The sequence below is a fragment of the Bos indicus x Bos taurus genome, chromosome 25 (assembly GCF_003369695.1).
Source record: "Bos indicus x Bos taurus breed Angus x Brahman F1 hybrid chromosome 25, Bos_hybrid_MaternalHap_v2.0, whole genome shotgun sequence".
NCBI classification, from domain to species: Eukaryota; Metazoa; Chordata; class Mammalia; order Artiodactyla; family Bovidae; genus Bos; species Bos indicus x Bos taurus.
In genome coordinates this window covers 41,633,118-41,693,197 of record NC_040100.1, presented here as the reverse complement: position 1 = coordinate 41,693,197, position 60,080 = coordinate 41,633,118, and the positions used below count along the sequence as shown (strand labels likewise).

At 61.0% G+C, this 60,080-nt stretch overlaps 3 protein-coding genes across 3 annotated transcripts; 1 reads left to right on the top strand and 2 right to left on the bottom strand.

Annotated features, from left to right (window-relative positions):
* Window positions 1-5,864: 5,864 nt before the first annotated feature.
* SSTR5 (somatostatin receptor 5) lies at window positions 5,865-13,138 on the top strand. Its single transcript, XM_027527923.1, has 2 exons — window positions 5,865-5,942; window positions 11,317-13,138. The coding sequence occupies exon 2, from the start codon at window positions 11,366-11,368 to the stop codon at window positions 12,470-12,472; it is 1,107 nt and encodes a 368-aa protein (XP_027383724.1). The 5' UTR covers window positions 5,865-5,942; window positions 11,317-11,365; the 3' UTR covers window positions 12,473-13,138.
* A 6,559-nt stretch (window positions 13,139-19,697) lies between these two features.
* Window positions 19,698-21,674, bottom strand: C1QTNF8 (C1q and TNF related 8). Its single transcript, XM_027527897.1, has 2 exons — window positions 21,106-21,674; window positions 19,698-20,501 (listed from the first exon to the last, which is right to left on the bottom strand). The coding sequence occupies exons 1-2, from the start codon at window positions 21,308-21,310 to the stop codon at window positions 19,951-19,953; spliced, it is 756 nt and encodes a 251-aa protein (XP_027383698.1). The 5' UTR covers window positions 21,311-21,674; the 3' UTR covers window positions 19,698-19,950.
* A 3,748-nt stretch (window positions 21,675-25,422) lies between these two features.
* On the bottom strand, window positions 25,423-31,426 carry TEKT4 (tektin 4). The gene is made up of 6 exons (XM_027527345.1): window positions 30,790-31,426; window positions 28,957-29,027; window positions 28,479-28,622; window positions 27,283-27,505; window positions 26,254-26,408; window positions 25,423-25,692 (listed from the first exon to the last, which is right to left on the bottom strand). The coding sequence occupies exons 1-6, from the start codon at window positions 31,321-31,323 to the stop codon at window positions 25,476-25,478; spliced, it is 1,344 nt and encodes a 447-aa protein (XP_027383146.1). The 5' UTR covers window positions 31,324-31,426; the 3' UTR covers window positions 25,423-25,475.
* Between the last annotated feature and the right edge of the window lie 28,654 nt (window positions 31,427-60,080).

The following is a 60,080-nucleotide window of genomic DNA, read 5'->3' as shown; positions in this document are numbered from 1 at the left end:
GGGTGACCAGCTGTGGCCACATGATGACCTGGTAGGAACCTGGCCTGGCCACAGGTGGCACTGGGGACCGTAGGCAGACTCTGGTCACCCCTCACTCGCCTCGCTCCAGAAGCCCAGCGGCGCCCCCGCCGCGCCCCTCCCCGCCTGCAGTGACCACGGCGCCCAGGCGGTGGCGCCAGAGGCCGATGGATGCGCGGAGGCCCCGTCAGCTTGCGACCTTCCCCACAGTGTGTGTCTGGGTGAGGTCCCCGCACGGAGCGACGAGGGGTCAATGCAGCCCCTGCCTGGGGACCGCCTGGCGCAGGGAGGTTCGAGTTGGGGGGCTGCCTCCTCCCAGGGGAGGAGACGGGGGTCCCGGCGTCTGGGTGTCTTCCCTCTGCTCCTGCCCCACAAGCTGCCCCCCACCCCGGAGAAAAGGGAGAGCTGGGTGGGCCCCGGACAGGCAGAGGGAACACAGCAGGGGGCTTGGGGGGTCCCAGGAAGAGGGCAGAGCAGAGGGCAGTGGGGAGCAATTGAGGGTTGCGGGGGAGGTGAGGTGGGGGCCCTTGACCTGGGTCTGTGCTCCCCCCCAACTCCCTACTGAGCCACTCCAGCTCAGACCAGGCCCCGCCCCCACCCATTTTCTCCCAGACCAGTTGAGAGCCTCTAATTTGTCCTAATGCCTTTAATTTGTCTTTTCAGCTGGTTATCACTGTGTCGGTTTGATGTTGAGAGAGTCCACGTGAGCGCACAGGCAGGGCCAGGTTCTTGGTGCCTTTGAACATTTTCTACCTGAGGCCCAAAGCCCCTGACCAAGATGGGGTCCCGGTCAGGGGGCTCTGGCATTTGGGGGGCGCTGCTGGGCTGGGGCCTTTACAATCGTGTCTCACACCAGAGGCACAGATGTGGGCGCTGAGCAGCAGGCTCTGGGGGCCCCAGCTGTGTGTTTCCCAACCCCTCTGTGTCAGGTCAGTGCCTTCACACGACACGCGTGGCCCGGCCTGAATCTTCAGTGGAAAGCCCAGTCTCTGCACCCCGTCCCGCTGTGGGATGGGGCGGGTAGCGGGCAGGGGGACACGGCCAGTGCCTGGGTGATTCCTCAGGGCCGCCTCCACACGCGAGTTGCTGTGCAGACCCTCCAGGAGGGTTTTGCACGTCTAACCGCACTTCTCATTCGGAAGGTTCCATCTGGTTGTTTTCCGAATCCCCTGCCTCTTTCCATGCTGTCGGTTTTCACTTCCGCTGTCGTCAGTTGAATCACTTTATGCTGATTGCCTGATCTCTTCTGACTCGTTCCGCCGTTTCATTTCTCGTCCTCAGAGTGCTGGTGTGCCTGCTGCCACCCCTGTGCGTGCGCTGATCCTCAACAGGAGCTGCTTCTTGCTTGGGGCCTCTGCCTTGCAGTGGCCACGTGCCGTTGCTGGGCCCTGGGTGCTCTCTGCAGAGGCCCACAGTCTCCTCTGCCCAACCACCCAGAGGAGCCTTCCCAGGGCCCCGCTGTGGCCTGGCGTGGACGCCTGATCACTCTCAGCCACAGGCCCAGGGCCTGGCTCTTATGCAGTGGACAGCAAAGCCAGCCCGGTGCTTGGGAGGGTGTCTCGGGGTGCCCCTTGCGCTGAGGCAAGTGGAGCTGGGTGGGCTCTGCCTGCACCAGGGTCAGCTGTCCTGCCCCACTGATGCTCCAGGTGGTCCCTCACAAAGGTACCAGGGGGACCAGCCGGGAGCCCGGGGAGGCGTAGCTCATAAGCAGTGCTGACCAGTGATCACCACAGCTGGAGGCCTGGGGCTGAATCCAGCACTGGTTCTAGAAGCGGGTGGTGCGGGAGGACCGTGGACCTGTGTCCCCCCAGAGGGGTGTCTAAGTCTCCCTCCCAGTAACTGCGGTGGGACGCTATGTGGAAATAGAGGCTTGTAGGTGTGACCGAGTCAAGGCCGTGAGGGCAGCTCCCGTCCAGTGACTAGTGTCCTTGTGAGCAGAGGGAACTTGGACACGCAGAGAGGCGGCCATGGACGGAACAGAGGCAGACGGGGGTGAGGGAGCGCCAGGACGGAGGCGGGAGGGTCCCTGGCCTGAGGAGCGGGCGCGGCCCTGCCCACCCCTGCTGCCACCTCTGGCCTGCAGACCCTGGGAGCCAGGCTCCTGTTTCAGCCCCAGTGTGCTGCTCCTTGCCACAGCCGCAGTGACCGCGGTGGGGCTCTGCCCGTGGGGCCTCCCTGTGCCCCCAGCCCTCGGCCGTAGGCGTGAGTGAGATCTGCAAACAGCGCTTGAAGCCGGATCCCTCCAGGCACCTGGTGAGCCCAGCTTCAGCTCCGGGGGCCCGGCCCACCCCAGCCCCCACACCAGCCCCCAGGTGTCATGAGAGTTGCATGCTCTGCTCCTGCCGCTGGGGCCTGGCCACCGCGCTGGATCTGTCGGAATTGGGTCAGATTTCGCCACCATCTAAGGGGCAGTGGCCTCGGTGTTTAGAGCCCAGCGGCAGTTCAGGCCTCTGGGCACAGAGCTGGTCCCACAGCCGCCAGGATCCCAGGCCGCTGGGCGTGACATCAGTGTGGGCGCATCCTGTGGCCCGTAGGCGGCGGGGCTAGGTGCCAGATCACCTGCAGGGACTCGGGGGCGGGCGTGACCGTGGTCTCTGTGGGGTCCCCGGACCCCTGGGGCGTGACTTGGCGTGCAGGCAGCATCCCCGTGGGTATAGCCTTTGACCCCGCAGCGATCCCTTCCTGGGAGGCCCCAGTCTTGCTCCTGAGGCCTCCAGGTGGATGAGGCCCACCTGAGCGAGGGCGTCTGTCCCTCAAGCCACCTGACGCAGGTGTAAGTGCAGGCACTAGGCCCACACCTGCGCCTGCAGCGGCGAGCAGCTGAGTCAGCGCAAACCTGCCCATCACAGCCGGCACTGTGGTGGCTCGTTTTCCATGTTTTCTCTGTTTCCCTTTACAGACGAGGAGCCAGCGCTCAAAGGAGACCACTGGCCTGGGTCCGCGGCTGGCCAGGGCAGAGGCAGGGTTCCCCAGCCACACCCCTACCTGGGCCGCCGCGAGGAGTCTGGGCTGCGGTCTGGGGTCGGGACGGCTCTGGGGCCCACACTGCCCCGTGGGCCAAGCGGTTTGCTTGAAGGAAGGGTGGCCAGCACCCTGGTGTTGGGGCAGCCACGGGGCCAAGACAAGGCCCTGGGTGTGCTAGGAGGCGTGATGGATGTCCTGGGTAGAGTTTGCTGATGGCCTGTGTGGATCCGGGCAATGAATGCAACAATTTTTCTCTTGAAAAAAATCAGAAGTTCTGGGACTTCCCTGCAGGGGGCCCAGGTTCAATCCCTGGTCAGGGAGCTAGATCCTGCATGCCGCAACCTACACCCAGCACAGCCAAATAAATAACTATTTTTAATAAAAAATCAGAATTTCTGGTGATGTTGGCCCTGTGTTCTCGAAGGGCAGGAGCTGAGAGGGGCTGTTGCTTAGCCAGTGGACGGCAGGCCAGTGGCCGAGCCTCACCGTGACTCAGAAGTGCTGTTCCTCCTCTGTTCCCCCGGCTGAGGATGAGGCGTTTGGGAGCCTGGCAGTGGCTCATGGCTGGGGGCTCAGATGCTGAGACAGGATGAGGGGGCTCCATCCCGAGTCCCAGCCCCGCAACTCACTGCTGGGATGGTGCAGTGGGGGCTTCATGCTTTTGTGCCAACTTACTGATCACTTTTCGTCTGGTGGAGAAATCTGCTTTCAAACGCCACTTGACTCTCAGATGTAAATGAAATGAAATAAACTGATGAATCACTAAATTCTAACATATTAGAAAACAGCGCTCCTTTGGCATCTGGTGACTTTTTAATTGATGTAAAAGTTGGTTGCTGTGAACAAATCGAGACAAATCTGCTCTTTCTGACTTGCCTCCGAGTGGGAAATTAAGCGACTTAAATGGACTCTGAATGCGCCGTCACCAGAACACACTAAATGTGGAAATACAACACAGAGCCCCGCGGAGCTCTTGTGTCTGTGGGGAGAGAGGGGAGGGCAGCCGCTCCCTGCCCCAGGGACGCAGCCCATCCTCCCATGGGGAAGGTGGGGCCACAGAGGACCCGGCAGGCTGTCCGGACATCCGGCCACAGCCAGTGGGGTGTCCAAGCAGAGACCAGAGCATTAAGCCCTGGGGTGAAGCCGCTGCACCCCACGTCCCACCCTGACGTCTGGGAAATTGCTTCTTAACAAAGCACGGACTGAAGCCTGAGACCACGGCCGAAGGCAGTGCACACAGCGGCACCTGCAGTCGCTCACTCACCAGCACTCACACCTTCTCAACCAGGACAGACGCTGCCAAGGGGATGTGGTCTGGGAGCTGCTGGAAGCTGAGGGACAAATAGGCAGCATGGAGCGGCCAGGGGCCTCCTGAAGGAGGGGGCGTTCCAGCTACAGGTGGGGAGAGGGAGGTGGGCTGGCCCGGGAAAGGCTCTGCGGTGGGAAGAAACATGGCGCAGGGAGGAGGGCCTCCTGGCCCCCAGGACCCACCCAGCTGCGGGGTGGCTCCAGGTGAACTGGAGTCAGCCTCCAATGCTTCTGAATAGTCATGGGGCGCCTCAGCCCTGGTGCCCGAGCAGGGGCGGGGCAGGGTGGCTGGAGGGGGACGTCGTGTCCAGCAGCCACTGGCCTCAGACTCTGTAAAGGGAGACGGCAGCCCAGAGTGGAGCTCCAGCGAGGGTGGGCCCCATAAGAGGGATCGAGATCATCCATGGGGGGCGCCTCGGGCACTGTCCCGTTGCCATGGCTCCTGGCTGGGGCTGGCGTAACCTCTGCAGAGTGTCCCCGGGTTTCACCTCAGCTAATCTCCTGGGGCTCAGAGGCCAGGGGACACCTGCCAGAAGTGGGGCACAGGGAAGAGACACACCACCTCTCTCTTCTGAGAGCCCAGGTGATGCCCTCCTGGGTGTTAAGGTGTGTGGGCATCGCAGCCTGCTAGGTGTAACTGACCAAGCACCCGCCCACCCACAGGGCCCATCCCTGCCGTGTGCCGGGTCCCACCCTCGTGCGCGCTCCTGCACACAGGACAGTGAGCCTCAGAGAGGCTCTCCCTGGCCTTCCTGTCCCCACTGCCTTTCCCATCACCCTGATCCTCTCCGTTGATGACAGTCTAAAAGTACCTCTATTAAGTCACTTTTGGTTTGTCGCCCGTCTCCCTGCTGGCCTCGGCGCTCAGAGTATGGTCTCGTCTGTTTCGTGCTAAGTGCCATCCGCACCAGCCCGTGCAGCCATGGCCCCTGGGGACGCAGAACTCCGTGTCTCCCACCTGAACATGTCCAGAGGGGGTGTGTGAATCTGCTGAGTGTGCAACAGGCCACATGAGAGTGCCAGCCAAGCAGGAGATGCTGTCCAGCCCTGCCTTGCCACCTGGCTCCATCCAGAAGGCCTTGTGCACTAGGCTGCAGGGACCTTGGCAAGGGGACAGCTCTGCTCTGATGCCTGCGTTCAGGTGGCTCTGGCACCTGCTAAGGGGAGACCCCCGAGTGGACCTCCCGGCCAGCCGTCCTGACACCCATCGCTGGGACACGGCCCCACTCCATCTCTCAGAGTCAGCCTCCTGCCCTTTTCCATCCTCCTCAGACTTTCAGAAGGGCACTTTGAGTCCCCTCCGACCCCCAAGCTCTGGTCTGCCACCCCAGCGGACCTAAGAGAACGAGGTGAAGACGCCACCGTCATCAGAGACGCCGCCACCGACGGGACAAGGGTTGTGGGCGAGCTGCGTAGACCTCAGGGAAAAAGGGGGCAGAGGACAGACTGGCGCGGGGCCCGCGGGGAACCGAGTGCCCGCCCCTACCCCGCCCCAGCCCCGCCCAGGCACCCCCACCTCCCTCCAACGCTCGCCCCGCCCCGCCTCCCCGCCCCGCGCGCCCCGAGCCCCAGAGCGCAGCTCGGAGTCTGGAGCCAGCGCAGTGGGTGCGCGTCTCCCGAGGGGCCGCAGGCAGCGCCGTCCCCGTCCCCGGGTGAGTGCCGCGCCCCTGCCCCGCACCCCCGCCCCCAGAGCCCCACTACACTCTCAGCGGGTCTAACCTCCTAACCTCCTGAGGGCAGCCTGCACTCTGGCCCTGGGTGGATCCACACCGCTCCACAGCCTCCCTGTCTTCCGCTTCTCTACACCCCTCCCTCCCATGAACCCCTGGAGTTCGCTGCCCGCTGCCAGGGGTCCCTCCCCACCCCTCTCATCGGCTGCCCTCTCGGTCTCCCCGGCCCACCACCTGCCCTCGCTGGCCACCCTCTACTTGGTCAGGGCAGAAGCCTCCGGGAGTCAGGGCCGGCCCCCTCTGCCCTGCGTGGGGGCCTGCCAGCCTTCCTGCGTTGGGCACCACAGTGGGGCCGCCCAGGATGGTGTGCGCAGCTGGAGGCTGTGGCTGGAGTAGGTGGTGGGGGAGGGGGGTAAGCGAGAGTGTGAGGGGGGTGCTGGGACTTCTGCGTGGGGAGACAGACGGTGGTGGGCCAGCACTGGGGAGAGGGCGGTGGTGCTGGGCCAGGGCGCAGAGGGCCTGGTCCGGGGGCTCACCCTGGACTGGGAGGGAGTGGGGTGCCGCCCTGGGAGCTGGAGCTGGGGACGGAACCCCAGCATCTCCAGGGCTCCGGTGCTCTGGGCCCCTCCTCAGAAGGGAGTACATGGCCTGGAAGTTCGCCTGTGGGCCATCTCCCCGCCCAGGGTCCAGGTGGGGCCTGGACTGCTGGCCCTGGCCTCCCGCGAGCCTGCGGCCCCAGAGAAGGCGAGGGCGGAGAGACCCTGCTACCCAAAGTGTGAGGCAATCCCGGGTGCTGCTGAGTCCTGCCCGAGGAGACTGTGCTCCTGGGGGCAGCGGCCACTCGTGCGGAGGACCAGGAGCCCCCCAGGCTGACGGGGTCGATGCACCAGTGATGGTAAAGGCACCACTGGTTCCCAGGGACGGTGGCTGGGAGTTCTAGGGGCAGGAGCCCCTAGCCCTGGAGACTCCCCGAAGGGTGCGGAGGCCCCACGGAGACCCTGTTGTCACACGCGCACCTCAGGTCCCCTCGTGGGGAAGGGTGCCCCAGGCCAAGGCTGCCTTAAGGACAGATGGAGCGAGTTTAGGGGTGAGGAGAGGGGTGGCCATCAGCTGCCCCCCTGAGCTAAGCCCTCCCTGGGGAGGCAGGCCTGGGGGGTGGGGCTCTTGGGTGGTGCTGGGGACTGTCCCTGCCCCGCACAGGTGAGGACCCAGGAGCACCAAGCTGCCGTCTCAGTGGGTTCTACAACTGCCCCTGGGCAGCGGGGCCGGCTCCCTCTTGCTGACCAAGCATCATCTTAGCCTGTGAGGGGCTGGGCCCAGCACTGGTCCTCCTGGGGGCATGGAGCACTGGAGCACCAAGGTCTCCTCCCTGTCCCCAGGTCCCCGCGGAGGTTCTGGCTCCTCTGCGGAGCCCAGGGCTGCTGGTGCTGGGCAGGAGACGCAGGCTGTTTGGGGCAGGCAGGTGGGAGCAGCTATTCAGCACCCACTGTATGCGGGTCATCACAGCAGCATCCTGTGTCGGGATGGTTTTCTCTGCTCGGTGGCTTTGTACAAGTCTCTGTTATGGGAGCCTGGGCCCAGAGAAGTGGTATGACTTACCCAAGACCCCTTGGCCAGCATGCGGGGGGTGCTGGGGCAGGGGGGTGGGCTCTGTTCCCTGAGCCACAGCAGCGGTCCCTTCCTGGTGGGGGTCTGGGTCAGAAAGCCCCAGTGACGGCTTGTGGTCCTTCCACCGCCACCCTCCCCATCCCTTATCTGAGAGGAAGGGGCCGGAGGGATGAGTCCCCATGAGGGTGTGATTCCTGTGACCAAGATTGCTGTCCCTGAATAGTGACTCTTGCAGAATTGGGCTCCAAGTGGCAGGCATGGCAAGATCTACCTAATTTTGTTCTTTGCTGCTCTAAAGTTTAACTCAGGCCTTGGGGTGCCTGGGGGGAGGGGAGCCTGGCAATCTGCTCAGGTCACCTTGGGTTCTGGGTGTCAGGCAGCCTCCTGAAGGCACTCATCTGATTCAGAATCAAACTCACATTCAGGCCCATTGAGCTCCTGCCCCACTCAGCCTCCTGAGAGCCCTTCCTTGGGTATTTTTTGAGGGAGGGTGTAGTCCCCAGGATTCTCTCCCCAGATGCCAACAAAGTCCACCCCACCATCTCCACACCAGAGTCTAGCATTCATTCCCCCGCAGCACCTCAATGGAGCTTTAAACATTATTTTACATTTAATTTTTTTTTATAATGTGAGGGAGCCTTCTGTGCTCAGCCCTGGGGAACAGAGATCAGCAGGCTGACCCCCCACCCACCAGAGCTCCACTGCCTTGGGTCCACTCTTGGGGTGTTGGGGTGGCCCTCCTGCCAGCCGGGTGCCAGTCCCGCCCACCCCTGCCCCCAACTTGGAGCGCAGCCCAAGGGACCCCCAGCTTCATCTTGAAATGCATAGACCCCAGGAGCCTGTGTGCATGCGTGCCAAGTCCCTTCAGTCATGTCTAACTCTTTGTGACCCCATGGACCATAGCCCACCAGGCTCCTCTGTCCATGGTATCCTCCAGGTAAGAATACTGCAGGGGGGTGCCGTGCCCTCCTTCAGGGGACCTTCCCGACCCAGGGATCGAACCCGCATCTCCTGTGTTGCAGGCAGATTCTTTTCCGCTGAGCTACTGGGGAAGGCCCCCCCACCCCAGGAGCCTGCCTTAACCTTTTTTAAACAGAGGTTTTGTCATACACCTCACATCCGGTCACAGTACACAGCAGGAGTGCTGGCGACCTGGACCAGCAAATCCTGCAAGACTCATAGAAAGGTCTTTTTCCGCTTCCAGCCGGCTGGGGGCCCTCCTCTGGGTGGGGGCTTCAGAGGGGACAGCGCTCGTCTCTCCTTGGCTCCTGGGACCCTCGTGGGCGGGGCCTGCTGTCCTAACCCCCTGCGCTGCTCCAAGGTTTCTGTCCAGCCTCTCTGCCCACATTCTCCGGAGTTTTCTCTTCCTCCTCGACACTCTGTAGGTCACTCAGACACTGTTTCATCTTTACTTTATCCGCTCGGGACAGAGTTCATCCCAGGTCAGTTCTGCAGGCGCCCCTGCGCCCCGACCTCTGCACCTGCTCTGAGGGAGTCCCTCAGCCCCTCTTCTGATTCTGATTCTCTCTTCATCTATGTCCAGACTTTCCTGGATTTTTTTTTTTTTTTTTTTGTCCAAATGTTGATGTTTTTCACATCCAAGAGTTGTAATTTTCAAAAATAGACGCTTGTTCATTTTACTTCTCAGATAGAAGCCAAATTCATTTCAGAGTATTTTTATCCACGCCTGGAGGATCCTAAACATTTCTAAACGTATCTCAAGCACACTTGTTCATTTACTTTTATGTCACCTGAGCGAATCCGCTGATCCCCCTCCGCTCCGCTGATTTTCCGGGTCGAGCTTCCCGGTGGCCGTTAGCGTCTGGCCATGCCGCGGTCGGGAGCAGAGTCTCCCTGCCCTTGCCAGTGTTGTTTATGCTGCACCCCCTTGTCTACCAGATGTCAGTCGCCCACCCCCAACCCCGGGGCCCCCGGCCCGGGCCTGGAGGCCGCTGGGGATGCCCTTGGTGCTGAGGTGACTTTGGGGGCACCGAGGGTCAGCTGACCCCGGCTGGTCATCACAACCCTTTCCAGTCCCCTCAGGGCCTTGTCTGGGCCCCCTGGGGGCAGCTAGACCCCCATCCCGGCTGAGGTGTCAGCCCCCATCTTCCCTTCCTCCTCTCTTCGTCAGCGGAGGTGGTTCCTTTCTCATGAGGATCACTATTTTTGTGAACCATTTCAACGTACAGAAAAGTACCAGAGTGATACAGTGGATACGTGTGCCCGTCACTGTGGACTTCAGGTGCCACCTCCCCAGCCCTGCCCTGGCTATTTCTCTACAAACCCTATCACCCCTGCTGCTGCTGCTGCTAAGTTGCTTCAGTCATGTCTGACTCTGTGCGACCCCATAGACGGCAGCCCACCAGGCTCCCCCGTCCCTGGGATTCTCCAGGCAAGAACACTGGAGTGGGTTGCCATTTCCTTCTCCAATGCATGAAAGTGAAAAGTGAAAGCGAAGTCACTCAGTCGTGTCCAACCCTATGCGACCCCATGGACCGCAGCCCCTGAAGCCTCCCCCAAATCTGCCTGCCCCACATTGTCCCCCCGACCACACAGACACACACAGACACACACACACACACACACACACACACACGGACACAGACAGACAGACAGACACACGGACACACAGACACACACACACAGACACACACACACACAGACACATGGACACACACAGACACAGACATACACACATACACACACACAGACACACACACACACAGACACATGGACACACACAGACACAGACATACACACATACACACACACAGACACAGCCACACACAGACATACACATACACACAGACACACACACGCAGACACACACACATACGTGCATTTCTTCCTGGCCCGCGGCTCGGGCTGGAATCTGCCTCTGCCTGTCGTGTGTTACCTGTTCACAGGGTGGGGTCCTCACTGACCCACCCCCGCTCAGGGTCCTCTGCCTGGGGCTGCAGTCTGCTGTCCTGGGACTGGGGGTGCGGCCCCACCCCAGAGCACGCGCAGCCCCGTCTCCGGTCGTCTCCTTGGCCCAGGGACATCCGCGCTGCAGCGGCAGCTGCTGGGGGCAGGGAAGCCAGGTCCTTTTGGCCACGCAGCTGGGCTCTGCTGGGTGACGCGGACACGGCTCACAGGTGGGCTGGCAGAGCCTCTGCAGCCTGAGGTCTTGCTTTTCAGCCACGTGGAAGGCTGGGAGCCTCTGGATGGTTCCAGGAGGCCACCTGGAGTCCGGCTCTGGGGTTCCCCAGCAGAGTGGGCCTGGGTGTCTCCACACTCTGGCTTGCCTGGGCTGGGGGTGCCTGGCTGCTGTCCCAGCCTCCTTGTCCCTCCCCTCCCACCTGTCCTGCGGGTCCCTGGGGAGGCAACTCCGAGGGTCCTCAGTCCGTTACCTGCGAGGTGAGGTATCAGTGCCCTCCCAGGACTCCGTGAAGGTGGCCTGGCTGAGCTGGGAAGGGGGCCTCTGGGTGCAGAGGGCTGAAGGGACAGTCAAGTCTCTGGGGGCTGCTGTGGCATCTCGGCTCCAGGGGCTACCTGCCCAGTGCCCCCACAGCCACCGACCCACTGCTCCTTCCTCTCCAGGTTTGTTTTCCAAACAATTTGCTTAATGTGATTCCCAGCCCAGTTGAACATGAGTAATCGTATTTACCCGCCGCCCCGGGGTAATCCCGTGCGTCCTGGGCAGGTGGGGCAGGCGCAGGGGAGACGCCCTCGGCTCAGTCGCTCTGTGTCCTTCCTTCTCTTGCAGCGGACGCCCCGGCGCTCCCGCTCAGCCTGCCCTGCCCGCAGTGGCCACGATGGAGCCTCTGTTCCCGGCCTCCCCGCTGACCACCTGGAACACCTCCTCAGTGGTGCCCAGCGGCAGCGGCGATGAGAATGGGACGCTGGCGGGGCTGGGGCCCTCACCAGGTGCCCGGGCAGTGGTGGTACCAGTGCTCTACCTGCTGGTGTGCGCAGTGGGGCTGGGCGGCAACGCGCTGGTCATCTACGTGGTCCTGCGCCACGCCAAGATGAAGACGGTCACCAACATCTACATCCTCAACCTGGCCGTGGCCGACGTGCTGCTCATGCTGGGGCTGCCCTTCGTGGCCACGCAGAATGCCATCTCCTACTGGCCCTTCGGCCCCGTGCTGTGCCGCCTGGTCATGACGCTGGACGGCATCAACCAGTTCACCAGCATCTTCTGCCTGACGGTCATGAGCGTGGATCGCTATCTGGCCGTAGTCCACCCCATCCGCTCCGCCCGCTGGCGCCGCCCCCGGGTGGCCAAGCTGGCCAGCGCTGCGGTCTGGGCCTTCTCGCTGGTCATGTCGCTGCCACTGGTGGTGTTTGCCGACATCCAGGAGGGCTGGAACACCTGCAACCTCAGCTGGCCGGAGCCCGTGGGGCTGTGGGGGGCCGTGTTCATCATCTACACGTCCGTGCTGGGCTTCTTCGGGCCGCTGCTGGTCATCTGCCTGTGCTACTTGCTCATCGTGGTGAAGCTGAAGGCATCCGGCGTGCGCGTGGGCTCCACGCGGCGGCGCTCGGAGCGGAAGGTGACCCGCATGGTGGTGGTGGTGGTGCTGGTGTTTGCGGGCTGCTGGCTGCCCTTCTTCATCGTCAACATCGTCAACCTGGCCTTTGCGCTGCCCGAGGAGCCTGCCTCCGCTGGCGCCTACTTCTTCGTGGTTGTGCTGTCCTACGCCAACAGCTGTGCCAACCCCCTGCTCTACGGCTTCCTCTCCGACAACTTCCGCCAGAGCTTCCGGAAGGTTCTGTGCCTCCGCAAAGGCTACGGCGCTGGCGCCGAGGATGCGGATGCCACGGAGCCACAGCCGGGCCCGAGCAGCCGGCTGCAGGAGGCCATGATGCCCGTGCGCAGCTGCAAGGCCAACGGGCTCATGCAGACCAGCAAACTGTGAGTGCTGAGGCTGCGAGGGCAGAGGGGGCCCGGCAAGGCTGCGGGACCCACAGCCACCTCTTCTGCCTTTCCTCCCAGAGTTGGGGGGCTGGAGCTGAAGAGGAGACTAGCCAGACAGCAGCGGGCAGGCGGAGCCGCCTCCCAAGGCAAACAGCAGACTGGAGAGGCCATGGGCGCGTGCAAATGCTGGACCCTGGAGGAATTCGGCTTTCAGTCTGGTCTGGCCGGAATGGTCCTCTCCACCCCCAGAAACACCAGCTCATCCCCCTCCACCCCTGGCCCCAGGCCTGAAACAGGTCCTAGAGAAGGTGCCTGGCAGCCTCACTGGGGGAGGCCTGGGGTCCCGGATGCCCAGGCCTCACTGTGATCATGGCTGGAAGGAGAAGAAGGACATGGGGGTCATTCGCCCTCCACAGGCCCCGCTGAGACAGCCCTGCCCAGTGTCCCTCCTGGGGTCCATGGCTGGACCAGAGGAGGAAGCAGAAACCAGGGGGCGCGGGGAGTGGGCAGCGCCGTGCTGGGCAGGGGAGAGTCAGGGTCAGCGCTGCCGGGGCCTCGGCACGGACCCCAGACCGAGGCCAAGCCCTGGAAACGAGATCACGTAACAAGGGCGCTTGTGTTTGACAAGTGCTCCCTGAATAAATTAGAGAATAAATGTTTGACTCTTTCCCAGAGCAAATATTGTCCCTGGAGCCGATCGAAACTGGTGTACATCAGTGCGGGCGGATCGCAGGCAGCCGGGGCGGGGCAGGCAGCAGGACACCCAGATAATAGTGAGGGGAGCGTCCGTACCCGCGGAAAGGAGCCTCGGGGCTGGGCTGGCAGGAGCGGGGTGTGGCCCTGAGGATGTGGGCGGTGGGGCGGGAGCATCCGATCCTTCCACGGCTGTTGGGTGTGGGGCGTGGGCAGCTCCCTTGGGGCTCCTGTCCCCGACTCTGGGTGAGTGGGGTCCCGGCCGTCTCCTCAGCCCCAGCTTTAGTATCAGCCCCACCTGGGCTCCACCTAGAGGGTGGAGGACACAAACCCTGGTGTCAGTCACAGGGAGCTGGTGACCAAAGCCTCCCCGCCCGGCCCTAGGGGAGAGGCATCCCGTGCAGGGGTGGATGCCTGGGAGAAACAAGTCTGTCTGACCAGTCACCCCCCTTCCGCCGGCCAGGCCACCCGTGGGCTTGGATGCAAAGTCCATCTGCTCAGAGTGACTTTGGGGAGCAAACAGATGGCACGGAAATATCTGCTCGGGTCAATTTCTCCCAATTGATTTGACACGGCGAGGTCCCTCCCTGGGCGGTGCGGACACTAGAGTGCCCTCGCCAGTCCTGCCTGTGAGCATGTTGGTGTGTGTGGACATGCCTGTGTGTTTGTCCATGTGCCTGCTTCTGGGTGTGTGTGCCTGTGTGTGTGCATGTGTATACACTCATGTGAATGTGTGTGTGTGTGTGTGTGTGCATGTGCCTGCTTGTGGGTGTGATGCATGTGTGGACATGTGTGTACACATATGTCAATTCAGTGTACCTGTGTGCATATACGTGTACTGGCATGTGTGTCTGTATGTATGCACATGTGTATACATGTGTAGGTGTGTGTGCATGTGCCCCCTTGTGGGTGCCTGTGTAATGCATGTGTAGACATGTGTGTACCTCTGTGTACATGTATGTGTGTGCCTGTGTGTACCATGTGTGAATGTGTGTGTACCTGTGTGTACACATGTATGAATGTGTGCACCTGTTTGTGCACATGTGTGAATGTGTGCCTGTGTGTGCATGTGTGAACATGTGTCTGTGTGTATGTGTGTCGGTGTGTGTACACATATGTAAATGTACCTATGTGTGCACGTGTGTGAATGTACCTGTGTGTGCACGTGTGAATGTGTGTGCCTGTGTGTGCCCAGGCCTGATAGACTCAACAGGTGGAGGAAGAGATGCCAGGTGGCCCGTGGACCCTGGGTCTGTGTGGGAGTTGGTGACTGGGCTCGGCCAGTGTGGACAGTTCCCAAAGCCCTGGGTGGGGGGTACTGAACAGGAGAGAGTGAGCACCTGGGCACCCCGAGGGCCTGTCAAGGTGCGGGGACAGGAGTGTCCCAGAAGGATGTGAGCCCACGGAGCCGTGGACACGGTACAGTGGGTGTGGGGATGCAGCCTCGCCCGGCCACTGCCCTCCCCGCCCAGCACAGGCTGGGGACAGCTGCAGGGGCACAGAGCACCACACTGCTTGCAGGTCTTGGGGCCCCAGGCCCCGAGCAGGGTGGGGAGGGCAGAACAAACACCCTCAGCGGAGTGGGTGACCTGCTTTACTGTCTCTCTCTCCGCATCAATGGGTTTTATTGGCTATTGGGCTCCAGTGGCTCCCAGAGTGACCTTGCTCAGGAAATCCGGCCCGCAGGACAGGGTGAGGCTGCCTCCGGGATCAGGATGGGCTGAGGGTTGGCTATTTGCCAGGCGGGAGGGGTGGGTGTGGGGGGGGTGGAGGACCATGGTGCAGCCCCCATGGGCAGAGCCCATGCTGTGGCCCACCCTGGGGGCTGAACGAGGGCATCCCTGGAGGGGTCAGTGGGGCCCATCCTGGGGTGTCTCGGGACAGGAGGCAAGCAGGCTGCAGGTAAACACCAGGAAGAGCCTCCTACGGAGTCTGGGGGCTGAGAGCTGGGATGTCTTTTGGGGGTGTCAGGCAGCTGACTAACTGAGAACAGGGTCTTTGCTGGTCACCTGTCGGGGCCACCGTAGAACCCGGGGCCTCAAGGGCTGGGCGGGCTGGGGCCCTGGGGAGGCCACTGGGGCTGTGGCCCGCTCCTCCAGCCCAGCCTGCCGCCTCCTCTCCATGCTGCCCTGGCTCCTCGAGGCTGGCCCGACCACCGTGAGCCACTGTCCAGCTGGAGTCCCCACCTTGAAGGTCCAGCGACTGTCCAGGAACCTGAGGGGGTCCCCATCGCTGCCCCCCGCCCTGGCTCTCAGGCTCACCCCTCCCCATTCCCTAGGCTGCACATCTGGCCGTGGTGGTGACAGCTGTGCATTTGTGGTATCTGCGCTGACGGGGGTCTGGGGGCTCCACCTGGGCGCCTGCGTGGGTCCTGACTGGTGCAGGGGGAGTGTCTCCACCGGAGGAAACCTCCTCCCTGGCTCCTGCCTCTGGGGAGGGGGCTTGAGTGCCCTTCTCAGCCTGTCTCTTCTCTGACCTCTGCACACACGGCAGACCGTGGCCATGGCCACAGGGTGTGGGGCGCCAGGCCTGGGTGCAGGGCGGGGGCACCACAGGAGGGGAGGGGCAGGGCCATTCACAGGGGCTGGCTGTGGGCAAAGGAAACTGACTGCAGAGCAGTGGGGACTGGCCCGATCCCCTTCTGCTCTGCACCCCGAGAGTCTCCTGTGCCCCCACGTGTCCCCCGTCCCCCCATGCCCAGGAAACAGGCGGCCCCTCCTTTGGGCAGCTTGAGGAGGGTTTAATGAAAGGACATTTGCAGAGTGGACCCAGGGCAGCAGCCATCCTGGGGGCTGAGGGCCTGTCCTCTCCCCCCCACCCACGTGGCACCTGGAAGGTGACCTGGCCGTGGGGACCCATGTTCTGATGGTCATCGGGTCTGAGAGGGTAGCCAGAGGAAGGGTCAGCTTCCAGAGCCCCTTGACCTCTCCCCATTTGGAACCCAGGACCCACCCTCCCAGCTGAGCCCCCAGGAGCCATGCCGAGGGGTCCCTGGCTCCAGGCAGGGGTCCAGTGGGTGCAGGTGTCACGAGAGGGGCCAAAGCTCCCAGGAGCCATGCTGTGGCTCCTCGGCCCCCTGGACAGTGGACCTGTCTGCCTGTGCATCCTCTGGAGGCCCTACCCAGAGGAGGGACACAGATGATGGTGACGACCAGGCAACTTGGAAAGGAGACTCTCTGGATGGACGCCCTTGTACACCTTAAATAATATTGAGTTGTTCCCTTTTGGGGCTCCCCTGCTGGCTCAGCTGGTAAAGAATCCACCTGCAATGCGGGAGACCTGGGTTCAATCCCTGGGTTGGGAAGATCCCCTGGAGAAGGGAAAGGCTTCCCACTCCAGTATTCTGGCCTGGAGAATTCCATGGACTGTACAGCCCACGGGGTTGCAAAGAGTTGAACACGACTGAGCGACTTTCACTTTGTTCACTTTAAAATGGTACATTTTATGGTGTATGACTTTCACCCAAATTCTAAAAATAGATGTTTTGTTGGAATTCCACCAAACGGATAAAAACTGAGACAGGAAACGGCTTCCATAGGATTCCGCCTCTGGGCTGCCCCGTGTTCCGGTCGTTTCCAGCTCTCTTCCCCAGGGGCAGGTGCATCCTGGTCCCCCCCACTCCGCCCCAGGCCGCCGTGTGGTGCATCAAGGATGCTGTTCACCCTCTCGTCTCCTGAGCGAGCAGCGCGGCACGGATTCCTGAGTCTGGAGCTTCCCATCACTTTGTGGACAGGATGACTTCCCCTCGTCCCACCCGTTCTCAGTCATGGGTTTTAACTAAGCCGGGGGTGGGGGGAGGCAACCACTCTCAGTGTCCCTGGCGCGTCCCAGGCACGCAGGCTCTGACCAGCAGCCTCCACAGGGTTCTCGCTCGCACTCAGGGGAGACCCCACCTGGCCCCTGCTCTCTGAGGGCGGGGGTGGCCTTGACTTTGGAGTCGATTAGACACCGTCTGTTTGGCCTGCTCTGCCCTCTGGGCCAGCAAGGGGAGCAGGGGGCTGTCCCGGGGGCTCGGTGGAGCCGCCCCAGTGCCTCTGGTCTAGGCCCCACGAACGGAGTGAGGTGAGAGGGAGGCCCAGCGGCCAGTGGATCCACAGATTTCATGGAAATGCCCCCCCATCCCTGCACCCTCAGGGCCCAGTGCACCTCGAGGTCAGACGGGGAGCCCGAGAGAGCCGGCTTTGCCCAGGCTGCTGGACCGGGCAGCCCTCCCACCCCCAGTGGCCAGGCTGGCCTGCAGCACTCTGCGGGCGGGGTCCCAGTTGGGGGCAGGGAGTCCAGACCTGGGAGGATGGAGGGAGGTCCTTCCACCCCTCATGCTCCTGTGCGGGTGCCTTTATCTCTGCCGTGGGACGCCCCTCCTTGGCCCCCGCGGCCCCTCTTAGCGCTCCTGATGCCCTGCTGGTTGCCAGGCACCCTGGGCGTGTCCAGTTATTCCAGTCATAAAAGGACTCAGGCCAAAGTGCAGCCTGAGGCTCCTTGGCCCAAGTCAGCATCACTGGTGGGGGTGGGCAGTACTGAGCCGTCGGGAAGGGCTGGGGAGGTGTCCAGGGCTGCCCTCTGGCTCCCCGCGGGCTCTTCGAGCACCCTCTAGTCTCACTGGGGCCGGGCTCACCAGTCCAGGGTGCCCCACTCAGCTCCCAACCCCTCGGCTACGGCCAGTCCCCCAGAGTCCTGCGGCCCCCTACCCTGCACCACAGCCGGGCCCAGCTGGGCCTTGGGGCTCCTGGGAGTAGACATTGCTGTGAACCCATGTCCCTCATACCTGGGCCTCCCCCCGAGCCCCGGCTTAGTTAAAACCCATAACTGAGAACGGGTGGGATGAGGGGAAGTCGTCATGTCCACAAAGTGATGGGACATTCCAGACTCAGGAATCCGTGCCCACGCTGCTCGCTCAGGAGACGAGAGGGTGAACAGCATCCTTGATGCACCACACGGCGGCCTGGGGCGGAGTGGGGGGGACCAGACCCTGCTTGTGCTGGGGGTTTGGGGCCACAGCCCCGCCCAGGCCTGAGCTCAGGGACTCAGGCCTCTGAGTCCCAGCTTCCTCCTGGGATGTCCCTCATACCTGGGCCTCATACCTGGGACCCCAGGAGCCCCCAACCCTGGTCCAGAGCTGGCCTGAGAGCCAGCCTCAGAGGTGGGACTGTCACAGCCCTTGAGCCCCTGCAGAAGGCTGCTGGCTGAAAGCCCCCTCTCCCTGCAGACTCGGAGTCCCAGTAGCCCCTCTCCAGTGGGGGCCCTCCCCTCCCCCCATCCCAGGCCACACTAGAGGAGTCAGCCCTGTTTGAGGGGGATCCAGCTCCCAGAATCACACACACTTGGGGGTCTACACACCTTCGCTGGACCTCAAAATCTCCACCTCTCCAGGGCGCCCCGGTCTGGGAATTTGGGAGGGTGGGCCCTGTTGCCCACGGGTGTGTGTGGACGCTCCTGGATCCAGCCTCACTCAGGGCAGATGTTCCTGAGGGTCACGGGGTTCCGTGCGGCAGGGGAGGGGCACCGTGCTCCCAGCTGTGTCTCCTCCCCCAGCACGGGGATGAGGGGCCCCCACCCCCTCCCCAGCCTCCCCCAGCAGATGACCATGGTCTGGGGAGGTCTGCCAGGGACCATCTCAGGATGGACTGAGCTCCTGGGGCGGGGCGGGGGGGGCTGTGATGAGGAGACAGGACCCGACATGCAGCGTTCTGTGGGCTCAGGGCCCCAGGGTGGAGCCTCCAGCGTGTTCATCACCTGGCAGCCCCAGCAGGCTCAGTCTGGCCAGCCTGCAGCTCCAGCCACATCCGCCTGGCCCGGGATCTCAGCCAGCACGCCAGGCTCTGGTGACTCCAGACGCTGCTCCTGCCAGGGCCCTGGCCGCCTCACCAGCTCAGCATCCTCACTTGGGCGGAGCGGCCACAGGAGGGGAGGCTGGGGAGGGCCCAGAGAGGAGGCGGTGGGCAGTGGGGCCACAGAGGCCAGACAGAAGATCCCAGAATGACCGGAGGACACGTGGCAGGAAAGGAACAGGCTCGGAGCGGACCAGAGGGCGGGCAGCCTGGTGGCTCTTACTGCTGGGCGGACAGAGGCCTCCAGTGGAGAAAGCTCAGCCAGTCCACACACGCCTGCCCGCAGGGATGGGGCCGGCCTGCTCACTGCAGGTCCCCACCAGGCCCAGCTTCAGCATGTAGAAGTGGGAGGTGATACCCCAGGGGTCTGGGGCTCCCCGGGCTCAGGCGTGCATGCTCCTCCCAGCCCACTCAAGACAGACCCGGGATGCCGCAAGCCCCAGAAAATCGACCCACCAGGGCTGGCAGTGTGTTCACCCAGGCAGAGGCCTGTCCTGGCCCAGCCCGGCCACCCACCTACTCCACGTCGTTGGTCCCGTGGCCTCTGCTGCCCTGAGCACCCTGGAATTCAGCATACTCCACTCCTCCCCCAGAGCCTCCCCAGCGTCCAGCCCAGCACTCAGTAGGTGCTTTGTAATTCTCTCACAGCGCGGGGCCTGGCATAGCCTTTATAAGAGGAAAGGGAACCCAACCAGGGGGCCAAGCTCCTTAGCGGGTGGAGGTGCCCCGCCCCAACCCCGCCCACCGCGCGCGGGGAACGCGGGTCTGCTCCGGAATCTCTTGCTGGGACCCCTCGGTTGGGGTCCGCGTCTAGCAGAGCTGGTGGGTCTGTCTTGCTCCTGCCGGGCCGCCCTCAGCTCAACGTGTGCATGCGGGCGGCGCTCAATCACAGCTGGCCCCAATCCTGGGCAGGGGGCTCTGGAGTGTGGGCCCTGGGAGCTGGCGTGGCGCCGGGCCGTCAGAGCTCGGCATCCGGCTTGACCAGGTGGCCGCTGAAGGTGATGTAGAGGTCGCCGCTCTCGCCGAAAATGGCGTTGTCGCGGTCGCGCTGGAACATGCGCACCCACACGGCGTCACCCGCGGCCAGCGGCAGCAGCAGGCTCTGCGCCTGCATCACGCTGCGCTCGCTGGGCTGCGCGTACAGCACGGCCGCCGCGCGCGCGTTGCGCATGATGTGCAGGTAGGTCTCCTTGTAGTTCCAGGTGTGCACGTTGAGGCTCAGGAAGTAGACGCCGGGTGCGGTGCAGAAGAAGCGGCCGGAGGCCAGGTCGAAGGCGCCGTCCAGGTTGACCAGCTCCGTGTCGAAGGTCACCGCCTGGAGGGCGTCGGCGCTGTGCAGCCCCTCGCGCCGGCCCACCGAGAAGGCCGCGTAGGCACGCGGGCACTGCGCGCCCGGCAGCCCCGCCTGCCCCTTCTGGCCCTTGCGCCCCCGGAGGCCCCGGGAGCCGGGCGGGCCCTCTTTCCCGCTCCTGCCAGAGCGACCTCTGACCCCCGCCTCGCCCTTTTCACCTGCCGGGGAGGGGCGGGGCGTGAGCAGAAGCCCCTGGTCAAGGCTCCCAGGGTCAGATTCTCTGGCCACGCGGCCCTGCAAGTGATCTCGCCTTTGGGGCCTCAGTCTCCTCTCTCAGAGGGGCGCTAACCCACTCTCCAAGAGGCAAAGAGAAAGAAGCCACACCCCGAGGGCCTGGCTGTTCTGGGGTCTGTGCTGACGGTCATGTGAGGCCAGCGGGGTCAGGCAGCCTCCAGAAGAAGGGTCTGAACTGGTCTTTGAAGGAGGAGAGCTCTGGGGTTAAAGCTCAGTGCAGCCGGCAGTCCAGCCCCTAGGGTGCGGCCCTCCCAGAACCCTTCCTCTCTTGCCCCCAGAGGGGACCCAGCCCCCTTCCCCTCCCCTAGGGGCAGGGCTGAGGGCAGCCTCAGGCCCTCTATCCACAGCCCCTTCCCCGGGACACCCTCTGCCCACCCGGGGGGTGGCTGTGGGGAGCGGGGAGCAGGCACCCGTCCATTGTCTCCTCGGGGCCCCCCGCCTTCCCAGAGCCCGCCCTGGGCCCTGTCCCCTCCCCTCAGCACAGGTGTCCCTATGGGGGGGGGAGGCCACCCCTCTGGGGACACTCACCTTTCAGGATCGAGATGTCGATGGTGGGCCGCAGGCGGGGCAGCCCCGCCCACGCATCTCCGTCACTCACGTGGGCACCTGGGCCGGGGGCGGCGGGGGGCCAGGCTGGATGGCAGCACTGCACGCACGGCCGGCGGGGCAGCCCCAGGCCGCGCCAGGCCCCAGCGGGCAGCGCCAGGAGCAGCAGGAGGGCAGGGGCCACCATCCAGGCCAGGGCCTGTGGCCGGGCAGGAAGGGAAGAGAAAGGTGGGAGAGGAAGGCGGGGAGTGGAGGGCTCGCCCTGCTGAGCCCCCAGCGCCCCCCACGGCAGCCTGGCAGCTCCCCTGTATGGGGGAGACGATGGGGGGCCCAGGGAGCCTCCTGGATGGGGAGGGACAGCTGGGACCCCTCGAGGGGGCTGCAGTGGGCTCGGCCAGAGGCTCGTCCCACACAGAGTGCTTGGTCAGCCCCTCCTGGACTCTCATCCCGCCCTGACACGCTGATGGGTCCCTGCCCGGGACTGAGACTCCTCCCTGACACAGCCTGGGGGCCACCACTGCTGGGAGGGCCCCGCACTGTCTTCCCCGAGCCCGGAGCACCAAGGCGGCCGCCCATGGGAGCTGACTCTTCCTGGGCACTGCTCCCTGCTCGTGCCCCTCCCTCCCCGAGGCCTTAGTTCTGGGTGGCAGCGGACACCCTCAGTGCCTGCAGTTGGGGAGTCCAGGTCCCCAAAGCCCCGTGGCCGGAGATCCCACGCCTGGGAGATGCAGGGGGCACTGAGTGGGGGTGGGGCTCTGAAACAGCCCCCCAACCCCTCCTCACCGGGACTGGCCAGAGCCCTCCGGGAGGGGCTACTTCAGGGAAGGGTATGCCCCCCACCCCCCGACACACACTCCGGGCAGCCGGGCCCCAGGCCCGTGTTGGGTGGGGCCCGACATGAGGCAGTTTCTGCCAGGCTGCCTTGCTGGGCAGACGGGACATGTGCATCCTGACCCCCTAGGAGGAGGCAGGGTAACCAGGGAGGCTGTCCCGGCCCCCACCCAGCTGTACAGAAGCTGGTCTTTAATCCCTGCCAGTCCTGAGCCTCCGGTCTCCATGTCCCCTCCCCCGGAAGACCCTGCCTGACCCCGGGCCCATCAGTGCCAGGTGGAGCCACACTTTCCAGCTGCTGGGGGCCCTGGGTAAGCTCCATATGGGCCCAGGCCTGTTTTCCTGGCAAATGGACTCTGCCTGCCCTGTTCTCCCAAGGGCTGCGTCCAAGAGGCTCAGGCAGGGTTGGTCTCCTGCAAGGGCAGGTGTGTGAAATCGGGGTCCTCACTCTTCTCTGTACCCTGGCCATCCTGAACAAATATCCAGGCCCCCTCTTCCAGGAAGCTCTCAGGACTGCAGCCCAAGATGCAGGCCTTCCTCTTCCTCTCTTCCTCTCTTCCTCTTCCTCTTGGGAGACCCACTCCCAAGCTGAGCTTTCCTGGCAGGTGGGACCCCTTGTCTCTACCACCTCCTTCTCAAACCTCACAGACCCTCACCCGCCCCTTGAGCCACATTGGACCCTGCAGGACTCTCCCAAACCCCTCCCATGGAGGAAACGGACCAGCTTGGGTGTCTCCTGGGCAGCCACCCCCCAGGCAGGCCTGTGCTGCTGGGGCCCCTACCACAGGCCCTGCTCAAGGTTGCTGTAAAGACCACCACCCACCCCCACCGCCCGTTACCATTTCACGACCGGGTGTTGCTGCCTGCCTGGCGGTCTCCGGCGTCTCTGCACAGCGGCCGGTGAAAGAGCCCTTTCACGCCCTCCCCAGGCACCCGTGGCTTCCCTCTTGGCCATCCAAGACCAACAGGCCTCGGGCCAGCTTCCGAGCTCCCGGCAGGAGGCTCATGGGGCCCCGATGCCCGCCACCCGGCCTGCCACCTGCCGCAGCTCTGCCTCAGGAGCTCTGAGGTCCTCCCCCAGCCCTGTCGTGGTGGGGCTTGGGGGCCTGGGGTGGCCAGGATTGTGGGGCTGCCTGCCATCTGGGGTGCGGTGAGTTAGGGGGAGTCGGGGAGGCTGGAGTAGTGGCTGAGTGGAGACTGGCAACGAGGCCGGAGGCCAAAGTTGGAGACAGACCACTCACCGGTGCTGAGCCCACCTGGTAACAGTGGCCCCCTCCCATCTCAGGCTGGGCCGTGAGGGCTGGGCCTGGTGGGTGGCGCTGGGGGGTGGGGGGCAGCGTCTGGCCAGGCTGTGGTGTCTGCCCCCACCTCCCGCCACACCCTAGCAGGGCCGTGGCGCCCAGTGGAGAGGCTGTGATACCCTGTCGGGGGCCCTTGGCAGTAGCCAAGCCTTTCAGAGGATGAGGGTTATGTCCCTGTGATGCCAGCCCCCTCCGGCAGGAATGACTCACAGGGCGCCCCGGGCAGTGGCAGGCGGGGGCTGTGACTACACCAGGACCTGGCCTCATGCTTGCTTGGGCCTGAGCAGCTGGACACTGGGCCCCGGGCAGCGCCTGGCGCCTCGGCCTCTGAGCACGAGGCCATGTGACTCCCTGAGAAGCATCCCCCCTCCTCGACCACACCAAGCCAGGCTGCCTGGCGGCGGGGCACCGACATGGCCTGGGGAGCTGGGGCCACCTTCCGGGAGGCAGGCTGTGGGCATCTGGGGCTGGCTTGCTCGCCCCTGCAGATCTGGGTATAGCCCAGGGTCCGGCACTCCCCACAGGCACCCCGTGCCCTCCTCACTGCTGACCATGGAGGAGGCAGGCTGGGGGTAGCGGGGGAGACAGGGGACCCTGCCTGTGGGGGATTCTCATGCCAGGCTGGGGAGAGCAGAGTTGGTGAGGGCTGTGGTCAGGGGAGCCCGCCAGCTGGAGCTGGTTCCCGGACGCCCCCGGCTCCTGGAGGTGAAGGTTCTCACTGCAGCAGTGCTCAGCCGTCCCCACGCCTTGTCCTTGTCTGGAGCAAGGACACTTTCTGGTGGAATCCAGATCGGGTGGCCTGGACGGAGGCCTCTCTGCAGACGCCACCCCACCACCCTCTGCCAGGGCTGGGCTAACCCAGGCTCCGGCCAGAGCTGCTGGGCCCAGGGGTGGGCTGGGGGCTCCTCTCTGCCCGCTCTACTTTCGTCTCGGGGGCTTCTGGGGCACCCAGAGAGAGGGAGACGCCCGGGCTGCACTGCTCCCTGCGTCTGACCTCGTTTCCCCATCTAAAATGGGCACCATGGACTCAGCAGTGGCCAGAGTGTCCCCAGGCTTCAGCCACCCTCAGGGCCCTGGTGTCCCCCTGTGCCTCCCGGTTCCCCACTCCTGCAGGTCCTGAATCCCTGAGGGTGGGCGTAGCTGTCTGCCTCCTCCCCAGGGCTGCTGACTCCCCAGAGAGACGCAGCCATCGCCTCGGGAACCTGCTGAGCAGCCCAGGACCATCCCTCAGCTCCAGGGCCTGGTCATTTGTCTCTACAAGAGGACAAGATTTCCGGCCTCACGGGTGGTCATGAGACAACTGCGAACAATGAGTGCCCGGCCCCCCGGGCCGTGGAGATAATGAGCCTTGCACAGCACCTCCACTTGGCTCCCCGTCAGCGGCCCCAGTCGGGGGTGGGGGGTGCGGGCTGGGACACGGAGGCCCTGGGCACTGATGGGGGCTCCGCACAGCGCGACCTCGGCTGATAATGGGGTCTGAGAGCTGCGAGTGTGCGGCCGGGTTATTATCTCCTGGCCTCTTAATGCAGGCTGCCCGAGTCCTGCTGATGAGCTGCTGTTGGGGAGGGAAGTGGCCCCCTTGAGCTCGTCAGCAGGGGGCACAGGGAGAGAGCCTCAGCAGAGGGGGAGAGAGAAGGCCTGGTGCTGCTCAGGAGGTGCCCCAGAGACAGCGCCCACTTCTGTCCAGAGCCGTGGACACCCCCACCCCCAGCTCAGGTATGCCCTCTGGTGCCCAGCCCGTGCCAGGCAGGGGTGGCAGGGAGCGGTCCCACGGTTCCCTGGGTGGTCACTGCCCCAGGCCTGCAGTGTGCAGCCCAGGGGCCAAGTCCCTTGGGGGTAGCTGGGCCGGCACCATGTTCTGAAGCCCCTGCTAATGAGAGGGGAGTGCCAGCTGGCCTTGGGTGACCGTCCAGGGCACAGTGAAGAAGAACGGAGCTCAGCTGCCACTGCGGGGCCCGGAGGCCGTGACCAGTGGTGACGGGAGGTGACGCTCCCCTGGAAGCATCTGGCAGGTGGCCCAGGTGGTCAGCGGGGGCAATGAGGGGGACCTCGACTGACCCCTGTCCCCAAGTGGAGACTGGGGGTGCCCCAGGCAGGAGACCCCTGGCCTCCCACAGCGGGATGGGGTCCGCAGGCAAAGCGACCCTGCCCAGGTGCGCACCCTGAGTAGAAAGCTAACGTGCTCTTTATTCGAGGAGGGGTGGGCCCTGCGCCGGGCGGTCACTGGTAGCCAGCCAGCTGCAGCACAGTGGGGTAGTGGGCGCGGTGGGCCATGCATTTGTGGCGGTCGATGAAGAGGCTGTTGGTCTTGATCGCGATGTCCTTCTCCAGGCTCATGCGCGTGTCCTCCAGGTTGCGCAGGGACTGCTCCGCTTCCAGAAGCTTCTCCTTCAGTGCTGCCAGGGACAGGTTCAGCTCCTCCACCTCGCTCGCCAGCCTGCGGGCAGAGGCGGGCTGAGCAGGGCCAGCCTGGACGCCGGGCCTACCGAGGGCGCCAAGGGGCCAGCCCCAGGTTCAAAGGCCGGGAGCCCGGGCAGGGCATACTGCTCAATATGCTCGGCCATAGAAGGACCCCCAAAAGCCCCAGGGGAGACCCAGAAGCCAGGCTGGGAGGGGGAGGCGCATTCACCCTGATGTCAGAGGTGTGGAGGGCCAGGACAGGTGGTCGGGGCAGCCATGTGGCTCGGGGAGCTCTGCCTCCCAGACCCTGAGATTCCAGACCAGGGTGAAGTGGGGAGTGTGGCCGGCCCTGGCACTCAGAGATCCACACAGTGTCCCCCAAAGGACATGCAGTGTCCAGTACTGCTGGGGCAGGAGAGGGAATGTGGGAGCCCCGTGTGTGGGGTGGGGGGTGAGGTGGGGGCCAGCGTCTTTCCTCTTTACATCTGCAGGGCTGTGTGCCAGGGGATGTTCAAGGGGGCCCCAGAGGCTGAGGAGGCCTGGGGGCGGGTGGACGGCACCCGTATGGTGGAGGGTGACGGCCCAGCGGCCACAGCACCTGAACTGGGCAGCGTCTCGGCACAGCTCCACGTTGGGCCGGTGGGAGCGCTGGTACAGGCGGGTCTGGGCCACCTTCAGAGGCGCCTCCTTGTCCTTGATGGCCTGCTTCAGGGCCGCGATGTTGTGCTCCTGGTCCGAGATCTCCCGCAGCGTCTGCACACAGGACGGCCCGTGGGTCACCCCCGCCCTGGGTCTTACCCACACAGGACAGCCCAGTGGGTCAACCCGCACCCCAAGCCCTAGCCCCTGCTTCTGGGGGCAGTGCGGAAGAAGGGAGGGTGTGCACGGCCACCTCAGCCCTGCCATGGGCACCCAGAGGCCTGGGGTGGGGCCGGGGAAGGACAGCAAAGCTCAGCGCACAGCGACTCTGTCCTAAGAGCCCCAGCCTTGAGGTCACCAGACCCCGACCCTGGTCAGGTGCTGTGGAGACAAAGGCAGCAAAGGTCACCCAGAGAGCCTAGGGTCAGGGCCCTGCTGAGCCAGGGCCAGCATCAGGGACACCCCTAAAGAGCAGAGCCCGCCACCTCCTTCCACCTTCCCTGCTCTGGCCTGCAGCCCTCCCCTGTATCAGTCACGCCAGCGGCAATGCCACCATTCTCAAATGTCACTAGGTTTTCTCATCAGCTTAATGAGGGCCCTGGGGGAGGTGGGGGGCCCTGACCAGGGTTCCCTCAGGATGGACAGGGCCGAGGTGGGGCAAGGGCCAGGCCAGGCTGTGACCAGGGCATAGTGGGCAGTGGGAGTGTGATGGTCTGGGCTACCCATCCTGAGCCTGGTCTTTGTAGTTACTGGCGGAGAGCCAGTCTCAGGGCCTGCCCTGACGGGGCCAGGTCATGAGCTGGGCGTGGCCTGGCTGCGCGATGGGCGTGTCCAGGGTGTGACCAGGTTGCGAGATGGGCGTGGCTATATAATAGCCTGGGCGCGGCCTGGCTGCGGGCTGTGCGTGGCTATATAATAGCCTGCGTGTGCCCTGGCTGCAGGATGGGCGTGGCCTGGCCGCGGGCTGCGCGCAGTCGCGAGGCCCCACCTTGCGCAGGTGGTGTTCCAGCTTGTGGCGCGCGTCCTCCAGCTCCTCGCACCGCCGCCCGAAGGCCAGGTTCACGGCGTCGCACTGCAGCCGCAGGTCCTCGGACGTGTCCTGCAGGATGCAGTCGATGAGATTCCGCAGGTTGACCGAGGCCAGGCGCTCGCGCTCAGCGCGGTACAGGTGTTCCTGGGTGAACTTGGCCCAGGTCTCGGGCGTGGAGGCACTACGAGTGAGGGGAATAGGCCGACACCGCGATCGGTGGGGGCACCTACCGGGGCCTCCCCGCGCCCTCCACACCCCGAGTCCCCAGCGCTTCGGCACAGACGACCACCCGCAGTCCTAGGGCCACGCCGCGGCCCCGCGCCCTTGTGCCCCGCCCGCTACGGCACCCGTAGGGTCTCTGCGCGCGCTCCCAGCGCCTCCTGCGCCGCCCGCTGGTCCCCGCGCTCGTGCCCCGACGGCCGTGGCTGAGACGGGTGGTGGCCGCGCGCCCCCTGCCGGCCACACGCGGAGCTGCAGCCCGCTTCCCCCTACACATACACACACACACTCTCACTATCTCGCACACTCACGTGCATACTCACACACACATTCTCACTTTCTCACACATACGCGCGCGCCCACACACACACTTACACTGTCACACATACGCTCACACAGTCTCACACACACTCACACACATACACACACCTCCTCTCACGCACACACACACTCAATCTCACACACACTCTCACACACACTCTTACTCTCACACACACACTCTCAATCTCATACACAGATTCTCACACACACTCTCACACACACTCTTTCACACACATAGACATTCACACACACACACTCTCTGTCACTCTCTCACATTCTGTTACACACACACACTCACTTTCTCACTCTCACTCATACACATTCTTTCACACACATACTCTCACATACTCACACACACACACTCTCTCACACACACACATATACACTTTCTCTCACACACATTCCTCTCTTTCTCTCACACACACACACACACACCCCGCCCCACTGCTGGGTCCTGCCTCCCTCTGTGAAGCCCAGCCGGGACGTTCAACCGTGTGTGCCCGGCACTTGGCTGGGGGTCCCGCCGCTCGCCTGCCCACCCCAGGAGCAGAAGAGCTGCACAGAGGCCCCCCAGCGGAGGGACGGGGAGCCCAGGTGGGATCTCGGAGCCCCACCTCTCCTCGAACTTGGCCGAGTGCGGGTAGAACTGCACGTCGGTGCTCTGGTTGTTGTAGCGGCAGCAGGCCTCGTCGATGTTGTAGGCCTCCACCTTGTCGGACCAGTCCATCTCGCAGGTTTCCTTGTGCTCCCAGTTCAGCCTGCGGGCGGACAGTGGGCAGGGCCTGCGTCAGGGCGGGTGGGGAGCTGGGCACACCCCGACGCTGGGCACAGCCAGCCCCCAGACGGCAGGGGAGCCTCATCTGCTGACGGTGGGCCCCGGGGTGCTGGTCTGGCTCTAGATGTCCAGGCCCCTTGGCCACCCCCACCTGCCCAGTGCCCCTTCCCTGCCCTGTGCTTCTGGCTGTGGCCGGAGACAGTCTGTCACCTCTTGGAGCCTCGGGGCCGGGTCAGCCGACCTCCTGCCTACAGTGGCCTGAGGGGTAGGGGGACAGGGTTGCCCCGAGGGCAGCTCTGGAGGCCACCCAGACCCACCGAATCTGGCTCACGGCCTGCATGATGGTCCTTTTCAGGAGCTCCTGAATGTTCCGGATGAGCTCGGCCTCCTGGGGGAGAAGACCCCCGCCCCTGGTGAGAGTCTGAGGACCTCCGGCTCTTAGACCCCGAGGAGGAGCAGAGTTTGGGGTGACGCCCAGTGGGACTGGGCCCTGCTTGTGGCCCCAGTCTCTTTGGTGGAAATGGGGGCGAGCTTGGTTATCATAGTGGATTTATTCTGGGCTTGGAGCACCCTGTCTGGGGCACTGCAGTGGGTTCTTTGGGGGTCTTCTATGGGCTGTGGGGAGCATCAGCCAAAGGTGGTTCCCACTTGCTGGGCACGCAGCACCCCTGGGCTCTGGGCCACCACTGGCGCCTGCCCACGGGCCCCAGAGAACCCGGCAATAGCCTCTGAGGACCCTATCAACTGAGTCCCCACCCAGGACTGCCCTCACACGCCCAGGACACACGGGAACCCTGTGTTTCCTCCTGCCTCCCTGACGGGTTCATTTCCTGCGGAGGAAAAGCCCTCCCCGGATCCGAATCTTCGCCTCCCCCGGGCTCTAAGCCCTTGTGTCCAGTTCTGACCCGTGGGCCCGCCTTCCTGTCCTGACTCGGTTGTCCATGTACTGCTGGGTGGGGCACCTGGCTCAGAACAGAGCCATCACTCCTGGAGCCTTGGGAGGTTCTTGAGTGAATGAGTGTGAGGGTGGGGCTGTAGGGGGAGGGCAGGGGAAGGGCCTGGGCTTAGGGGAGGCACCCAGATTTGAGGGGGTCCCCAGGTGCCTGACTGTGTGCATGTCTCCCCGTCTCATGAGTGCTTGTGGCTGCAGCATGCTCGCAGCTGAGGCCCTTCCCCGCCAGCATCAGGGGCCTGGCCCGGGTGACCCCCAGTCCTTCGGGGCTGCCCCAAGGACAGGTCCTGCTGGGTGTCTGTGGGATGCACGAGGCCTCCACCCCACCTTCACCGTCCACACCTGCACGCTGGTCTGAGGCTAGATTTCCAATACGGACATCAATTGGCAGGGTGGGGGTGTGTTAGGGCTCCACCTCTGTGAACTCAGGGTTAGGCTTCATCTGTATGACCCATGGTGACCAGAGAGGCAGTTCAGCAGGTGCCGGGACCCAGGGGTGACTGAGGGACCACCCAGTAGGTACCGGCGCCACCACGACCTGACCAGAAGGGTCTCCCTTCCTCTGAACACATTACAACCCCAGCCAGCCGCCCCTGGGGCCCATCTCAGGCCCTTCCTGGTTTCCTGGGGGCCGAGTCCTGCCCTGCCTCAGGCCAACATCATCCCGGCACACGTTCCAGGATGAATGCCACCATGGCCTGGGCCCTGCCTCGCCCCAAGTGGGAGCCGGGGTAGGACGGGCACAGCAGGAACCCTGCACCCGGGGCTGGGCCAAGTGGACAAGCACCAGGCTCCAGCCTTGCCCGCCGTGCAGGGGGGCACCCAGGCCACGGTGCCCCTCACCAAGCAGGGCCTGAGTGGCCCACCTTGCAGGGAACTCAGCCTTGCCCAGCACCCACTGTGGGGACCAGGCTGAGGGAAGGCCAGGCCTGGCACCCTCTCCCCTCCCCCCAGGCAGCCTGAGTTCCACCCCTGCCCCCAGCTGGGGAGGCCCCAGGACCAGTTGGTTCTGGCACCCCACCCCTCTGTGCCTGGGTGTATGCTCGAGTGTCCCCACGTGTGCAGAGTGCAGGCTCCCAGGGGTGCCTGAGCACCGAGGCTCTGCACAGTCAAGTCGAGGGGGGAACACGGGGAAGGTCGTGCTCCCTGGAGAGAGCTGGGACGCCGGTCTGCGGCTCCGGGGACGGGGCAGCCGAACCTTCAGCAGCTCGATCTCCACACAATCGCGCACGAGGTCGGGGTGCTGACGGCGCTCGCGGCACTGCAGGTTGTCTGTGACGATGGAGAAGGGCCCGGCCGTGGCATCCAGGGCGCGCTCCAGGCGCTGCTTCTGGGCCAGCAGCAGCTCGGTCTCGGAGACCAGCTCCTCCACCTGGCGCTGCAGCTCCGACTTCCAGCCGTGCATGTCCTGCAGGCGCTCGCCCACCTTCCTCGTGGAGTCCTGCTGCGTGCGCTGTGCCAGCTCCTCGGTCTCCGCCGCCAGCTGCTGGCTCTCATGGCGCTGCCTCTCCGACTGGTCACGGTCAGCGAAGGCCTGGTGGTAGCGGGCATAGCAGTTCTGGAACCACTCGTCCAGCAGGTACTTGGCCGTGCGGAAGCCAGAGGTGGCCAGGCCCGAGGACGTGTGGGCGCCCGTGTTTCGGGCCACATCGTACAGCTTGCGGGGCAGCTGGCATGCTGGCACCGTCTGTGGGGCGGGCTCCTTGGTCAGGAGTATGTCCGTCTGTGCCATGGCGCCGCCCAGGCACTGGCGGGAGTGGGGAGAGAGGGAGGGGGGCCGCTCAGCTCGCTCAGCAGGGCAGCTCCAGCCACTGGGTCCCCAAGCAGGACGTGGCTTCTGGTCTCCCGGAGACCAGTACACACCAAGCCCTCCTGTTGCTAGGCAACTGGAATTCTCCCCCCCTCCCACCACCTGGTGGCCCTCTTAAAGGGCCAGGCAGGCCCCAGCCCCACCTGTCCTGGCCACGCCTCGTACCTGCCAGAGGAGCTGCACGAAGGCCAGGCCTTTGTCTCCTATGTCAGACTTGTTCCCGGGCAGTGCTCTCCTGGGCATCCACGTGTCCCTGATGGGGGTTGACTCAGCCTCCAGTGGGGGCCTTGAATCAGATCCGCAGATCTGCCCCATAGGAAGGAGGCAGGTCCTGTCATGGGGACAGTGTCCCCAAGACCACCCAGGGCCTGGCCTGTGTCTCCTGGTCCCTGGGCCGCTTGTTGTCCTTCAGTTGCTCAGTCGAATCCTACTCTGGGACCCCATGGACTGCAGTCTGCCAGGCTTCCCTGTCCATCACCATCTCCTAGAGTTTGCTCAAACTCATGTTGCTTCAGTCGATGATGCCATCCACCCATCTCATCCTCTGTCTCCCCTTATCCTCCTGCCTTCAATCTTTCCCAGCATCAAGGTCTTTTCCAGTGAGTCAGTTCTTCGAATCTGGTGGCCAAAGTATTGGAACTTCAGCTGCAGCGTCAGTTCTTCTAATGAACACTCAGGGTTGATATCCTTCAGGATTTTCTGGTTTGATCTCATTGCTGTCCAGGTTACTCTCAAGAGTCTTCTCCAACACCACAGTCCTAAAGCATCAATTTTTCGGCACTCAGTCTTCTTTATCATTCAACTCTCACGACACTGGAAAAAGAATAGCTTTGACAATATGGACCGTTGTTGGCAAAGTCACGTCTCTGCTTTTTAATACACTGTCTAGGTTTGTTATAGCTTTTCTTCCAAGGAGCAAGCGTCTTTTAATTTCATGGCTGCAGTCACTGTCCTCAGTGATCTTGGAGCCCAAGAAAATAGTCTGTCACTGTTTCCATTGTTCCCCATCTATTTGCCGTGAAGTGATAGGATGGGAATTTTCCACAGTTTATTGTGATCCACACAGTCAAAGGCTTTGTCATACCTGACCTGCCTCTTGAGAAATCTGTATGCAGGTCAGGAAGCAACAGTTAGAACTGGACATGGAACAACAGACTGGTTCCAAATCGGAAAAGGAGTACGTCAAAGCTGTATATTGTCACCCTGCTTATTTAACTTATATGCAGAGTACATCATGAGAAACGCTGGACTGGAAGAAACAAAAGCTGGAATCAAGATTGCCGGGAGAAATATCAATAACCTCAGATATGCAGATGACACCACCCTTATGGCAGAAAGTGAAGAAGAATTAAAGAGCCTCTTGATGAAAGTGAAAGAGGAGAGTGAAAAAGTTGGCTTAAAGCTCAACATTCAGAAAACAAAGATCATGGCATCCAGTCCCATCACTTCATGGGAAATAGATGGGGAAACAGTGGAAACAGTGTCAGGCTTTATTTTTGGGGGCTCCAAAATCACTGCAGATGGTGACTGCAGCCATGAAATTAAAAGACGCTTACTTCTTGGAAGGAAAGTCATGACCAACCTGGATAGCATATTCAAAAGCAGAGCCATTACTTTGCCAACAAATGTCCATCTAGTCAAGGCTATGGTTTTTCTAGTGGTCACGTATGGATGTGAGAGTTGGACTGTGAAGAAGGCTGAGTGCCAAAGAATTAATGCTTTTGAACTGTGGTGTTGGAGAAGACTCTTGAGAGTCCCTTGGACTGCAAGGAGATCCAACCAGTCCATTCTGAAGGAGATCAGTCCTGGGATTTCTTTGGAATGAATGATGCTAAAGCTGAAACTCCAGTACTTTGGCCACCTCATGTGAAGAATTGACTCATTGGAAAAGACTCTGATGCTGGAGGGATTGGGGGCAGGAGGAGAAGGGGACGACAGAGGATGAGATGGCTGGATGGCATCACCAACTCAATGGACATGAGTCTGAGTGCATTCCGGGAGTTGGTGATGGACAGGGAGGCCTGGCGTGCTGCGATTTATGGGGTTGCAAAGAGTTGGACACGACTGAGTGACTGAACTGGAACTGAACTGAACTGATAGGATGGGATGCCGTGATCTTTGGTTTTTTAATGTTGAGCTTTAAGCCAGCTTTTTCACTCTCTTTTTCACTTTCATCAAGAGGCTCTTTAATTCCTCATCGCTTTCTGCCATTAGGGTGGTGTCATCTGCGTATCTGAGGTTTCTGATATTTCTCCCAGTAATCTCATTTCCATCTTGTGCTTCACCCAGCCCGGCATTTCACATGATGTACTCTGCATATAAATTAATTAATCAGGGTGACAATATACAGCCTTGATGTTCTACTTTCTCAATTTTGAACCAGTCCATTGTTCCATGTCTGATTCTAACTTGCCTCTTGACCTTCGCTTGGTATTGGTAGGGTGACATCTCTAAGTGCCCCCTCCTGGGCGGGGAGTCCAAGAGCCCTGTCGATTCCCAACATGACCGGCAGAGGGAAACGTTGGCTGTGAAATGAGGTAAGGAAGCAGGGAAGGTGGTCTGGTTTTCCCATCTCTTAAAGAATTTTCCACTTTTTGTTGTGATCCACAGAGTCAAAGGCTTTAATGTAGTCCAGGAAGCAGAGGTAGATATTTTTTCTGGAATTCCCTTGCTTTTTTAGGATCCAGCGGATATTGGCAATTTGATCTCTGGTTCCTTCTTCTTTTCTAAATCCAGCTTGAACATCTGGAAGTTCTCAGTTCACATACTGTTGAAGCCTAGCTTGAAGGATTTTGAGCATTACTTTGCTAGCATGTGAAATGAGCACAATTGTGTGATAGTTTAATGGCAACCCACTCCAGTATTCTTGCCTGGAGAATTCTATGGATGGAGGAGCCTGGTGGGCTGCAATCCATGGGGTCGCAAAGAGTTGAACACGACTGAGCAACTTCACTTTCACTTTGAACATTTTTTGGCATTGCCCTTCTTTAGGATTGGAATGAAAACTGAGCTTTTCCAGTTCTGTGGCCACTGCTGAGTTTTCCAAATTTGCTGGCATATTGAGTGCCTCACTTTCACAGCATCATCTTTTAGGATTTGAAATAGCTCAGCTGGCATTTCATCACCTGCAGTAGCGTAGTAATGTTTCATAAGGCCCACTTGACTTCACAGCCCAAGATGTCTGCCTCCAGGTGAGTGACCACCACACCATCTGAGTTATACGGGTCATTAAGACCTTTATGGTACAGTTCTACTGTGTATTTTTGCCATCTGCTTCTTTTAGGTCCTTACGTTTCCTGTCCTTTCTTTTGCTCATTTTTGCATGAAATATTGCCTTAGTGTCTCTAGTTTTCTTGAGGAGATCTGTAGTCTTTCTCATTCTGCTGTTTCCCTTTACTTTGCATTGTTCCCTAGAGAAGGCTTTCTTATCTCTCCTTACTATTCTTTGGAATTCTGCATTCTTGGGTATATCTTTCCCTTTCTCCTTTGCCTTTCACTTCTCTTCTTTTCTCAGCTATTTGTAAAGCCTTCTCAGAAACCGATTTGCCTTCTTACATTTCTTTTTCTTGCAGATAGTTTTGGTCACCACCTCCTGTACAAAGTTGCAAACCTCCATCCATAGATCTTCAGACACTCTGTCTATCAGAGCTAATCCTTTGAATCAATTTGTCTCCTCCACTGTTTAATCATAAGGGATTTGATTTAGGCCATGCTTGAATGGCCTAGTGGTTTCCCCTACTTTCCTCAATTTGAGCCTGAATTTTGCAATATGGAGCTGATGATCTGAGTCATAGTCAGCTCCAGGCCTTGTTTTTGCTGACTGTTTAGAGGTTCTCCTGGAGGAGGAAATGGAAACCCAATCCAGTATTCTTGCCTTGGAAGTTCCACGGACAGAGGAGACTTTGGGAGCTACAATTCATGGGGTGGCAAAGAGACCGACATGACAGAGCGACTGAGCATCACGTGGAGTTCCTCCATCTTCAGCTGCAAGAATATCATGGATCTGATTTCATTGCTTGATGCCCAACATGGCCAGCAGAGGGCGATAGTGACCGTGAAATGCTGGAGCAGGGGCAGGTGTAGGTATGGATTTATCAAATGTATCGGTTTCCAAACCTCAACTGTGTCAGAAAAATTGAGCTTTACAGGACAGCCCTGCTCCCTTCCCAGCGGTGTTCATTCGGACAGCGATCTGAGGCTGCGCTGGGGTCAGCAAAGCTCTGAGGCCCCAAGGACAGGCTGCTCGCACACCCAGGACAGGACGCTGCCCTCCCCACAGCGGGGCTCTGGAGGGCGCCCCCCCAGATTGCTCCTCCTGGAGGTCGGACCCTCTCATGAGCCCTTCCCTGTCTAATCCTTTAGGGTAAACTGAGGTAGGGGGAGGCAGGTGGGGGGAGAGGAAGGTGAGATGATGACACACTTAAGCAGGAGCGCGCACCGCCCACACCAGCTGCACCAAAAGCAGAGCGGACCCCGAGCCACGGGCAGGCTGGCACAGCGGGAGGCCGCAGGCAGGCTGGCACAGCGGGAGGCCGCGGGCAGGCTGGCACAGCGGGAGGCCGCAGGCAGGCTGGCACAGGATCTAGCAGGTGGAGTGGATCAGAGAGGGTGTGGTCCCAGCACCTGGGGAGCTAACTGACAGGGAGAGGGGAGCCTGGGGTGGGAGTCTTAAGGCCCTTGTCGGGAGTGGAAGTCCCTGGACAGGAGGGAGAAGCTCCTGGTTGTTCTTCTTGTTGCTCAGTCCTCTCTGACACCCCATGGACTGCAGCACGCCAGGCTTCCCTGTCCTTCACCACCTCCTAGAGTTTGGTTAGATTCATGTTATTGAGTCGGTGATGCCATCCAACCATCTCATCCTCTGTCGTCCCCTCTCCCCCTGCCTTCAGTCTTTCCCAGCATCAAGCTGTTTTCCAGTGAGGTGGCTCTTTGAATCTGGTGGCCAAAGTATTGGAGCTTCAGCTTTAGCATCAGTCCCTCCAGTGAATATTCATGGTTGATTTCCTTCGGGATTTTCTGGTTTGATCTCATTGTTGTCCAGGTTACTCTCAAGAGTCTTCTTTACCACCACAGTCCCAAAGCATCAATTTTTCGGCACTCAGCCTGGTTTATCGTCCAACTCTCACATCCATATAGGATGCTGGAAAAACCATAGCTTTGACTACATGGACCTTTGTTGGCAAAGTGATGTTTCTGCTTTTTAATACACTGTCTAGGTTTGCCATGGCTTTTCTTCCAAGGGGTAAGTGTCTTTTAATTTCATGGATGCAGTTCCTGTTCTCAGTGATCTTGGAGTCCAAGAAAATAAAGTCTGTCACTGTTTTCATTTTTTCCCCCATTTACCATGAAGTGATGGGATGGGACGGGATGCCATGATCTTCGTTTTTTCAGTGTTGAGTTTTAAGCCAGCTTTTTTTACTCTCTTTCACCTTCATCTAGAGGTTCTTTAGTTCCTCTTCACTTTCTGCCATTAGAGTGGTGTCATCTGTATATCTTCAGTTATTGATATTTCTCCTGGCAATCTTGATTCCAGCTTGTGATTCATCCAGCCCGGCATTTCACGTGATGTACTCTGCATACTGGTGACTCAGCTGGGAAAGAATCTGCCTGCAGTGCGGGAGACCTGGGTTCAATCCCTGGGTTGGGGAGGTCCCTTGGAGAAGGGAACAGCTACCCACTCCAATATTTTAACCTGGAGAATTCCATGGCATATTATAGGGGTCACAAAGAGTCAGACACAACAGAGCAATTTTCACATAGTGACTTGATCTCTGCATAAAAGTTAATTAAGAAGGGTAACGATATACAGCCTTGATGTACTCCTTTCCCAAGTTGGAACTAGTCCGCTGTTCCATGTCCGGTTCTAACTGTCGCCTCTTGACCTTCGCTTGGTACCTGGGGAGGGTGACACCTCCCAGTGCCCTCTCCTGGGCGGGGAGTCCAAGAGCCCTGTCGATTCCCAACATGACCGGCAGAGGGAGACATTGGCCATGAAATGAGGTAAGGAGGCAGGGAAGGTGGTCTGGTTTTCCCATCTCTTGAAGAATTTTCCACTTTTTGTTGTGATCCAGAGTCAAAGGCTTTAATGTAGTCCAGGAAGCAGAGGTAGATATTTTTTCTGGAATTCCCTTGCCTTTTTAGGGTCCAGCGGATATTGGCAATTTGATCTCTGGTTCCTTCTTCTTTTCTAAATCCAGCTTGAACATCTGGAAGTTCTCAGTTCACATACTGTTGAAGCCTAGCTTGAAGGATTTTGAACATTACTTTGCTAGCATGTGAAATGAGCACAATTGTATGGTAGTCTGAACATTCTTTGGCATTGCCCTTCTTTGGGATTGGAATGAAAACTGACCATTTCCAGTCCTGTGGCCACTGCTGAGTTTTCCAAATTTGCTGGCATATTGAGTGCATCACTTTCACAGCATCATCTTTTAGGATTTGAAATAGCTCAGCTGGAATTCCGTCATCTCCACTAGCTTTGTTGGTAGTGATGCTTCCTAAGGCGAACTTGACTTCACATGCCAGGATGTCTGGCTCTAGGTGAGTGACACACCATTGTGATTATTTGGGTCGTGAAGATCTTTTTTGTGCAGTTCTTCCGTGTATTCTTCCTTCCTCTTCTTAATCTCTTCTGCTGCTGTTAGGTCCATTCCTTTCTTGTGCTCTTCTTTGCCAAAAATGTTCCCTTGGTATCTCTGATTTTCTAAAGAGATCTCTATTCTTTATCATTTTATTGTTTTTCTCTATTTCTGTGCATTGTTCCTTTTAGAAGGCTTTCTTACCTCTTGTTCCTATTCTTTGGCATTCTGCATTCAGATGGATATATCTTTCCCTTTCTCCTTTGCTTTTTGCTTCTCTTCTTTTCTCAGCTATTTGTAAGGCCTTCTCAGAAACTGTTTTGCCTTGTCGCACTTCTTTTTCTTGGGTATGGTTTTGGTCACCACCTCCTATACAAAGTTACAAACCTCCATCCATAGATCTTCAGGCACTCTGTCTATCAGAGCTAATCCCCTGAATCTATTTGTTGCCTCCACTGTATAATCATAAGGAATTTGATTTAGGCCATACTTGAATGGCCTGGTGGTTTTCCCTACTTTCTTCAATTTAACCCTGAATTTTGCAATAAGGAGCTGATGAACTGAGTCACACTCAGCTCCAGGTCTTGTTTTTTCTGACTGTGTAGAGCTTCTCCTGGAGGAGGAAATGGCAACCCAATCACCACCCCCCCCCTCGCCCCCCCCCCCCCCCCCCCCCCAGTATTCTTGCTTGGAAGTTAGATGGACAGAGGAGACTTGTGAGCTACAATCCATGGGGTGGCAGAGTCAGACAGGACTGAGCTCTGAGGACCACCGTAGAGTTTCCATCTTCAGCTACAAAGCGTATATTAGATATATTAATGATTTATTAAGTTTATTTGTTTCCAAACTGAATTTATGTTGGAGAAATTGAACTTCAGACATGCTGGGACTGCCCAGCACCCTTTTCCGCAGGAGCGTTCAGACAGTGATCTGAGGCTGCGCTGGGGTCAGCAAAGCTCTGAGGCCCCAAGGCGCCCGGACAGACTTTGCACACCCAAAATAAACTTCTTCCACACCCAGGGACAGGACACTCCCTTTCCCCCAGGGGAGATCTGCAGGGCGACCCAGACTGATCCTTTCTGAGTCAGCCCCCGCTTGGACCCTTCCCTGACTGGGCCCAATCTCGGGGAAGCTGAGGTGAGAGGAGGCAGAGATGGAGGAGGAGGAGGGCCAGATGATGACCAGCTAGCAGGAGCTTGGAAAGCACCTGCCCCTGCTCTCCGGGCTCAGTGACTGCTATCCTAGGCGCAGGGGGACCCTGAGCCACAGGCAGGGCAGCACGCCCAGGAGGTGGCCTGGCCCGGGCTGGGACATGGGCTGCAGCTCAGCATCAGGTCGCAGACCTGGCAGCTGGAGCAGCTCTTCAAGGATATGGTCCCAGTGCCTGTGGAAGCTCCTGGAAGGGAGGGCAAAGCCCCTGGGAGGGAGTGAAGTAGCTGGTAAGAAGGGGAAGCCCCTGGTAGGAAGGGGGGCCCTGGTAGGAAGGGGAGCCCAAGGTAGAAAGGGGAGCCCAAGGTAGGAAGGGGGGCCCCTGGTAAGAAGGGGGCACTGGTAGGAAGGGGAGCCCAAGGTAGGAAGGGGAAGCCCCTGGTAGGAAGGGGAAACCCCTGGTAGGAAGGGGAGCCCAAGGTAGGAAGGGGGTCCCTGGTAGGAAGGGGAAGCTTCTGGTAGGAAGGGGGAGCCCAAGGTAGGAAGGGGGGCCCCTGGTAGGAAGGGGGAGCTCCTGGTACAAAGCAGGAAGCCTCTGGTGGGATACTAAAAGTCCCTGGAAGAAAGATAGAAGGCCCTGTTCAGGAGGAGGAAGCCCCTGGTAGGAAGGGGAAGGTTCTGGTAGGTAGGAGGCATCCCCTGGTCAGAAGCAGGAAGCCCCTGGGCAGGAGGAGGAAGGCCTTGGTAGGATGGAGAAAGCTCTAATAGGAAGGGGGAAGTCCCTGGTAGCAAGTGGGAAGCCCCTGTGAGGGAAGGGGAAGCCCCTGGTAGCAAAGGAGAAGCCCTGGAAGAAAGGGGGAATTCCATGCTAAAAAGGGGGAAGCCGCCGGTCAGAAGGATGAAGCCCCTAGTAGGAAGGGGGATGTCCCTGATACAAAGGGGGAAGACCCTGGTACGGTGCTGAAGTCCCGGGAGAAAAGATCAAAGCCACTGGAGGAAAGGGGAAACCCCTGGGAGGAAGAGGGAATCCCCAGTTGGGATCGGGGTTGCAAAACTGCACAGGAGAACTACACCAAAAAGATTAATGATCCAGATAACCATGACTGTATGATCACTCATCTACAGCCAGACACCCTGGAATGTGAAGTCAAGTGGTCCTTAGGAGCATCACTAGGAACAAAGCTAGCGGAGGTGTTGGAATTCCAGCTGAGCTTTTTCAGATCCTAAATGATGATGCTGTTAAAGTGCTGCACCCAAGATACCAGCAAATTTGGAAAACTCAGCAGTGGCCACAGGAATGGAAAAAAATCAGGTTTTCATTCCATTCCCAAAGAAGGCCAATAGCAAAGAATATTCAAGCTACCGCACAATTGCACTCATTTCCAATGCTAGCAAAGTGATGCTCAAAATTCTTCAAGCCAGGCTTCAGCAGTACGTGAACTGAGAACTTTCAGATGTTCAAGCAGGATTCAGAAAAGGCAGAGGAACTAGAGATCAAATTGCAACATAGAGAAAGCCAGATAATTCCAGAAATGCATCTACTTTTGCTTCCTTGATTATCTAAAGCCTTTGACTGTGTGGATCACAACAAATTGTTGAAAATTCTCAAAGAGATGGGAATACCGGACCACCTTACTTGCCTCCTGAGAAAATCTGTATGCAGGTCAAGAATCAACAGTTAGAACTGGACATGGACATGGAACAACGGACTGGTTCCAAATTGGGAAAGGAGTATATGAAGGCTGTATACTGTCACCCTGCTTATTTAACTTGTATCTAGAGTAAATGATGTGAAATGCCAGGCGGATGAAGCACAAGATGGAAATAAAGATTTCTGGGGGAAATATCAATCACCTCAGATATGCAGATGACACCACCCTTAGGGCAGAAAGTGAAGAGGAACTAAAGAGCCTCTTGATGAAGGTGAAAAAGGAGAGTGGAAAAGCTGGCTTAAAACTCAGCATTCAAAAAACGAAGATCATGGCATCTGTTCCCATCACTTCATGGCAGATAGATGGGGCAACAGTGACAGACTTTTATTTTCTTGGGCTCCAAGATCACTGCAGATGGTGACTGCAGCCATGAAATTAAAAGACGCTTGCTCCTTGGAAGAAAAGCTATGACAAACCTAGACACTTATTAAATTGCAGAGAGAATACTTCGCCTGGGTGGCAAGGGGAACCCCCTGAGATGGATGGGTAGCCCCTAGTTGGGAGGCAGGTGGTAAGAATACACAGAAGAACTATGCAAAATAGATGTTAATGACCTGGATATGATATGATCATGACAATGGTATGATCACTCAGCTAGAGTCAGACATCCTGGAGTGTGAAGTCAAGTGGGTCTTAGGAAGCATCACTAGGAACAAAGCTAGTGGAGGTGATGGAATTCCTGCTGAGCTATTTCAAATCCTTAAAGATGATGCTGTTAAAGTGCTGCACTCAAAATGCCAGCAAAATTGGAAAACTCAGCAGTGGCCACAGGACTGGAAAGGGTCAGTTTTCATTCCAATCCCCAAGGGCGACACCAGTCTGGACTATAAAGAAAGCTGAGTGCCGAAGAATTGATGCTTTTTAACTGTGGTGCTGGAGAGGACTCTTGCAAGTCCCTTGGACTGCAAGGAGATCCAACCAGTCCATCCTAAAGGAGATCAGTTCTGAGTGTTCATTGGAAGGACCTGATGCTGAAGCTGAAACTCCAATACTTTGGCCACCTGAGGTGAAGAACTGACTCATTTGAAAAGACCCTAATGCTGGGCAAGATTGAAGGCAGGAGGAGAAGGGGATGACAGAGGATGAGATGGTTGGATGGCATCACCGACTCAATGGACATGAGTTTGAGCAAACTCTGGGAGAAAGTGAAGGACAGAGAAGCCTGGTGTGCTGCAGTCCATGGGGTCGCAAAGGGTCAGACACAACTGAGCGACTGAACAACAACAGCCCCCCGTTGGGAGAGGGAAGGCCGTGGGAGGGAGGGGGCGTCCCTGCAGGAAAGCTTGGACCCTCTGTGCCCGTGTCCCGTTTATGCACTTGGGGTCCGATGGGTCAGCTGAACCCCTGAGCTGCGTTGGCTGGGTTTCCAGACCACAGGGGCCTTGGGGGGCATGCTGCCTGAAGTCAGCCCCCTGGTTAGAGACCCAAACACGGGAGGGCAGGGCCAGGTTCACCCCAGCCACAGCTGGAGTTTTGGGTCATGTGTAGGGGCTTGGATGCAGCCATCAGCCGTGTCCCTGTGCAGGTGACGATTAGGATGGCTGCCCCGCAGGGCCCTGGGAAGGGTACCCCGTCCACTCCCCGCCCCGAGCTCCCAGAGGACGCCCGGCCTGGAGGGGCCTCAGAGCACGGAACCTAGGTCCTCAGACGGACGCCCACGAGAGGCACCCTGCCCCCTCCATCCGCTTGCTGAGGGCCTGGCCCCAGCCTGGCCCACAGGGCTGGGGGCGGCAGCCCCGTCCCCACACCGGGCTGACGCAGAGCCTGTCCCTCTGGAGCAGCGTGCCTTGTCGCCATCCCCAGAGGCTCCTGCTGGATCCAGCCTGGGTCACGTCTGCCCAAGGCCCCACCAGCTGTGTCCCCACCGGAAGTTCCCAGATGGGGACCCAGGGGCCTGCGTCTCCTCGAGAGGCCCAGGTGGCCATGACGGACCCAAGGTTGCTCTGCCGCCAGAGGCAGAGACGAAGCCATCTGGTCTTCTTGGCTCCCCCTCGCCCTCCCACTGTGCCACCTGGAATGTCAGCTCAAGGAGCCGCTGGCCTCCAGGCAGAACACCGGCCGGGCGCGGGGGACAGGCCCCGCCTCGCCTGGCTCTCCCAGGGCCAGAGGAACGTTTTCATAACGAGAGGATTTGAAGTGGCTCAGACAGCCCTGAGCCTGGCCTTGGCACAGTCAGTGGATGTGGGGATCTGGGAGCAGGGAGGGGCCCGCGTGCAGGAGGAAGACCAGGCCCCGCCCCTGGGGAGGAGCTCAGGAGGGCTTCCAGGAGGAAGCATCCCCTGGGTGAGGCTTGGTGGGCACCCAGCCCAGGTGGCGGCAGGCGCCCCCAAGCCTGGGTCTGACCCCCTAGGAGGTGGTGGAGCCTCTTCCCTCGGGGATGTGAGGCTCAGGACCGGAAGAGACAGGAGACATGAGCCTGGGCAGGCAGGCTGGCTGGAAGCAAAGCTGCGGCGAGAGGCTGGCCCCCCCCGAGCTGGGCTCTGAGCCACGTCCCCGATCTGGGCGGCCGGGTGGACAAGAGGGAGGCTGACAGGCTGAGGATGGGCCCCAGGCAGCGGAGCAGGCAGGGGCTGAGGGCCGCGGGCGCTGCCCTGTCCATGCCTCACCAGGGAGGGCGTCACATGCAGGACCCAGTTCACCTGCCTGAAGGCCGGGGCTGCGTGTGGCTGCTGCAGGCGTCATGGCCGGGTCAGCCCAGAGGCTGTGTGGCTGGGAGCCATCCTGTGACCCTGCCTCTGTTTCCCCATCTGCGAAATGGGGGTGCGGGCAGTCTCCCAACCTGGCGAGGGAGGATGGAGGGAGGTGTGTGTGTGCAGCTCCTGGGTGGCTGTTGCCTCATCTGGGCGGCCTGAGGCCCCAGCCTGGTTCCCACCCTCAGGTCTTTCCCAAGTGAGGTCTCTGCTGTCTGAGTGGAGAGGTGGCCACGGGTGGGCTCAAAGGCTGGGAGGGCCTGAAACCAGCGATCCTGTAACAGAAGGCACGTGGACGCCTCACTCTTGATGGAGGAGGAGGAATCACTGGACGCAGAATAAACGGTGCTTATTAAGGTGGCTTCACAGAGAAGCTTCTGCCCAAGGCCCTGGAGCAGGACAGAGCTTGGGATGCGAGGAACAAGACAGTTCCTGCAAAGCAGGGGCCGTGGCTCCCCTGGCAGGCTAGCCAGCCGGGAGGCCACCCGCAGGCCTGTCCCCATCTGTAAGTCACAATTATAAGCCGCCATGGGAGGTGACAGCCGCGCCTGCCGGGCACAGAGCAAACACCGCCTGAGCATGCCACCATTGGCGCTGCTTCTTTACATGACCCTGATCCTGGGAAAGACTGAGGGCAGGAGGAGAGGGGGCGACAGGATGAGATGGCTGGATGGCATCACCGACTCAATGGATGCGAGTCTGAGCAAGCTCTGGGAGTTGCTGAAGGACAGGGAGGCCTGGCGTGCTGCAGTCCATGGGGTCACAGAGTCGGACACAACTCAGCGACTGAGCAGCAACACACAGAGCATTCACCGTGTTCACCATTTTGAAGAGTCCAAGTTGGCCGCATCTATCACATTCATCCAGTTCCAGAACTTTCTCGTCACTCCGTCCCCGTTAGTGCTCACTCCCAGCCTCCCTCCCCCAGCCCCTGGCACCCCCCGATCCACATTCTGGCTGTGGGTCTCCAGGTTCTGGGTGTTTCGTGTGAATGGAAACACAGGTATGTGTCCTGTGGCATCTGGCTCCTTTTGCTGCACACGCCAGTTTCAAGGTTCATCCAGGCTGTAGCCTGTGTCAGCACATCACTCCTTTTCTTGGCTGAGTAATATTCCACCACATGGATTATCCTCATCGCTGGTGGGCATCTGGGTTGTTTCCACCTTTCAGTTGTTGTGAACATGGGCATCAGGCTTTTAGTTGAACACTACTTTCAATTCTTTAGGGTATGTTGTTATTACCCAGACGCCACCCGAAAGTAATAAAAATCTGACGGGCTGCCCACCACTATCACACCCTCATGAGTTTGCAACCCAGCACAGGCGGGGCTGTCCCATGAGCCCAGCCAGTTGGGTCGGCTTTTCTGGAAGTGGTTGGGCAGGACATGAACAGATGCTTCTGCACTCAACGTGGCACTTCCAGCCCCTGAAATCCAGTCCTAGGAAAGATTGCAACTAAGAGGGAAGCTTTAAACACAAGAAAAAAGTCACCTGTACCAAGCTGCACCGCAGTGGAGTTTATAAGCAGAACAAAGCGGAAAGAAGCAGTGTATCCAACAGTCAGATCGGTGCAGCGACAAGGAAGACACAAGCGTGTCCTTGATGGACACACGCGTCTGGGATCTGGATGCAGACGAGTGAGGCCTGAGACGTGTCCATGGAACAGAGAATGCTGAGACGCAGGCTTTTTAATCCCAGCCCGGGGCAGCACGGCTATGCTTCTCACAGGGAGGGAGCTCCCCGTCTGTGGAGGAGTTCAAGCAGTCAGGTGTGGGGATGTGGGGTTGAAGCCTGGAACCAGAATGGACAGGCCCTCTGTGACGCCTGAGGGCGCTCTGACTGCCCACTGCAAGGACGCTAGCGTGGAGCAGGCACAGGAGCAGGACCTGGAGTCCGCCTCCAGGGGCTGGACAGAGGTGGCGTCACCAAGGGAGAGCCCGTCCAGGTCTCTGGGGGCCCCCGTGAAAGATGAGTCCCTGGGGCCCTTCACCCATTGTCCAGTGCACCTGGACTCCGTCCACCTGTCCCGTGGAATTGCAGAGGGAAGGGGGAGGCTGGGGGACGCAGCTTCTCAGCGGGGGACCTGCCGTCTCTGAGGTCGAGGTGGGCCTGGTGCACAGGGACCCTGGACAACAGGGGTCTTCTCCTCATGGCCGGAGCCAGACCCCAAGTCCCGTGTCTGCACGGGTAGCTTGGGAGAGGCCCCAGCAGCCCCTGGAAGCTGGGTGAAGCCCCATGCCCTGCTCGGGTCAATAACACAGGAGCAGAAGTGACCCAAGTCACTCACAGGCAGAGATCAAAGAGCTGGCACCGGTTCTCCTTCTGCCCTGACCCTGCTGGGTGGCCACTGACATATCCCTGAGTGAGGATGGTGTGGGGCAGGCCCTGGACAGCCCGCCAGGGACCGAAATGCCTTTACTGTGGGAAGTCACCATGATGACCACAGCTGTCACTATAGCAAAGCCAGGACCTGGGTCACCCCAGGCTTCAGCACCCATCCTGGGGTGCTCTCCACCCCGCTTCCTGCAGACTCACTCCTCCTCCAGGAAGTCTGCCCTGATTGCCTCCTGCAGTCTGAATTGGCTCAGGAGCTCCTCCGTCCTCTGCCTTCAGCAGTCCAGAGTCAGGGGCACATCCAGTATTCACAAACTTTTGCTTGAGTAAAAGGATCTCAGACTCAGCTAAGGAAATATAAGAAACCAGCTTGAGGTGTGTGCAGGGAGAGACGAGACACTCCAGAGGCAAAGAGGGTACAAAGGGGTCCAATGGGCAACTCACAACACTCTTGGGTTTGAGCCACCTCCTGCCCACCGGCTAAACATCAGTTCAGTTCAGTTTAGTCACTCAGTTGTGTTCAACTCTTTGCGACCCCATGGACTGCTGCACGCCAGGCCTCCCTGTCCATCACCAACTCCTGGAGCTTACTCAAACTCATGTCCATTGAGTCAGTGATGCCATCCAACCACCTCATCCTCTGTCATCCCCTTCTCCTCCTGCCTTCAATCTGTCCTAGCATCAGGGTCTTTTCTAATGAGTCGGTTCTTCGCATCAGGTGCCCAAATTATTGGAGCTTCAGCTTCAACATCACTAGCATTAACTTCACTTGCATTAAAAAGACAAATCCAACAGTAGTGAGCAAACCAGACAAAAACTGCCCTACCCACTAGGATTTCTGAGGCCCCTGGTGGACATCAGCCAGGAGGTTTCAAGGCTGACAAACCAAATGTCATCCGGGGTCACATTAAAAGATGTATATGTTCCCAAATGAGGGAGGTTATCATCCTACTACCCCACTCAGCTCTGGCCTCACGTGTGGGAGATTAGAAGAGACTAGTCCAGGGCTGAGGGTGTTGGCTAAGTCCAGGGCAGAGCAGCCAGTGAGGGCAGGATTGACACCCCTTCTCCCAGGGGAAGGGTCTCTGGAGGCACAACTTTGAGAAGAGGGTTCAAAGGATGGCTGAGCATCAACAGCTGCCCCCTGCCCCGCCGCATGTAATTCAGCCCTTCAAGTCTTGCTGTGCACGGACCCACCTTCTAACAGTGCCTTGAAGGTGCTCCTTGGGGTCTGACCCCCATGTGTGTCCTTCACATCCCTCACCCTGGGGAACCTGCTGACCCAGCTGTAGACTCTTCAGGCCTGCTGGGGGTGCTGTGTGTGCTCTGAGTGGGCTCCTAAGCTGACTCAGTCATCCTGGACCCGCCTTCCCCCTCCCAGTCCAAGTTTCTGCAAGAACAGCCAAATCCCTGACTTATCAGCTCAGCTTTATCTCCAAACCCTCCTACAATTTCCCAGAGAACAAAATTAAATACAGGATTTAGGGGAGATTTTGCGTCTGCATGAGCAGGGCCAGAAACAGGCTGACATGGCGAGGCCGCTGATGCCGGAGGCCGAGGGCAGGTGGGCAGGCAAGGCTACCCAGCTCAGCCCCCACTTGGCTGCACTCAGCGGCCACGTGCGGGGTCACAGGCCCCTGAACCCGTGTTCCCCTTCTACACCGCCCCCACCTCATCACCCTGGAGAGCCTTCCAGAACCCCACAGAGGCTCCATCAACTTGCCCTCGATGTCCAGCATGGATGTTAAGGGCGGACACACGCATGGTCCAGGGCAGGATTCAACCTACCTCCCACCCAGTCCTTTCCTGGGCGAGGAAGCTGAGGCTGGGGGAGGTGAGGGCATCTCCAGATCGCAGAGCCCAGTCAGCAGAGTGGCTGGGAGTGGCCTCGGAGGCTCCCGCGGGCCTCCTGCCCACCTGCACCCAGGGGTCCCCAAGCTCGTAGCATCCCCAGGGACACCCCTGCAAATGGCTTGGAGCGCTGCCCGTGTGCCCTCACAGACATGCTAGGGGTGTGTTGGGGGTGACAGGGGGTCTGAGGTCTAGACCCTGACCCACCACTGCTCTGTCCCGGTGATAAGCCATGCCCCTGAGCATCATGGGACTGTGCCCCTGAGCATCATGGGACCATGCCCCTGAGCATCATGGGACTGTAAGTCCTGAAGATTCTAGGAAGCTTGGGGTGGTCTTGGGGACCCAGACTTGCAGCAGGGTCAGGAGTGAGGGCCTTAGGGTGGTCCCTAACTTGGCAGTCTCCTACAGGCTGACAGGTGGAAGCCGGTGGGCCTGGCAGGGAGCCTGGGGAGGGGAGCGCCCGCCCGGCCTGCCTGCCCACCACCTGTCCAGACTCCTCATCCCCAGGCTGGCGCCCACCACCACAGGCTCTGCTGGCCTCAGAAGGGCTGCGGGCTCTGGCGCCTTCACCCTTTCACCTCTTAGCCAGACTGGGCCTGGCTGAGCCCTGTGGAAATGACTGGACTGACTGGTGACGGTCCTCCGTGTCCTGGAGGCCCTGGTCCCTGGGGGGCAGGCGTGGGGTCACAGCAGAGGCTGTGGGGTGCAGGGCATTGAGCCACGAAAGGGTCCGGGGCCTGCCCAGCACCCACCAGCTGGGCAACTTCGCCTCTCTAACGGGAATAACGGGACTTGGGGGCCTTTGTGGGGAGCAGGGGCGGACGGGTGACGATGAACTGCTGGGCTGAGGTGTTCCCAGGGCGTAGGTGCGGTTGGGCCCCAGCCGGGGGACAGAGGAGCTGTCTGGACGCTGTTAGTTCTGGGGCCTGAGCCCTGGCCAAGCCCTGGGTCTCAGGCTCTGGAGCTGGCTCTCCTGGACACCCTGACCTTTGATAGGTCTCAGGGCTGCTCACACCCCTCCCCACCTTATGCCTCTGCAACCCCAGGAGAAAAAATGAGTGGGGGTCCCGGGGCGGCCGGGGGGCATGCCGCATTCCTGGCTGACCCTGAGTGGAGACTGTGAGACCCCTGGGGACAGGGCCTGGAGGGGCCTTGAGGGGTCCCCTCTCCCCCTCTGCACAGGGTGCCTCCCCCCACCCCAAGCTCAGTTGGCCTATCCCCAAGGGGGGCACCACATTTCCCACCCCCATTCTTGACACCCACTGCAGGAGTGGCCCCAGTGACCTTGGACCGTCCGGCAGAGAGTCAGTGGGGGGAGCCGCGTCTGATGTTAAGAGGCTCCAGTGACGTCAGCTGCAAGTGCTTCTGTGGGCAATCGAGCCGATTAGGGGTGTGCGGGCTCCAGATAAGAGCCCAGGTCACTCGGAGGGCACGCGCAGAGGAGGACCAGTGCAAATACATTCTCTCCACCCAATCCCTGCCTCCTACCCACCCCCTCGCCCAGCCCCTCTGGAGGCTCCCGTCAAGGGCATGGAGCTGCCCTGAAGTCAGTCCTCCCAGACGAGCCCTCATTTGGCCTGAGCGCTGTGTGACTGCTGGCAAACCCCTAACCTCTCTGTGCCTTGTCTGCAAACTGGAGACATGGTCTGCTGTCAGTGACTATGAAGGGGTGTCCGGCTCTCTGCCTGGCAGGCTACAGGCCACGGCGGGCCGGGGGCTCCTGTCCTCTCGTGTGGGGGACTCTGGGACTCATCAGGGAGGAGGGTGAAGTCTGACGCTCCTCCAGTGGCCCCCGGGGGACCAGGAGTGGGGTCTGGGCTACACTACGGCCCCCGTCAGACAACAGGGGTCAGGGTCCCACATGCAGTGCGACTGGGGGTCCCCAGGCCCCAAATATCCCCACACAGGAGTCCCCAGGAGACCTTCACATCACCTTTCTGTGGGATCCCCTCACACCCCCCCTACAGCAGCAGTTCTCAGCGGGGGGACTCTGCCCAGGGGACCCTTTGCAACGACTGGAAGCATTCGTGGTTGTCACGATGGCCGGGGAAGGGGCCTGCCAGCATCCTGTGGGTAGCAGCCAGTGGCTCTGGTTACCTCCTCGGCACCCGCCCCCACCACTGGCTGCATCAAGCGGATGGATTGGGGGTGTAGATCCTGCCCTGGAAGGGGCCTGGCTCTTCCTGCTGGCCATCCTGAGCACAAGCCTTCCTCTCTCTCCCAGACCACACTTTCCCAGCAGGAAAGAGGAGCTGGCGCCACCCCCCACCCCCAGCATCCTTGGCCAAGGGCATCCCAAGAACATCTGAAGGGACGTCCGGCCCCTGGAGGCGCCAGGAGCTCGAGGCCCCAGAGAGGACACAAATAGCCCCAGTGCAGCCCCCCAGGGGCCGTGGTGGGAGGCCGGGCTCCACCCAGCACTCAGCCCAAAGAGCCCTGAAAATAGACGGAGGACGGTGGCTAGACGCATACCGAACCCCAGAGGCCCTCACGGCAGCGGTGCACGTGGCGTGGAGCCACTTAGCTGAGAACCAGGACCACTCAGAGTCTCCAAGAGGGAGCAAGCGGCCGGTTAAGTGCTTGGAGGAGGGGGGGAAGGTCACCGCCAGGCCTGGCCAAGGGGGCAGCTGCAGGCCTGCCAGCCTGCCCTCCTCTGTCTGCCTGCCACCCCCACGCCAGCACCCCCAGCCTCCCCACAAAGCCCCCCACACCTGCACCCACTGCCCTGCCCCGGACTACGTGCGCTCTCTGCCGAGGGCCCCTACCCAGCTGGGTTTCCCAAGCTCGGGGCCAGGGTGAGGGTCCCCAGGTAATGTTTGCGTTCCTGTTTCATCTCCTCAATTCCTCTGGTCTCTGGGGCTGTGGAAGTGACCTCAGGAGTAAATTCAGCTCCTGGGTGTTGTCCCTCCCCACGCAGGTAGGCCCAGGCAAGCTGGGTCACCGGCCTGGGCCCCCCGGGGGACGATGGGCTCCAGAGGTCAGTGCAGACAGAGTCCGACAGGGACGGGGCCCCAGGAGGAGGGGGCTTGGTCGCTGCCCTCTGAACTCCAGGTGCTCCCCGAGCTTGGGGACCCTCCAGGGGACTGTCAAGACCGTCCTGGAGGACCAAGGTTCGGGGGCCACGCAGGCATGAGGAGGCCCCCGACCCAGGCCCTGAGCCCATTGGAGGCCAGGGGAGGCCCCGAGGTGGGCCTGTCAAGACCAGAGCCTTCTGTCTCTGGTCTCTGCTCGGCCAGGTACTTCTGGGAGCCGACAGTCCCAAGGCCAGAAGGGATGGTGGGCAATGGAGCCCAGATGGGACTCCCCCCACCCCACCCGGAGACCCACAGCTGCCCACGGCAACAAGTCACCCTGGGAGCACCCAGTGTGTGCCCAGAACTCCAGGAGTTAGCTGGGGCTTGGACGGGCCCTGAGTCCACCAGCCCATTGGAGACCGGATCTCTGGCGGCCATGTACCTCCGTGCTGGGTCTAGCTGACCACGGTCCCAGCTAGTGTCCACACTCTGGGTCCCCTAAGAAGGGCAAGGAGGCGCCTGGGAATAGGGGTCTTCCTTGCAGGTAAGGTAAGTGCAGACAGGGCCTACTGGGGAGAGGGGTGGACCTGGCACGGGGTGGGGGTGGGGGATGCCGGGGGCGGGAAACAGCCTCTGCCAGCCCCCAGCACCCATGAGAGCCGCCCCGCCCGCACAGCTCTGGCTGGCTCTAACTAGCTGTCAGCTAAGGCATCGCAGCCTTGAAGCCCATGAGGAAGGCCGGCCGCCAGTGGGGGGCCCCGGCCCCCGCCCCCGCCACCCGTCTGCTAATGCACTTTGCATTATTGTGCATCTTACTTCCCCGAGAAGAGTGGAAGGGTGCTCTGGGGACCCTGCCTCTGCAAGGAGCTGGCGCCTCGTCCGCACAAACACCATTTACTCCTGATCTGCAGAAAGTTTCCTCCCCGTGGGTCCTGTGTGCCCGCCCCCTGCCCCACTGCCACAGCCCCTGCCAGCCCCCTGGCCGCCCACTCTGCCAGCCAGGCCAGCCTCGTGGGACCTCAGAGCGCAGGCTATCCTGCCCCTGGGTCTCCCCAAGGCTGCTCACCCTCCCGTCTCTCTCCATCCTCAGGAGCCTCCAGGAAGCTCCCGGGCATCCCCAGACCCTCCTGGGCCTCCAGCTGGGCCTCCGAGTTGCCCACACTTCAGCCTCCAATGCAAGTGGTCACAGAGTGCCCAGGCTGACCACGTGGGGGTGACCCCACCAGACTGAGCCGGCGTCCCTCCTCCAGGTAGTGGTGTGACCACTGTCTGAGGGGCCCCTACTCAGCCTGGAAGGGCCACCAGCCCGGCCGGCCCCTCAGCCACTCCACAGCCAGCTGACTGGCAGGAACACCTCACAGACAGAGTGAGACCCGGCCAGAGGCACCTGAGCATCACTGCTTCCCTGAGAGCTGGCATTGAGGTCCTAGGGGGCGGGGGCTGCCTTGAGTATACGCTTCCTTTGTATGTTACACACCAAGAAAAGCACCAGAAGATGTAAAGAGGCACGATCCGTGCTTATAGGAGCCCTTGACTGTGTGTATCAGAGACTATCAGGACGACCATGATTTAAGATAGATGTTAGCTTCCAAAGCGTTAGTTGCTCAGTTGTGCCTGACTCTGTGTGCTGTCGCCCACCAGGCTCCTCTGTCCATGGAATTCTCCAGGCAAGAATACTGGAGTGGGTTGCCATGCCCTCCTCCAGGGGAACTTCTCAACCCAGGACTCGAACCCAGGTCTCCTGTATTGCGGGCGGATTCTTTACCTTCTGAGCCACCAGGGAAGCCCAGCATTAGCACCCCAACCGGGGGCTTAACCCAAAGCTCATCCTCACGCAGTCTGGAGACTGAAAATTCCAAAGCGAGGTGTCTCAGCACCCCACTCCCTCCACAGCTCCTGGGAAGATCCTGTCAGCCTCTCCCAGCTTCTGGGGCCCCTGTGTTCCTTGGCTTGTAACTAATTGAGTTCTGAGGCCAGAATGGGCTTCAGCTCAGCATGTTGCTGGCCAGTGGGGGCTGGCGCCGGCATGGCGTCTTAGAGGGACCAGAGAGATGTGATCGGGGGGAGGATTTGATTTCTGCGTGACAAGAAGCTGGCCCATGTGGGTGGTGTACAAGCGGGGCCTTGACCCCATTCGTCTCATTAACAGATGCAGGGAGGAGAGGCCGCCTGTCCCCACTCACTCCCAGCCCTGGCCAGAGAGGGACACAGATGGCCGTGGTTTACTCTGGGAATGTGGTCTGTTTCTATGGTGACTGGGCCTCCTGGTCTTGGTGGAGAATTGCCCACCAGGCCTTGGGAGTAGGGTGAGGGGGTAGGGGTCGAGCCAGGCCCCCGACCTTTGAGCGAGGAGCACACCCTGCTTCTTGGGCTTCTGGGTGCCTGGGGTCCATGAGGTGGGGCTTGGGATCGGCCAGAGCAAAGCTGCATGGGTCTCTGAGCAGACCTGAGCTCCCCAGTGGAGGGTCTGCCTCTCCCCAGCCACCAGGGCAGGACAGGTGCCCCCCACTGGGGACCCAGATTCACCACATGCCCGCCCCATGTCCGGAGCGGGGCACTCACAGTCAGGTGCATGGTACCCCACCCTGAGCTTCAGCCTCGGCGTCTGTGGTGAACTATTACTCAGTCTTTAGCGGTGCGTGAGGAACAATGGGGTTTGCCATCAGGGAATTGTGCTGGATCGATAGGGACAGTCCAGGTTTCGCGGCCCCCTCCTCGGCCTGCCATCTGACCCCCGAGCTCAGCCTGGAAGACCCCGGAAGCTTCCAGAGACTAGAAGGGCAGTTATGGGGCTGGGAGCGGGAGGGCTTTGCTATGTCCTGTGAACGCTATGGCCTGCAGCCCTCCCCAAGCCCCCAGCCTGTCTGCAAGCCACACCCATGGGAGGCATCAAAGGCCTCAGAGACCCCACAAAAGGCGCTCCCGTCAGGAGGTCCCTGTGGCTGACGGGGACCCCAGGGTCTGCGTGGAGCAGAGCGGGTTCCATGGCCCGTGTCTGAGAGTCTTCACTGAAGAGTCCCCACTGCCATGTCAAAGAGACACTAAAAGAAACTGCTTCCAGGGCAATGCGTGAATACACACAGCCAAGCCTGGGCAGGGGGCGATGGAGCAGGCCGCCCATCCGAGACAGGGAGGGGCTCCCCAGGCCAGGTGGTTCTCGCGGACCAGCCGCCATGGGGGTGGCCCGAGGCTGGGGCCGTGTCACCCTGGGCTCCTCTGCCATCCAGGACAGGCTCGTCGGAGCACTCAGCCCGGATGGAAACCTGGAGTCTCTGCCCTGGGGGCAAGGGCTGGCCCCCCTCTCAGGCCAGGAGTCCTGCCGGGGCTCCCCGGAGAGACCGTGTGGGCAGCCAACCTGGATGCTGGGGGCCGGGGGCCATGCCGCTTGGCCTCCCTCCAAAGGCCCCTCGCACTCGGGTCTCAGTCCCGGGGTTCCCTAGCCAGCTCTTCCAGGGTTCCCCAGTGTCTGGGCCCTGGTCCCCAGGCTGCTCCTAGGGCCTTGGACAAGCCCGGCTAGTGCTCAGTCAGTGTTATTCCAACGATCATAAATCCAGGGCAGCGGGGCCTTACCCAGAAGGACAGTGGGGGCTGGGAGCCTCCTACGTCCAGAGGCTGGAGAGAGGACTGCCCCCCTTACAGGGTGCAAGAGAGTGGACCCTGGTCCCGACATGGGCTCAGAGGGACCAGGCACATGGGGAAGCCTGGTCGTAGGGCAGGTGGCTGGCTGGGACCTCCAGGTCCAGGCCCCAGGGGTCGGGGGCTGGCTGAGACCCCCAGATCCAGGCCCTGGGGGTGGGGGCTGGCTGGGACCCCCAGATCCAGGCCCTGAGGTCGGGGGCTGACTGGGAGCCCCTCCGTAAACACCCCCCAGCTCTGCAGAACATCTGCTGATCGCCAGCACTTGGCACCAGGCTCAGCGTACATTTGCACGTGGAAATCTTGGGTTTGCGTTTTACACTCAACAAAGAGAAGGACTCGAGTCTGTCTGGCTCACGTGTGTGAATGTGTACGTGTGTGGCGGCCCCCCTCTTGAGCCCACATCCATCTGCTGGTTTGGGCTGCGACTTCACAGGCTGGGGAGGGCCCTGCCTCCCGGGAGATGCGAGTCCTCAAACATCAGGAAACCTGGACCCCCTCGGGGAAGCTCAGCTGAGGCTACTGGCCTCCAGGGGGACCACGGCCTGGGTTGTCCAGGTGCCCTTGAGCCGACGGGGGGGCTCGTGCCTCCAGGACCCTTGGGGGAGTTCGTCCACTCAGCTGTCTGCCCCCGCTGCGGGACATCCCTCAGTGCGTGGACAGTCCTTGAGAACTGAGAGTCTCCATGATGTAGAGACCCCCACGTGGACCACAGAGTCCCGTTGTGCGGGCATTGAGACCCCCTACCCCCCGGGCAAGGGGGTCATCACGTCATTTCCCCTTCAAAGCCAGCGCTCCCCACCCCCCTACATCACACCCTCTGACAGGGGGCCTGGGGGTCGTGTGGCCTGGACCAGGTGCCCCATGGGTGGAAAGCTGGGATGCCAGCAGGGGGAGCCCGCAGCCCGGCCCTGGAGGCCCCGCTTGCCTCACTCCTCGGCTGGGGTGGCTGTGTACTCAGCGCTGGCCGGCCGGGGCGGGAGGCACCCTCAGATCAGGGACGCCCCGGTCTGCATGAGGGTGTGGATATGGAAGGAGCCGGTGACTCGGGCCTGCGGCCAAGCACACACAGCCCAAGACCTGGGCGCTTCCCCAGGGGCAGGTCAGCTGGTGGCGCCCAGGACGGCGGAGAGCCCGAGGCTGTGTTGCCTGCAGGTGGGTAAGACTGCCCTGCATGCTGGTGCCCAGGGAAGGCCAGGGTCCCAGCCAGTGTGACCCTCCTACGAGACCAGCCTTCTCCCTCATCCAGTCCCGGTGCTTCCCAGCGGGTCAGCCAGGACCAGCCCTGCCTACCTCACCCAGCCCCACCCTGGTTGGCAGGAGGACCAGGGCAAGATGGAGCAAGCCCACAGCGGGGCTGAAGCCCAGCCACCCCGCAGAGTGGACAGCCCAGCTTACCTGGCCAGCGGCTGGGGTTTGGCCCACGAGGAGTGGACCAGGGTGGACCAGACTAGAAGCTTGGTGGGCAGTATCCCCAAGCCTGGATGGAGGCCCCCACTGTCCTCAGCCCTCCCCCCGAGGAAGCCTGGCACATAGTTAGTGCTGTGGGCAGTTCCGGGCCCCCAGGGGGGCTGGCTTCGATCTTGCCTCCTCCACGGCAAGCACCTTCTTTCCTGGAGTCTGTGGGGTCTCCGTCTTCTGGCCAGTAGGGCCCTGGGCCACAGGTCACCCTGGATCCTCATGGAGCAGACAGACCCCCCAGGGCCCTAGAGCACCTACGGGAAAGCTGGGGTTTCAGATGTCTGGGTCCCCCACCAGCTGTGCAGCTGCACTCAGAGCACCAGTGGGGGAGGCTGTGCTGGTGAGACATGTGCCACTGAGGACCACCAGGAGCGACTGGCCCCAGGCTGGGTCTGACCCTCACTTTCAGCCAGGCTGAGGGGACAGGCGGCCCTCAGTGTCCACTTGGGCTCAGCAGGAAGGCCCTGGACCTGAGTTCCACCATCACAGACTGTGGGCCCACAGCTCTAAGCCACTTGGAGGACTCCCGGGCCCCTCCCCTGACAGCAGGACAGGGGAGACAGCGTTCTCCTCTCTGGGGACGCCGGGGTGTCCGGGACACATTCCCCTCCTGCTGCCTTAGCGAGCAGCCAGCCCGACTCCTGGCACCAGGGCTCCTCCGCCCCCCGGAGCCCAGACACAAGCGATGTAGGATGTACGTGGTGGTTGCCTGGCAACCCCGCTGCAGCACCGCGCCCCACGCCCACGCAGGCCGGTCCCGCCTCCCCCGGCACCTCCGGCTTGGCCAGCCTGAGGGAGGGGCCGTGGGCAGGGGACACCCCGGGGCCTCGGCTGGGGCTGGCCCCTCTGCAGATGAGCTGCGCAGCTTCTCTCCTGCCCCCTGGGGTGGGCCCTGGGCTGCAGGCCCTGGAGGGACAGGTCTTGGTCAACGGTCGCATCTGCTGGTCCAGTCTCTGTCCTCAGCATCCGATGCCCAGTCCCAGCAAGAGGAAGAGAAAGCAGGGCGCCAACCACCAGGAGCCCCTGCTGTCTTAAGCCTCGGAGCGGCCCCTGGCATGCAGGCCTCTGGGCAGGCCTCAGACCAGGAGACAGGCGCCCAACGGCTGTGCTGGGTCAAGGTCTTGGGCTGCTTGGCCCTGATTGAGGCTGCACTGCTTTTTTGAGAAGTGGAAGCCCGATTTTAGGCCGGCGGGTGACAGCTCCCCCAGGTGTGAAGTGTGATCTGCGCTCACCTGGCGGGTGCGATGCTCCCAGTTAGAGCAGTGACGTCTTCAGAGCAAGGGTGAGGTCCCCCGCCCCATCACACCTGGAGAAGGAGGCCACATGCCCCTCATCACCTGGGGTCACACGCTGGACCAGAGCTGGGATGGGACCCAGGGCACCAGGTCTCACCATTCTGGCTCCCACCCGGGAACACACCCTGGTGCGGGGGCTGCCTTTGTGCCATCAGTTTAGCCCTTGGGTGGCCCTCCAGCCACCCGCACTCCCCACCCTGCAGTCCCCACTCTGATGGGGGCTGGGGCCTTGCTGCCATCCGCCCGGAGGCAGGCTGACCACAGACACCGGCTCTTCCCTCCTGGTACAGGGCCTCCAGCCTCCTGGCCGAGCCGCACCCCCACTGGCTGGGCTTCCCCTCCAGGACACACAAGCTGTTCTGGGTTGGGGACCGGGGATGGCACGGGCCCTGGCTCTCCCCCACCCCCAGCCCCACTGACCCACCCTGGGGGGACACGCACCACCCTGCAGTGTCTCTTTATTATTATTTGTTTATTTTTGGCTGTGCTGGGTCTTCGTTGCTGTTCGCGGGCTTTCTCTAGTGTGGCGGGTGGGGGCTACCCTCAAGTTGCAGGGCACAGACTTCGCTCTGCAGAGGGGAGAAGTGGCCCCTCTTGCAGAGCACAAGCTTTAGCCGCACGTGTTTCAGTAGCTGTGGCCCACGGGCTCGGTTGCTCCAAGGCGTGTGGATCGTCCCAGACCAGGGGTCGAACCTGCGCCCCCACACTGGCAGATTCTCACCCACTGCGCCTCCAGGGCCACTCCCCACCAAGGCTCCTACCTCCCCTCTGACCTCCACTCTGGATGAGGTCAAGGTGCTGGTGAGGCCTAGCTCTGCAGACACCTCGGGTCCTGTGGGGCTGTGGGGGGCACCTGAATGGGCGTGGCATCCCCCCAGGCAGCGAGGGTGGTTGGCTTGGAGCCCTCTGCCCCTCCCTGCTGGGCCCTTCCAGAGGCACCTCAGAAGGTGCTCCAGGTAAGGGCAGGGCCCACGCGGCTGCCTTGAAGGTCCCTGGAGCTCAGCAGAAGGCCCAGAGGCTGGGATTTCCAGGAGTCCCCACTCCTCACAGCCTGGAGAAGGTGTGTGCCCCCCAACCCGTCCCCCTCCATCGGGGCTTGCAGCAGGGCTGGAGTGGCTGAGCCCAGCAGTTCCGTGACTCTGAGATGAGTCCTTATCCACAAAACCACTGGGGGTAGGGTATGGGGGGTGTGGGGGGTCCCGCCCCCATTCCAGGGTGTTGGGGGCAGAGGGGCCGCTCCTGCCTGGCTCTCAGCAGGGGTGGTAGACCCCGGTTATCTTGGCCGGTAGGCAGCCAGCTCAGGGCTCCAAGAGCCCGTGTGTGACTGTTTGTTGGAAACAGAGAAGCAATATTTGCATTTCAAGGCCATCAGCCCTGGAAACCAAATATTTTGTTTGGGAATCAGGCCTGGCGCACTGTGACGAGCAGACGCCCAGTGCCCGCTGGGGAGGAGACGAGGCCGGAGTCTGGGAGCCCCAGGCATCTCCGAGCGCCCACCCCGAGGCGAGGGTGACAGCCACACACTCACTGGCAGGTGGCGCCCTGCCCCCTGCCCCTGGCCCCACCCCGCCCCCTCAAGTGATGCTCTAGACTTCGGCCGACAGCGCTTAAGGGCCTCTGACCCGGCCCTGGGTGTGACCTCAGCCGTCTGCAGGCTCCTGAGGGCCTCCCGAGGCCTTTGCACCCAGTGGGCTCCCCCACAGTTCTGGAAGCCTTCATTCACCTGAGCCCTCCTCTCAGGGAACAAGGGGCTCTGAGCCCCCCTGAACCCCTGCCTTTGCTCCTTCCACTGCTCACGGAGCCCCCCAGGCTCAGCCTGAGCCAACACATCCCTTGGGTGTTATCTTGCTTAACCCTCGGGGTGAAGTCCACACGAGATTGTTTAAGGAGCGTCCTGGCAGGCATGGGTAACCTCTAACCCTGAAGTCTGCCCCTCCCAGCCTGTACTTCCTGTTGGCGGGACTGGGGGTCCAGCCTTGCTCGATTCTCCCCTGGCAGCCAAGCGGTGTCTGCACACACGGTGCTCCTTAGGCACTTTTGGAATGAACAGTGAGTCGGGACAGCTCCAGGGCTGCTCAGCGAGAGCCGCCTCCTCCTCCTGCCCCGCCCCTTCCTGCTCACATGAGTCACTCAGTCGTGTCCTCCTCTTTGTGACCCCGTGGACTGTAGCCCGCCAGGCTCCTCTGTCCATGGGATTCTCCAGGCAAAAATACTGGAGTGGGTTGCAATTTCCTTCTCCAGGGGATCTTCTCAATCGGGGATCGATCTTGGGTCTCCTGCCTTGCAGGCAGATGCTTTACCATCTGGGCCACCAGGGAAACCCCTCACTACTTTTCACCAGACCCCTAGCTGAGCCCAGTCCAGCCCTCCTCCTCAGAGGCCAGCTTTGCCCTCTCCCTGGAGCACTGGACAGTCTGGTCTGCAGACCAGAGGCATCGCTTGTGTACGAGAGCTGTGTGGGCAGGGACTGACCATGCACCCTCCTGGGGAGACCCCCGGGTCTGGGCCGGGGTCAGGTCACCACGAAGCTCGACTATAGGCTCTGAGATACTGGACGAGACCGTGGCCTTTGTCGGCCTTGGTTTCCCCTCTGGGAGGAGGAAGGGCCCCACATCTCCATGGGGTCCATTCACCCAGGGGAGGCCCCCGCTAGTACCCACAGACCTCCGGGATGCTCTGGGGCCGTCTCTTCTCCAACTCTCGCTACCCCGTGGATGGGCCCAGGGAGGAGACACATGCCCTCCCCCAACCATGCCCAGGCCTCCTGACCCCATCAGGTGTCTGGCGGGGCAGTCGAGGAGTCAGAGGTGGGGTCCTTGCCCTGTCGCCAGGTGAGGGACACTTAAGTGGGGCAAATGGACGGGCTCGGGGGTCCCGGGGCTCTGTTAGCCTCTGAGTGCGGGGCTAGGGCCCTTGGAGCCCACAGTGGGGGCTGTGGGCCTCCTGGCTCCACACACGCT

Bases quoted from the DNA above. Each gene is read 5' to 3' on its own strand.
- SSTR5 (XM_027527923.1), top strand. From the start codon at position 11,366: ATGGAGCCTCTGTTCCCGGCCTCCCCGCTGACCACCTGGAACACCTCC.
- C1QTNF8 (XM_027527897.1), bottom strand. From the start codon at position 21,310: ATGGTGGCCCCTGCCCTCCTGCTGCTCCTGGCGCTGCCCGCTGGGGCC. The intron at 20,502-21,105 runs GTGAGTGTCCCC...CCTCCCCGGCAG, and splicing joins CGACATCTCGATCCTGAAAG to GTGAAAAGGGCGAGGCGGGG.
- TEKT4 (XM_027527345.1), bottom strand. From the start codon at position 31,323: ATGGCACAGACGGACATACTCCTGACCAAGGAGCCCGCCCCACAGACG. The intron at 29,028-30,789 runs GTTCGGCTGCCC...CTTCTCCCCCAG, and splicing joins TGGAGATCGAGCTGCTGAAG to GAGGCCGAGCTCATCCGGAA. The intron at 26,409-27,282 runs GTGGGGCCTCGC...TCCTGTGTGCAG, and splicing joins TGGAACACCACCTGCGCAAG to ACGCTGCGGGAGATCTCGGA.